Source organism: Solanum lycopersicum, chromosome 6 (genome assembly GCF_036512215.1).
Source record: "Solanum lycopersicum chromosome 6, SLM_r2.1".
NCBI lineage: Eukaryota > Viridiplantae > Streptophyta > Magnoliopsida > Solanales > Solanaceae > Solanum > Solanum lycopersicum.
Window position 1 is genome coordinate 34,348,544 of NC_090805.1, and position 72,089 is coordinate 34,420,632.

The 72,089-nt window shown below is 32.7% G+C and overlaps 4 protein-coding genes across 7 annotated transcripts; 3 read left to right on the top strand and 1 right to left on the bottom strand.

Annotated features, from left to right (window-relative positions):
• Positions 1 to 24,268: 24,268 nt before the first annotated feature.
• LOC101252783 (uncharacterized) lies at positions 24,269 to 46,469 on the top strand. Of its 2 annotated transcripts, none has more exons than XM_010323816.4 (21): positions 24,269 to 24,610; positions 28,565 to 28,663; positions 28,781 to 28,932; positions 31,006 to 31,090; positions 31,649 to 31,771; positions 32,101 to 32,209; positions 32,803 to 32,882; positions 32,982 to 33,063; positions 34,261 to 34,400; positions 34,487 to 34,597; positions 34,691 to 34,807; positions 34,964 to 35,053; positions 35,978 to 36,031; positions 36,124 to 36,198; positions 36,411 to 36,486; positions 36,661 to 36,760; positions 38,671 to 38,740; positions 44,415 to 44,485; positions 44,823 to 44,935; positions 45,086 to 45,343; positions 45,719 to 46,469. In XM_010323816.4, the coding sequence occupies exons 1-21, from the start codon at positions 24,485 to 24,487 to the stop codon at positions 46,060 to 46,062; spliced, it is 2,475 nt and encodes an 824-aa protein (XP_010322118.1). In that variant the 5' UTR covers positions 24,269 to 24,484; the 3' UTR covers positions 46,063 to 46,469. The 2 variants fall into 2 exon arrangements, with proteins under 2 accessions (XP_010322118.1, XP_010322119.1); XM_010323817.4 differs by having other exon boundaries at positions 31,018 to 31,090.
• A 4,680-nt stretch (positions 46,470 to 51,149) lies between these two features.
• On the bottom strand, positions 51,150 to 54,168 carry LOC101252089 (pentatricopeptide repeat-containing protein At2g40720). The gene has a single exon (XM_004241044.3). The coding sequence runs from the start codon at positions 53,963 to 53,965 to the stop codon at positions 51,413 to 51,415; it is 2,553 nt and encodes an 850-aa protein (XP_004241092.1). The 5' UTR covers positions 53,966 to 54,168; the 3' UTR covers positions 51,150 to 51,412.
• A 763-nt stretch (positions 54,169 to 54,931) lies between these two features.
• Positions 54,932 to 58,824, top strand: LOC104647941 (uncharacterized). 3 transcript variants are annotated; one of them, XM_069299167.1, is made up of 5 exons: positions 54,932 to 55,028; positions 55,554 to 56,934; positions 57,033 to 57,395; positions 57,524 to 58,078; positions 58,154 to 58,824. In XM_069299167.1, exons 3-5 carry the CDS (start codon positions 57,372 to 57,374, stop codon positions 58,163 to 58,165), a joined length of 591 nt encoding a protein of 196 aa, XP_069155268.1. In that variant the 5' UTR covers positions 54,932 to 55,028; positions 55,554 to 56,934; positions 57,033 to 57,371; the 3' UTR covers positions 58,166 to 58,824. The 3 variants fall into 3 exon arrangements, 2 of the variants coding, with proteins under 2 accessions (XP_069155268.1, XP_069155269.1); XR_011221728.1 differs by having other exon boundaries at positions 54,939 to 56,934; XM_069299168.1 differs by lacking the exons at positions 54,932 to 55,028; positions 55,554 to 56,934 and having other exon boundaries at positions 56,946 to 57,395.
• Positions 58,825 to 65,197: 6,373 nt separating this feature from the next.
• LOC101252402 (disease resistance protein At4g27190-like) lies at positions 65,198 to 70,780 on the top strand. The gene is made up of 4 exons (XM_019214277.3): positions 65,198 to 65,728; positions 65,961 to 66,056; positions 67,772 to 70,223; positions 70,466 to 70,780. The coding sequence occupies exons 1-3, from the start codon at positions 65,198 to 65,200 to the stop codon at positions 70,202 to 70,204; spliced, it is 3,060 nt and encodes a 1,019-aa protein (XP_019069822.1). The 3' UTR covers positions 70,205 to 70,223; positions 70,466 to 70,780.
• Positions 70,781 to 72,089: the final 1,309 nt, after the last annotated feature.

The following is a 72,089-nucleotide window of genomic DNA, read 5'->3' on the forward strand; positions in this document are numbered from 1 at the left end:
AGTGTGGAGGCGAGATCTTCTTTTCTTGACAAGATCAAGGGGAAACGGTTTGATGATGAGAAGCTAAGCCAAATTCGGGATAAAGTATTGAGAGGAGAGGCTAAGGAAGCACAAATCGATGAGAAAGGTGTTTTGAGAATCAAGGGAAGGGTATGTGTACCCCGCGTCGATGATTTGATCAACACTATTCTGACAGAGGCTCATAGTTCAAGGTATTCTATACATCCTGGTGCAACCAAGATGTATCGTGACCTAAAGCAACACTTTTGGTGGAGTAGGATGAAGCGTGATATTGTTAATTTTATTGCCAAATGCCCAAATTGCCAGCAAGTAAAGTATGAACACCAGAGGCCCGGAGGAACACTTCAGAGAATGCCCATTCATGAATGGAAGTGGGAAAGGATTGCAATGGATTTCGTGGTTGGTCTTCCAAAGACAATGGGTAAGTATGACTCTATTTGGGTGATTGTTGATAGGTTAACTAAGTCTGCTCATTTCATTCCGGTCAAGGTGACTTACAATGCAGAGAAGTTAGCCAAAATCTATATCTCAGAAATTGTTCGGTTGCATGGGGTTCCACTCTCTATCATATCAGATAGAGGTACGCAGTTTACTTTTAAGTTTTGGAAAACATTGCATGCGGAATTGGGTACTAGGTTGGACCTTAGTACTGCGTTCCATCCTCAGACCGATGGTCAGTCTGAGCGAACGATTCAAGTGTTGGAGGATATGTTTCGTGCATGTGTGATAGAATTTGGTGGTCATTGGGATAGCTTCTTACCCTTAGCAGAGTTCTCCTACAACAATAGCTATCACTCAAGCATTGATATGGCCCCATTTGAGGCACTATATGGGAGAAGATGTAAGTCTCCCATTGGGTGGTTTGATGCATTCGAGTTTAGACCTTGGGGTACTGACCTTCTGAGAGAATCGTTAGATAAAGTGAAATCTATTCAAGAAAAGATGTTAGCGGCGCAAAGTAGGCAAAAGGAATATGCTGATCGAAAGGTTAGAGACTTGGAGTTCATGGAGGGTGAACAAGTCTTACTGAAGGTTTCGCCCATGAAAGGGGTGATGCGTTTCGGTAAAAGGGGTAAATTAAGCCCAAGGTATATTGGTCCCTTTGAAGTACTTAAGTGAGTAGGGGAGGTGGCTTATGAGTTAGCCTTGCCTCCAGGGCTGTCCGGAGTACATCCGGTATTTCATGTGTCTATGTTGAAAAGATACCATGGGGATGGAAACTACATCATTCGTTGGGATTCAGTTTTGTTTGATGAGAATTTGACTTATGAGGAGGAGCCTGTTGCCATTCTAGATAGAGAAATTCGCAAGTTGAGATCAAGGGAGATTGCATCTATCAAAGTTCAATGGAAGAATCGACCCGTTGAAGAAGCCACTTGGGAGAAAGAGACTGATATGCGAGAAAGATACCCACACCTATTTACAGATTCAGGTACTCCTTCTCGCCCTTGTTTTCCTTCTTGTGATCGTTTGGGGACGAACGATGGGTAAATTGGTATCTATTGTAACGACCTGTTTAGTTGTTTTGAGCAGCAGATTTTATTTCTGGAAAAACAGGCTGAGTTGACGGAACCCATGACGGACCGTCATGGGCACGACGGACCGTCGAGGGGGCCTCGTTTCAAAACAGTTAGAAATTCTGAAAAATGGGTACTGAAATCGACTCTCTGAACTTCGTAACGGAATGGCAGGACGGACCGTCACAGGCGTGACGGACCGTCACAGACTCTTCAGAGAATTGAATCTCTGAACTCTGTGACGGAGCAGCAGGACAGACCGTCGCAGGCACGACGGCCCGTCACAGGCACGACGGCCCATCACAGGCTGCGTAATCCCAGGCGGAGTCAGATTTCTTTAATGTTTTAAGGGACATTTTTTACTATTCCGGCTTATAATTATAAAGTTAGTGGTTTAATATTAATAACTCAATTACTTGGGGGCTAAAAGAGGTAACCTTGAGTAAATTAGTGGGTTATTATTGCCATCTTTTATTCTTAATTATATGCTAATTAGGGTAAAAGAAAGAGGGTTTGAATAATAAAAAGAAAAGAACAGAAAGAGAGAGAGAGAGAGGATCGAACGAGAAAGAGGAGAAACGAGAAGAAGAACAAAGCTTTGGGAACTTGCTTGCTTGATTTCTAATCTTCGGTGGAGGTAGGTTATGATTTTATACTATTCGTAGTTAACTCTTAATAGCGAATGATATGTGTTGGGTTGTATTGTAAAGTCTTCTATATGCTTAATTGTATGCTTGCATGAATGTGATTATATAATTGTGATTAAATAAGCATGATGAAGCCATTGAATCCCAAATCTTGAAAACCCCTTGTTAATGATGATGCCTTGGTATAAAAGAAGGCTTGATGAACTAAAGTAATGAGATTGATGATGCCTTGGTATAAAAGAAGGCTTGATGAATTAATATAATGAGATTAGTGGATTGGGAGTCACGAACCGACACGTAGAATTAGGGGATCGGGTGTCACAAACCGACACGTAGAATTAGGGGATCGGGTGTCACGAACCGACACGTAGAATTAGGGGATCAGGTGTCACGAACCGACACGTAGAATTAGGGGATCGAGTGTCACGAACCGACACGTAGAATTAGGGGATCGAGTGTCACGAACCGACACGTAGAATTAAGGGATCGGGTGTCACGAACCCACACGTAGAATTAGGGGATCGGAGTGTCACGTTCCGACACATAGTAGTAGGGGAGCGGAGTGTCACGTACCGACACAAGAATAAAGGTGATGAATCTTGGAAGATGTTAATATACTCAATCTAATGAACCTAATTCCCAAATGAGTATGATATGGAGGCTTGAGTCCTCATGTGTGAACTTGACGGTAAGTGTTGATGATATAGTACTTGTTGTTGCTACATGTTGAGTATCATAGTTGATTTTATGATATTACTTGGTATATACTGTTTTCTATTTTGAGTTGGCCGATGATATCTACTTAGTAGCCTTGTTTTGTACTGACCCCTACTTTTATGTTTTCTTCTTGTTATTTGTGGAGTGCAGCAAACGTTCCGTCGTCTTCAACTCAACCGCAATTCTATCCAGTCTTCATTACACCGGATTTCAGGGTGAGCTAACGCTTCTAGCTTGGACTGGATCTTCTTCTTCATGTCTTGATGCCTTGAAGTTCCGGCATGGACTAGATTTTTATTTATTCTAGCTTTCTAGATATTCTTAGAATTAGTGATTTGAGGATAGATGTTCTTGTGATGATGACTTCCAGATTTTGGGGATAATAATAGTTATTGATTTTATTAATGAGTTTAAGTCTTCCGCATTACTTTCTGTTGATATTATATTGAAATGTTAAGGTTTAAATTGGTTGGTTCGCTCGCATAGGAGGGTAAAGTTACTTTTGGACATTTTTTAAAATATTATTTTATTAATATCACAACTAATTTTATTTATTCTTTAATTTCAATCTAATATGTATTATTAATTTATTACACTTAATTGTTTCTTTTTAAAGATATTAATTAGAGAAAAAATAAAATTAAATGTAATGAACTATATTTTTTAAATAATAAATTTTTATATTAAAGTTTGGCATTTGTATTAAGTATAATGAATAGAAAAAGTATCAATAACTAAATTAAAGTGATAGTAAAATAGAGTAATGAGTAAATATATCACAATAAGTCATAAAAAAAGGAAAGTAATAACAAAATGAGATAATGGTAATTATCCTAACTAAAAGTATTTTTAAAACCATTTAGTTTTCTTGTCATCATTCTTGATAGATTTTTGTTTGCGTGAAATTCTATTTTTACCTTTGATCATCATTTGCTTCATATATAGAAAAACGTTTCTAGAACTTTTCATTATTCTTGCTATTTTTCTTAATAGATTTTTGTTAGAATGAGATTATATTTTCATTCGTGGTCGTCTTAAATACAAATATATCATCCTATTCATTTTCTTTGTAAAATTATTTTTTAACATCTTTTTTATTTATTTCAATCTAATATATATTATTAATTTTATCACACTTATTTATTGTCAAGTATATAAATTAAAGTCAAAATAAAGGTGAAAATAATTACTTCATAATGTATTTTTATACTAAAGTAGGCATTTTCGATAAGTATAATGAATAGAAAAAAATATTAAGAGTTAGATTAAAGTAACAATAAAATAGAGTAATGAATAAATATTACAATGACTCACAAACAAAAGTGAAGTAATAACAAAATAAAATTGTAATAACAATATCTAAAGATGTTTCTAGAAATATTTAATTTTCTTATTATCATTCTTGGTAGATTTTTGTTAGCGTGAAATTACATTTTTACCCTTAATCATTATTCACTTCATATAAAGAAAGATGTTTCTAGAATAATTTACTATCTTTCTTAATACATTTTGTTAGATGAAATTACATTCTTACCCTTGATCGTCCTACCACTTCACTCTTCTATATGATAGGAATTAATTATATGATCTTTTGAGTTAAAAAGTAAAAAGATAATCTAATATTTTGTAAGTACACTACATTTATATTATAACTAGTAAACTTAGCCGCGCTATGCGCGGTATCTAAAAGTTTTCATTTTTGTTTAATTTTCAAATTCAAATAGATTAGTTAATAAATTTTATCATTTAGCTTTGTAATTTCAATTCAATTCATGAACTAATTTTATCAAAAAATAAATACTTGTACGGTCAAATACCTTCTTTTTTTTAGTTGAATAATACCTATTCTTTTATGTTAGTTATAATATATAATTTAGAATTTATGATTTCATTATCCATTTGAATGATTTCTCAAAATTAAATATGGTTAACTTTGATGTTTTGTTAAAAATTTAAAGTGAGATTTTTAGTCTTTTAAATTTTTAAAAAAATATCAAAAGAATTAAAATATCAATAAATTCAAAAACAGACTTAGAAATATAAAAAATTATTTGTAATAGATAATCTACTATAATTTGAAGACTTAAAAAAGTACTTCAATATTTATATTATTAAAATATAAAGTTCTCTATATATTGATTCTTTGGAGGAAATAGGTGATACATGATTTTAGTTTGGTAAAATAATTTTTAGTGATATAGAATTAACATAAAAATAATATATTATTGTTAAAATGCATAATAAATGAACAATTATAGATGAATGATAAACGGTTTTATGTTAAGATTAAAAAAAATTATATATCTACTAAAACCTTATAATTAGACTCTTGATTTTTTTCTAAATAAAGTAAACATAAAAAAATTGTTCACAAATAATATGATTATTTATAATTATTAATGATAAATAATATTTTCTTGTAATTAAAGTGTAGGAGAAAAAGTTAAGTAAATTTTTAGAATCATTATAATGGAGGATGAATGATTAAGTAATAAGTATATTTGAAATGATTATGTATTAATTTTTTCCTTGATAAATTTTCTTCTATAATTCTAAATTTTTTTTAAAAATTTATTTCAACGTTATTTTTTAGTCTTCTTTTTTTTAAAAAAAATTTTTTAGTCTTTGCTTATTTAATTCTATTAAGAAAACACAAACAGTTAGCATCGTAATTAAGAGAATGAAGTTTGCTCGTCTTTAGTATTTTTACTAATTTATATATTATATTTTTAAAACAGTATCAATTAACATGAAATCTTAACACAATCAAGTTAGCTTGTCTTAAGCTTTTTATTACTTTAAGCAAAATGTTTAAATGAATTCTCTTAATTAATTTTTATTACATTTGTCATGATTCAGATTTTATTTAAAATTTAAAAATAACTTCATAATAATTTTGATTATCTCCCCCCGCTAAGCGTATCTACAAATACATTTTAATGTTTTCAGGAATTGTTTTTGTTTTACTTTTAGTAATGATCTTGCTCTTATAATTTCATGCACAAAAACAAATCAATTATTCTCTTTTATATGTCTTATTTTGTATCATTCTTACTAGAAGTAAAAATAATTATACAAAGAAGTCTTTGTCGATAGATTTTGCATTACAAGATTAAAGTAAAGGACAATTAAGCTAAACATAAATATATTTGGTTAGAAATTTTTTTTTATGTACTTTTAAGATGTCACAAATTTAAACATTAAGCAATTTGGGGTTATGAACATTAAGTTATAGGTATTACTAATAAACATTAATAAGTATAGAGGTTATGGAAGATGAAGAGGTGTGAGTTTATGATAAAAATTAAATTAAAAATATATATAAAAATAAGAGGAAAAAGGTAAAAAAAAATGTGACATATTTTTTTAATAAACAAAAATATGTTTAAGTAAAATCCTCCATCATTTTATGATTTATTTTATCATATGACATATTTTTTTTTTACCTCATTTTAGAAATTTCAAATTATTAAAAGTCTCCAAATATGCTTCTAATAATAAACATTATTTTTAGTAATTATTATTATTTTGAACAATATATACTTTTTCTCTTATTTTATATTATAGGAGAGATATCTATTAAGAGAAAAATTAATTAAAAATAAATTGAAAAAGGGACATAGAATTAAAAGTTAATCAAAAGGAATAGAAAAAAATTTGAAAAAAAAAAGAAGTATCGTACAAATGTTCTAAAATAAAATTAAAAAATATATAATTTTTTGTTGATTAAATTCTTAAAATTGTGTAACATTTGGCCTATAAATAATTTCTATATATAAATTAATATAAAAAATAATGCAACGTTAAAATTATGTATTTTTACCATATCATTGTTATGTGATTGTGAGATACGAAATTATAAGAGGAATCGATTTATTTGATTCTTAGTTATATAATATTTTGTATTTAATATTTAGTATTTTATTTACTTTATATTGAGATGTGGTATATTACTATTTTAATTACTTATATTTATTATATATTTGTATAACATTTTTATAGCTAGTGAGGAGGAAGATATTGTTAGACAAAATTAGAAATAGGATATATACTAATTAATCTGATAAGCAAACAATCAACTCTTATTGCATCAGAGGTTTAACCGGAGAACTATAAACAATCCTTACAATAATACCAACAAACATACATAAAATTAATTAACTAATCAAGCAAAAATATTTAAAATTATTTAGTTATATATGATTTGAAGTGGAAAGAAGGATCACACTCTCAACATAACATAATTAAATCCTTACAATAATAATAACAAAAAGATATAAAATTATAGTTCACTAATCAAGCAAGAATATTTAAATTATTTAGTTACATATGATTTGAAGAGGAAAGAAGGATCATGTTCTCAACATAACATAATTCGATTCTTCAAATTTACAAAGTGAATAAAGACAATCAGTGTCGGTAGAAACTACAGGAATAAGAAAAAAAATCTCAAAAATCTACAAAGAGAAGCAAAAAAGAAAATGAACAAATTATTTTTTCTATAATAGAATCATAATTTGTATCATCAACAATCCAACCTAATAATATCAAATATATATGTAATTACAATAGAACAAAAGTGATAATGATAATTAGACATGTCAAATCATTTTACCTCACAAAATTAAAATATGTGAAAATATATAACATTTATCATCATACATCCCTCTCCAGTAAAAAAAAATCAAAGAAGACAAAAAAAAATTAATAAATCAAAGGAATAAAAAATGAAGAATAAGGAAAATAAAAATAAAATGACCATCATGCAATGTCTCAAAGTGAATTTCTATAGGTGTAATATTTAGGAGTTATAATTTTTATATTAAATATTTTGAAGGTTATGAATATGAAAGGTTAGGAGTTATATTATTAAATTAAAGGTTAGGTGTCACGACCCAAAAATGGACGTGATGGCACTTGTCTTATCCCACCAAGACAAGTCAGCCTAAAACTCAACTTATTACAATAAAATGCGGAAAATTTACTATCGACTTATATTATACCCCAAAACCTGGTTGTCACGTGTACAAGCCTCTAAAGTATTACAATTGATTCAAAAGAAAACTCAAGTCTCAAATGAACTTGTTTCTAGAATAGAACAAGAACATAATTAAGGAGAAGAAAGTCTGTTGCGATGGAAATAGCTACCTGACAAATCTCCAAGAAGCCTCGAAAAAGAAGAGAATGACAAGTACAACAAAAATTCAGGCTCATAACCTACAAAAAATTTATAGAAGCAAGGGGTGAGTACCAAACCACACGGTACTCAGCAAGTAAACGTCTAAACACAAGCTAAGGGGATGAAATACGAGTACTCCTACCACCCCCAACCGAACCTCCACAACTACAACCTGCATTAAAATCTACCCAACATAACAACTCAGAGTTTACATAGCACGTAGCTCAACAACAACACTTAGACAAATTACATATCCTCAACAACAACACTTTAACAAATTACATATCCTCAACCACGATACTTCAACAAATTATATATCCACAATAACAAGCTCAATATTGATCTATTACAAGTTCCACAGGAGGAAATCAGAAGATCAGCAAAACACGATATCAAGTTCACTAATAATAAGTATGTGCAATGCAATGGAATGCAATGTCAAGTATAATGATGCATGTCTGACCTAATGATACACACCCGCTGTCTCTCAGTCCGAGACCCATGGGGGACATATCTGTCCATGCATTTGTCACGGCGCACGGCATGACCCTCGATAATAGCAACCATCGCGGCGCGCGATACGTCCCTCGAAATATAGTATCCATCGCAGCGTGCGATACGTCCCTCGAAATGGTACATCCTCTTAAGTACCCATTCTTTCTCAATGCACATAACACTTGTCACAACCAATGCCTCAGAATAATGCAGATGACAAGTTCACACAAATAATGAGGAGATGACCATTTTCATAACATCGCATAGTTCACAACTACACAAACATGAAGTTACATCAACAATGATTCAACAAGACTTCAACCCTTTCTCAACACAACACACATAAACAATTAATCACATTGCCTTTTGTTATCCCCATTCTTTTCATCATTAGAATTAATCAATGTGGGCAGGTCAACCCATCACCAATCCCGTTACTTCCAAACATATACCACAAGGACATACACACATTTCATACACTTAACAAGAGTTTAGAAATCCACTTGCCTCAATCAATCATTCAATTACTCCAGAATTTGTCTTCCTCTTTCGGTTGACTCCCAAATCAATATAATCTAGTCAAAAAGATAATCACAATAAGATTTTTAACCTAGCAATACCCATATCACTACAAGTCTAGCCTAGACCTATAAAAACTCATCAAAACCTATAATCATGTTCTTAAATCCTTATGCAAATTATCATGTCAACTCTTATGTTTTCAAATTTCAAATCTAGGTTTATGTTCCAATTTCTCCAATATCATAAATCTAACAATATTCACATAATGTAATACACTCAATATTTAATTACGTATTTTAATATAGTAAAACTTTTTTTTATAATATGATAAATAAATTATATTTATTTCTAGAAAAAATATGCAGAAGACATCGACTTGTCTCCACCCAAAATCTCCCAGTAAGCCCTCTCTCTACATACCTACGACACTTTCATCATTTTATTTCTTCTTTCTCAAAATTCATCCAATCATATCTATCATTAGCCAATCATATCCTAACTCTTGTCTCCTCAAATTGTCAAAAGAATATATTATCAAATTCCAAATTTCAATTTCCAACTTTGCCAAATTTCCCTTCCTAATTCAATTAAATTATATTTAATAAGTTGCATTTAATATTCTAACAATATGATTACAATACATATATAGTTTAAGATTTTCTTACCTGCACGGTTCTCCGCCACCGACTCCATTCCTCAAGGTGAGTTTCTATTCTCCTCTTCTTTTCTTAATAATTAAGTATTAAAAACGAACAAGCCCTACTACTTATTTTAATGTAGAGATATATATAGGCATAAGTTATTAATTAATTAATGGACTTAGCTCATTCGCCACCAATTAAAAATAATTATTTAAAATTATCACTCAATTAAACATCGTAATTAAAATATAGCTAAAAAAAATTTCAAACCAACTTCACCGACTTATATGAATTGACATAGGACAACTATTGAGATGGAAAAAAATTGTACTTGTACAAAAATTCTCAAAAATGGTCTTACGGATCGTTACATTATCCACCACTAAAAATCATGTTCGTCCTCGAACATAAGGGATAAGAAGGAAGAATAACCAATGTTACCAAAAGTTTAAGTTATAACTTACTAGTTCGTGTTCATCTTTCTAGGTGAGCTTCTCCTTAAGGTCATTCCATCAAGATGAAATATTAAGAACATAACTTTCTAATCAGAGAAAACCTACAAATCTGAAGTTATTACCAACCCACAGACTAACACATGAATCCATTATAAATCGATCCCTCAAAACCATAACACAACCACCATGACAAAATATTTTTTTTTCACATAAGCAAGATAACCTTGTGAATCAATATCCATCACAATTATTATCAAGATTTCCTTGTCACAACACTATTTTTTTTTCACGAGTCTAAGTTATAAATATCTTATCTTTAGACATCGGATAGTTATAAAAGGAGGATCAAACTTATCTAACCCAAAGAAAGAACGGATTAAATAAACACCTAGCAAATGAAACATCCAAGTATACAAAACCTTTAACAACGATATTAGGAAGGATACTAGACAATTGTAACTCTTCATAAGCTTTTATATAAGTTTTCATAAGTAAGGTTATACGTGTAGAACGACTGATATACTTCAACTATTCAAAACAACACCACATCTATGTGTATTGAAATGATAAGTCTGTCCAAGAGTCATACCCTATCAAAAGGACATAAGAGGATCGGTACATCCGATCCACCACTAGGGATACACCCATAGAAGTGTCACTATTATTAAACTCTTCTTAACAAACATATAATTGCCTCCAAAATTTGCAAACTATGACTCCCTCTCCTTCCATTTAAGCAATTCATGAAAAATACAAGGCACACTTAAGACTGATAAGACTATTTCATATCTAAAAGTACTATACCATCGAGATACAACCATTGAATCACACTCAATGTCAATTCCACTAAATTTTTGGACATCAAATTTCCATTTATATTCAAAATCATCATATACCTCATATCAATACTTATGAAATTTGTGGTCACACCAATAATTCGAATACGTTAAGCTCATAACCTCTACTCACTATCAAATGCCTATGTAATGCATCATAACAATCTGTATCATCCAATCAACAAAGAAGTTTTGATCTTCTCAAATCCTCATTAGTTAATCACATCCTAACTCTTGTCTCCTCAAATTGTCAAAAGAATATATTATCAAATTCCAAATTTGCCAAATTTCCCTTCCTAATTCAATTAAATTATATTTAATAAGTTGCATTTAATATTCTAACAATATGATTACAATACACATAAAGTTTAAGATTTTCTTACCTGCACGGTTCTCCGCCACCGACTCCATGCCTCCGGGTGAGTTTCTATTCTCCTCTTCTTTTCTTAATAATTAAGTATTAAAAACGAACAAGCCTTACTACTTATTTTAATATAGAGATATATATAGACATAAGTTATTAATTAATTAATGGACTTAGCCCATTCGCCACCAATTAAAAATAATTATTTAAAATTATCACTCAACTAAACATCGTAATTAAAATATAGCTAAAAAAAATTTTCAAACCAACTTCACCGACTTATATGAATTGACATAGGACAACTATTGAGATGGAAAAAAATTGTACTTATACAAAAATTCTCAAAAATGATCTTACGGATCGTTACATTAGGTGTTATATATATTATTAAAAGGTTAGGAGGTGTAATGCTCATTAAGTAACTTATATATATATATATACACACACACACACACACACACAATATTATTGTGTAAAAAAATAATCTAAAGCCCCATTTTTTTTTAAAAAAATTATATATATTTTTCTCATCATTGAGGCATGCCACATAGGCGGATTGAAGATTCTCATTTATATATATATATTGATTTGACCTCTATTAAAAAGTAACGATTTGACCTAACTTAAAAAGTAATAATTTGACCTATGACATAACTTAAAGAAAAAGAAACATCATGCAAGTGTTGAAAATAAAGAGGAGGATCTTAATGCAGTAACATAAATTTCAAACTCTTTGTTCAAATTTACACAAAATAACATATTTCAACAAAAATAAAAATATGATTTATGCATAAAACTCTTCAGCATTTTGAATAAACATACACAAAAATTAGGCTTCTGAATACGAATCTTCTACGTCTTCATTTTTAAAATCTTTCTCATTTTGATAATGATTGTCTATTCCACATCCAGTTGATTTGTATAGCCTAGATGTTCTCTGAGATAAATTTTCTCTATCAAAAAATGAGTTTTATGATGCTTCAACATTAAATCTTGGGTCATCAGACACAGTTACTTATAATATAATTAAATAAATTTGCACATAAAAATTAAGAAAAAAATTATAAAATTTCTATGAAAATCATTATATTTACATTTGAAAAATTCAACCTCCCACCAAATGGAGAATTATGTATAGGAAATTCATGCATACCATATTGAGATTCGCTAAATTATGCAAAGTCAGATATCAAAACATGTGGAGTTACAAAATCAACGGTTTCCTGACTTGAAAAATTAACATTAGTATTAGAGGGCCCTGCATAAAAATCAAACGTGATACAATCAGGCTCATGAGTTGCCACCAAATTATCTCCATCAATCAAATGATGCTCCGCATGATTTCGACCATGACCTTCACTAGCGCTTCTTCTACCTCAACGTGCACCCTCTCTACGTGTTGTTTGTTACGATTAGTGAGATACTTATACTGGTGGTGGTTCATCGTATTGAGTGAGAGGATTGTAATCAGGATCAAAGCTCAATCGCGTTTCTTGAAAATCCGTATTCATTGACTCCATTGAAATACAAGCGACTTCCTCTGCATATTGTTTCATTTCATTAAATTCATTTTCACCATTTTCAATCATCTGAGTTCGATGATATTGCATTCATGACCCCTAGCCTATAATGAATTAAAAAAATATTAATACCAAAAAAATTATTAAAGATCAACATAATAATTTAAAATTAATATACATACTAATTCCTCATGTCTTCCTATCATACCCTTTTTGTACAACATAGTGAATTTCTAATGAACATGCGAGAATGCATCATATACCAATAAAAGTAATTTGCTTGATCACTTGAAAATGTATGTCAAAATATACAATTTTGATGTTGTTCCCATAAATATAGTGCGTGGTTAAATGCATCTGTATCCTCTTGTTTTATTTTGAATCGTTTATCACGCTTTAAATGATGTTTGAAAAATTAAGTACACGGTCTAGGAATGTCTGTGAATAAGATAACTCTCACAACACATCAATCATGTGTCACTCACGATAAATTCTATAATTAAATGGAACATGTGTCATCCAAACAAATTCTCCTGACCGACACTTCTCAAACAATCTAATAATAACATCTTCCGAATAAACTATAAAAAAAAGTAAGTAAGATAATCATTAAATTTTTTGACATAAAAACAAAAATAAATATGTACATGAAAATGAACAATCTTACGAAATAATTTTGTTACACTATTATGTCATATAATATCTTATTTTAAGGACCTACCAAAAATCTATGTATTTGTCATTCTATTCACATAATTTTCTTGGATAGTGAAATATATGTGTGAATAATTAAGAATTCAAATAAAAGGGGATACAAATATGAATAGTTAAAAATGGTAATAGTATTTAAATATCTGATCATTAGTTAAATTGTGTAGTACATCCCTAATCAGCCTGATTACAATTCGTGCCTCATTCTGGTGATTTCTACGTCGCGTTCATTTACGTGCAAGCGCAGTTGAAGCCTCAAGTTGATTGGTCCTTAGAGATTTTGGAAATGGTTGCAGGGGAATAATTCGTTCTCATGCCCAAATCTACAATAACTAGAATTCAACATTTCTTAAAATACAATTAAATTTAAAATTGCATATTACTAGTATATAAAAAATAATTAATTAAAAAATATGTATATCTGCATTAAAGAGATAAATCCACAAAATTTATTTGATGGGCCATCCGCAGCTGCTTAAAGTTGTCCGCATAATTCACTTAACCACCTCAAATAAGGCTAGTACCTATCGAACACTTTTATCTATTCATATTTGTTCCTATTAGACATTTTCTTTATAATAAGTAAAATAATAAAGTGTGTGTAATGCACTTGCCGTGATATGGCAAAATGACAAATTAAAATATAACATGTAGCATATGGTTCAACAATTATAGAAAAAAAATTATGTGTAAAAATTATTTAAAATAAATTTTCCATCTATTTTAAAAATAAAAATAAATAAATGAGAATTCAACCCTACTCAGCCCCTTTTCTTCTTCATCTTCTTTTTAACAAGATTTTCTTTCTCAAACGATAAAATTTAATATTTTTATTAGTTGCTTTTATAATTATTTTTTATTTCTAATACGTGAGTGAAAATATATTCAAAAAATGATACAACAGTGATAAAGAAAGAGAGTATTTCAATCGTCTTGAAATCCATAGCAAAGATTATTCGAGAGGACCTAAATTATTTTTATTGAACTAATCTGATATTATTTTTGATAATTTTAATGGGTTTACAGTTTAACTTGAATGGTAATTTGATCTGCTATTTTTTGTTAGTCTGATGTTCTCTTTTCTTTTCTTTTTCCTTCAAATTCACTAAGTCGATTCAATTTTTATTGTTTTTAATAAATACTAAAAAGAGATAGAATAAAATATAAGAAAAAACACATCGTGGAGGTCTTCTTCTCTTTGGTGAAGAAGAAGACTTGAAAGGGGTGGGTGGGGGAATTTTTTCAACAAATTGTATTACTTTTAAATTATTTAAAAAAAATTAAACTATTTAAATGCCAAATGGCAAAAAGTATTAAATATTTTTGTGAAAAAATGAAAATGAATATTTAAGATTTTTTCACACGCTTAGCTGAAATGAAAAATATTTTTTGTGCTACATCAACATTTTGTGTTTAATAGGTATACTTTTTGAACTATTTAAGTGTTCAATAGGTAATAGTCATAATTGAGGTGTCTATATGAAATATGCAGATAACTTTAAAGGGATGCAGAAGACTTTGACCTTATTTGATTGTTTCGTTGATGCACAACATAAATAATTATACAAATATGATAATGCGGCTGCTCCCCATACTTGTGTTGACATTACATTTAAATTTTTCATGTCAATCAAAAGGTCCAAATTAAGCTTATTATTAGATTTATCTAGAATGATCCACCATATAACCATAATAAATATAGGCATAATACATATATTGGATCCTAAGCTTGGCTTCAAATTTGAACTTTGACCTCCAACTTTCATAATGCACAAACATACACTTTAACTATCCAACTTTTAAATAAATAAATACATGAGTCCTACATAGCACAATACACGTAGGACACCACGTAGGACAAAAAATGACATGTAGGACATATGTGTCTATTTGTTCAACTTTATACAAGTTTAAGTGTCTATTAGTGCACATCCAAAGTTGAAGAGCACAAATGTGATTTGAAACCAAGTTAAAGGGCACATTTATGTATTATGTCATAAATATAATATAAACCTTTGTTGCACCTCATACTCAGTTAAGTGATCAGTAATATCATCTAAACCTTCAATATGCTCAATTAATTAATATATTAACAATCTATTAACACCAGAAAAATAATCATTTTCGGATAACCATCCAGTTAATTCAAACATTATTTCTTGTCTATCTAAGATTCCTAAAGTACCGGCGCCATTTAAAATTATATGATTACCATCTATTACCATTCTGAATAAAATTTTTACATCTTGTAAAGTTGTGGTAGCCTCGCTAGTTCGCATGTGAAAGGTATGTTTTCAGGACACCATCTTTCAATTAAAATAGAAATTAATCTGGAGTCATACGACACACATCCTACATCAATAATTTCTTTAAATCTACAATTTTTAAAATACTAACGAATGCGAGGATGTAATGGATGATATTTTATATGTTGCCAAAATTCAATATCACTGTGATGCGTATATAAGCAACAATTATATACTCTTAAGCTACTGTCCCAAATTTAGAACGATGATGAACTTGATTTTTTAATACATGATACTCTACTGGACCAAGATGTACGTACATATTTGACGGATGCATATTTATATACAAAAAATAAAAATAAATGTTAATGTTAATATAATTATTTTAAGATGAATATATTCACAATACCTTACAAAAGTTTAAAATTATTTTTAAAAAAAATCCAAACTCTTCTATAGAAAATGACTTTTGAAAAAAATTTGATAAAGTTTAAATTAAGTGTTGGAAAATTATACTTGATTTGAATGGAGACTTCAACCAATTTATAAGAAACTTTTAATGAAACATGTGAACTTTTTCTATTTTTTAGGCATGCATATCAATTGATTTTTTTTTAAAAAAAAAATTGAAATGCGAATATTTGAACAATTAAAAAAAGAAACTGGAAGAGAATTTCACTGCTTGTCAGTGAAATAAAAAAAAGTTCAGTACAATTTTAAAAAATATTTGGCTGCGATATTAATAAAACAAAATAAAATTTTAAAAAATTATATATTGACTAGTTTACTTTGGCAGAGTTGGCAACCAAAATAAGCTACAAAAATATAAAAGTAACTAAAATAAGCCACTATTTTAATAAGTAACTAAAATAAGCTTAGTGGAAGAAAAAGTTCCACTATATCCAATTTTCTAAACGTTTTCCGTTACTGCCATAACGTTTATTTTTAATATATAACGGAACTTTTTCTTCCACTTTATAAAGTGAAACTTTTTATTCCACTTCATAAAAAGTTATCTTTTCATCTTCACCTTCACCTTCTCTCCTTTTTCTTTTCATGGCTTCCCAAAAAAAATCATTTTGAAGATGGTTGCATAAAAAATTCATTTAAAAAAATAAGTGTTAGACATAGCGATAATCATCTGGGTCAAAAGTAGGCGAGACATGAAAATTTGAGGATATCCCAACATTTTCCGTCATTCAAAGTGTGAGGACTAACCAAAATAATTATTTAGTCCATAACTTGGAGCAATATCCCTATCTTGCTGAGGTAAACCGCTACAAAATATACAATAGTAAGAATAATAAATAATATAAATTAATAAATAATTGACAAAATCAACAAACAATAATTGAAATATAATAATTGAGCATTACCGATCACTATCATTGATAGTTTTGTTTAAATCAAAATCATATCGGTCGGTAAGAGTATTTTGTAATGAGTCATTTTAGGAAAATCAGTAGATTGAGTTATCGCAAATTCATCAATGATATTATGATTTTCTAATTAGGGATGAACATCGACTAATAAAGGAGAACGTTGTTGACTAATCTTAGGCTCTTTCCTAACATAGATTTCAAGTATTGTTGACTTGATTTGATCTATATAGTAATTTGGAACCCTTAAAAAGTCGGTCAACGATTCGTCATTATATATAATTCACTTTCCAAAATTTACTTGTCCATGTGATAAAATGAAGTAGGGTATTTCCCAGCTATAATCAAATTATAATCGTACTGTTTATACCCATTCATTTATAAATTGATGAAATAAATTTATGATATCGGACATTTATTGGATATTTAACATTGTGTTTGTGAAGATTTTTTTTTTAGATGGAATTGAACAAATATAGAAGACTTTATGTTGTAGGTGCTATCGACTATGTATAAATGTCCTTAAATAGATTTTTCAGAATAAAATAATAAAAATACATAATGAAATATTTTTTCCGTTTTAATGACATATCAAATCAATATAATTTATATAACAACACTGAAAAAGCTTATTCAAGACGTGAAAAATATGTTTCTTGTAAAGTGGAATAAAAAGTTTCACTTTATAAAGTTAAATAAAAAGTTTCACTTTATAATATGGAATAAAAAGTTCTACTTTATAAAGTGGAAGAAAAAACTCCACTTTATAAAGTGTAAGAAAAAGTTCCGTTATATATTAAAAATAAACGTTATGAAACTAACGGAAAACGTTTAAATTATTGGATATAGTGGAACTTTTTCTTCCACTAAGCTTATTTTAGTTACTTACTAAAATAATGGCTTATTTTGGTAACTTTTATATTTTTGTGGCTTATTTTGGTTTCCAGCTCACTTTGGCACATAATCTTGTTGTTGTTGAGGACGCAAAGTAGGATTACCAATAATCAGACGAGTAATGCGTCTAAACCAAATGAGAAAGGGGTCATAATATGAAAGTGGTTAACGATGATTGATTGGTCTATCACAAATATATTGAAGTCGTTGGTTTCAATAAGACAACCATTGTGCATTCTCTAACTCCCATTTGTATTCGGTCTTTCCCGACGATCATGGTAAAAATTAATGTGTCGAATCAAACGAAATTAGAGTTGGTATCATCAGTTTCAACCCAAATTGTCTCATAACTTGGTCAGGAAAGTGATCCTCGACGACATTCCAATAAAAATGGAGTTCTAACACGCGATATATCTCGTCCAATATGACAATAATCCGGAAGACTCCAAATTAACTCATCAAAATATGGTTTTCAAATAAATTAAAGAAAATGAGCTTAAACTACAATATACATGAAAATTAAAACAAAATCGATGTTATATTAGTAGAGTCGGTCCAACTAAAATGTGTGAACTATCTAGTAGCATGTGAACTCCTAGGTAAACCAGTTGAAAAATATTTCTAATGTCTCTTTGTGCTATTACCTGAGGTCTAAGGACGAGAACTCGCTCCCATGTCCAAATCTAAACATAATATGTATAATTTAGGTAATTAAAATTACAATAAATATTAATAAATAATTTATTTAGTTATTAAGTATACCTGAAGTGGTAGTAGAGATCCATCTATCTCGTTTTGATTACTTTGTGAGGACTTACAAAGAAAATGATACACACTTTATCTCAACTACGATCCAATTGAATTGACGTCTATGAGCATGTGAAGATACATAAACTTTAAAAAACTGTCAATTGTATCTACCATCATCATATATACTGCAATCATCCAAAACATTTAACATCTAGCCTTTTGATTAAATATATCTTGTGTTGTCATGTCCGACAACTATGATTGCCCTAGCATGTGCGCATTAAGTGCATAGACCTTAAGGCTGTTATTGTTGAAGTCTTGAGGACATGGAGTAAAACCAAATAATCTTTGACAATCGCCAATCTTCTATAATCCTAATCAACTCATTACCAAGTACAAGATGACCATTCACAAGTAAGCTATACAACACCTCTACATCTTGTAAGGTGATAGTGGTCTCCCCCATCCTAAAGTGAAATGTATGCGTCTAAGAATATCATCTCTCAACTACTGAAGTGATCAAACTACGATCAATCATAGGATGATGAGACCTATAAACACCATACAATTCAGATAATTGAATCACTTCTAAGACTTTAGGAGGAATTGGATATGTCTTTATGAGGTCTTAAAATTTACCATCACACGTCTTTTTATTTTAAATCATATTAACACTTTCATTCCATAAATCCAGTGATCTATGAGTAATTTGTTCCATTAATACAGATGATTCAGATCGATCTGGATTTAGTTAGTATGAAATATTATCAGTCATAAAACTATACATAAAATAAAAAACACGTAAGAAAATTAAAATTATTAAATAGGCAAAATTATATAACAACAACTAAATCTTTTAAACTAGTACTAGCTAGTCACACCAATTATTCATCGAACATATACATGTTATTTGCTGTCAAAATGAAGAAGAAAAAAGAGGCAAAAAGAAAATATGAAGAAAAAGGAGAGAGATGGCAAAAAAAGTGTTTTTCTGATATTGTACTTTCATCTCCTCTCCTCTAAAATATTCTTCAATCAAACCTTCGTCACCAATCTTTCTCTCCTCTTACATCAAACCAAACTATTTATAATACAAAAAAATTGTTTGATAACCTGATTTTCACTTTATTTAAACAAATAAAATAAACAAGAAACTATAAATTACTCGTTACTGGTGCAAGTGTTTTTCTGAAAAAGAAGTGTTTTTCAATGTTCACTTTACAACATATATGAATCTTCTAAACTAAAACACGACATATTAGAATCAGAGTTATTTGATTGATTTTATTCAGAAGTATTCTACACAATAAAAAGAGATAATGCACACTTATACATACTAAAATTCGAAATCTCAGAAACACACTTATACATACTAAAGTCCTATTACCTCTGAACTTATTTTATTAATAATTTTCTATCACTTTTTGACCTACGTGGCACTATCTTGTGGCCCAACGTTAGTTGACTTTTTGTTTCAAGCTAGTGCCACATAGGCTGAAAATGGATAGAAAATTACTAATAAAATAAGTTCAGAGAATAATAAGACCTTCGTATAATATAAGTGTCTCTGAAATTTCGGACATAGGTTGAATTGAAGGGGCACTTGTGCATTTTTTCCAACAAAAACTATATAAAACGACAAGATAGAAATTCTTAAATCCAAACATTCTTCTACTATTTTATGAGAAAAAACATACCTCAAAAAATGAAAAATTACTATGTTCTAAGCTTTTCGTGAGGTTTATCGCAGTAAATTGTTGCAAATCTTCCTTCTCTATAGTATCTAGACGGTTGGTTGGAGGACTGCAATTCGGGAAAAACATAAAATTTTATAGTTTAAGAGGTAGAAAAGAGAGCAGCAAAATCATCTTGTTGTAATGAAACTTCATACTTTGAAATCAAGTTGTTCGAGAGGAAATTCGAGCTTCATAACAAGCTTTCGACAACACTTCATACCGAGCTTTGGACATCATAAAAATTTGAACCATAATTTCTCAATTAATTTTGAGGCTTAAGACAATCTTGAATCACAAGTACTAAAGAGCCGAAGATTTCTTAAATAGCAGGTGCAGGGGCCGAAGAGTTCTTGAATAGCAGGAAAATTTCTCTAATCGAAGTTGCATAAGGGTTTTTGGTGAAAGAATTTGAATTTGAAACTCACAATAGATATACAAAGGGATAAAAACGACATTCAGTATTCAAGTGAGAAACAAATAACAGATGTGGGACTAGATTACATTTAAAGTCTAAAACATTACTCAAAGTAATGCATTAGTCTAAAAACATCACTATGAGTAACGTTTCTATACTTTAACACCATCTTTACAATATTCCACATAACTTACTCTAAAACGTTATTAAGAAATACGTCTCTACTAATTTTGTAAAAAATATATTATTTTGATGAACTGCTTTAAACAATGATTTAGTTTGATAAAAATTCATCATTTTTATTTGTCTTAAAATACATCTCAAGTATTTAGACCTATTTAACGACACTCTTTTGGTAAAACTTATTGAAGAGGTACAAAAATATATTATCACAACTAATTCAAAGCTCAAATACTCAATAAATAAAAATATCATCCTTCGATGAATTATCAAGTTTCTCACGAAAATAACTATATATACATATTATTTAGAAAAAATGCATAAGTACGCCCTTAACCTATGCCCCAATCCCAGAGACACACTTATACTATACTAAAGTCCTATTACCCCTGAACTTATTTTATAAATAATTTTCTACCCTTTTTCGGCCTACGCAACACTATCTTAAAAAAAAGTCAACACGCGTTGGACCCACAAGATAGTGCCACGTAGGCCTAAAAAAGGTAGAAAATTATTTGTAAAATAATTTCAGGAGGTAATAGGACCTTAGTATAGTATAAGTGTGTCTCTGAAATTTCGTGCATATATTGGGGCATACTTGTGCATTTTTCCTATTATTTAATCAATTTATTAAAGTACTTTAATAATATTTTCATAACATAATTTAACCTATTTATAACATTCATAAAAGTATTTTATAGATTTAGTTTGTTAATTTCAACCACGTAGAGTGCGTTTACATACACCTTATAGAGATAATAGTTTGTTCGAGTGATCAAGAATATCCTACTTTCAGTTGCCTACACTCATTATTATAGCCCGACTCAAGGCATCAATTACCATATTAGCTTTTCGGATGATCTATAATAGTAATGCATAATCTTTGAGCAACTTCAACCATCTTTGTCATCTCAAATTAAGATCTCTCTTGTTGAATACATATTAAAGGTTATTATGATTTGTAATATCTTCATAATGTACCCTATAGAAATAGTACTTTAAAATATTAAATTTAAATGCCGTTATTGCTAACTCCAAATCATGATCAAGATAGTTTCCCTTGTTCACCTTCAATTGTCTATATTTATTAAATTTCTAAAATTTGTTATAATATTGTGAGTTAAAAAGACATAATAAAAAACTCATAGTAATTATAATGATCTTAGATTTTTAGGAATATCTTCTACACTAATCTTTAAACTATTGACATTCAGTTCTCAAGTCATTGTTTAAATTACTAATATATCTTGAAGCTGGTCGAAATATATTATCAATGCGAAGTATATGATACTTTCTCTTGATTGCCACTTTATTCAACTCCGTAGTCATTATGCATCCTCATATAATCATTTTTTCTTTTCAAAACAAATATAGACACATAAAAATATTTAAACTCATAAGAGTAAGTAGATCCTAAATTAAATAATATTATAGCCTATGTATGCAAAAAAAAAAAATACCTATAATAACTGTATTGAAAGCTTGTCTCGCCTACTAGAAAAAGCATAACAAGCAGCACAACCAACCTAACTTGAGTATCTCTTTGACTACCACTTTCAACTAGATTGGATATCATCTGTATCATAATACTTAGGCCGCCACCACAAAGAGACTCTGTTAAATCAAAGGAATAAGTTTTTAAAATTTAAATTCAAAGATTTACTATATATGCTTTGTAAATTATTATTATGTCAGGTAACTATTTTGAAATATTACTAAAATGTATAAGTAGGCTGAGTTTGGTACGAAGGAAAACTTTTTTCGGAAAATGGGTTTACATTTTGTCATGTTTGATAGGGTTAAATTTTTTTTAATCAACTCATTTTTTCAAATTTCAGGAAAATGACTTTCATTCAAATCTTAAGGAAAAAAACATTTTTCAAAACTCTCTTCCAACTCTAAAATTCAATTTTATTTTTGAAAAAATAAATCTATTTCTCCCAACCATCTCCTCCCTCCCTCCCTCACCACCCCCCCCCCAAAAAAAAATAAAATAAAAATTAAAACATGTTTTTAACTTCAATCTTTTTACCCCACCCTCACCCCTTTCCCCAACCCCCTACCACCCCCTCACTCCTCCAACATAAAAATTAAAAGTTATTTTTAAAAAATATTTCTAATTTCAATTTATTTAATTTTACCCCCACCCCTCCCCTCCCCCCCCATCAGCCCCCTACCAGCCCCCTCCCCCCCACAAACACATCCCCTTTACAAACAAAATTTAAGTTTGTTTTTTAAAAAAATTTTCTACTGCAAATTTTTATTTTTTCACCCCTACCCTCGATCCCCCTTCGCCAGCCCACAGTCCCCCCAACCCCCCCCCCCCCAAAAAAAAAAAAAATTAAGTTTGTTTTTAAAAAATATTTTCAACTTCAAAATTTCATTTTTTCACCCCTACCCTCGATCCACCCACTCACCCCCGACCAACACCCCTCCCCTCCTCCAAATTATTTTTGTAAGTTTGTTTATAAAAATAATTTTGAATTTCAAAATTTCATTTTTCACCCCCTACCCTCGACCCCCCTCCCTACCAGCCCACCACCCCCCAAAAACTATTTAAGTTTGTTTTTATTAAAAAATTTCAACTTCAAAATATAATTTTTTTCACCCCTATGCTCACCCCATCCCCTAGCAGCCCCCTCCAAAAAATAAAAATAAAATTTAAGTTTGTTTTTAAAAATATTCTCAACTGCAAATTTGTTATTTTTTCACCCTTAGCCTCACCCCATCTAAAAAAAAAGTTTGTTTTAAAAGATATTTTTAATTTTTTAATAAAAAATTAAGTTTATATTTTTAAAAATTAAGTTTGTTTTTAAAATTATTTTCTACTGTAATAAAATAAAAGATATTTCTCATAAACATTTTTCATTTATAAATCAAACATTCAAAAAAATTTTCGAAAAATATTTTCTACTCATCAACTAAACATGAGAAAATAAGTCAAATTATTTTTCGCGAGAACATTTTCCTTTCGTACCAAACACACCCTTAGTTAGATTACATGTATTTAAGTTTTACCTATTTACAAATGAAGAGTAAAATTATCACATTTTATTTTAGACGGTTTAGAAACAATTTTGACTCATTTTCTGTTTAATTTCTTTTGTACTAGTCAAATCTTTTACAAGTATTTTTCTCTAAGCATACACATAATTAAGTACTCCCAGTAGTTTATCAAATTTCAGTTCCTAAACACTCCGATCAAATACTCGCTCCTAACCTTGATCGGAGATTGGTGCGTTTTACCGGAAGTTAGAGGATGTTCAAGTTCTTGAAAGGCGTCGTCGGCGGATCCGGGACGGGACTCAAGGATCTGCCTTACAACATCGGCGAACCTTATTCCATTGCTTGGGGATCGTGGGTTCACTACCGTGGCACTTCCAAGGTTAGTTGCCACGCTTTTTCTCTACTCAATTATGCGTTATTTACTCTTGGATGCTTTCCCTGGTGTAGTCTTATCTCCTTTCATTTCTCTCAGCTGAACATTCAGGTTTATGTTTCTACTATGGAATTTATCACATTTGCTTTTGTTGATGCTTAATAAAATTGATTCTCTTTTCTATGCTGGCTCGTGTAATGATGACTAGGTAGGTAATGTAATTTTGAATTATGTAATGTTGGTGATTTTTGGATGGAACTTTTTTTTTTCTTTCTAAAATGACTGTGGTGTCTAGCCCAGTGTGCTTGAACCTGGACTATTCCACCGGGTATCTGGAACTTGGGAGTTAGGAGTGTACTTCTTCTCTATTTTCTGTTAGTTCATTACTTCTTAGGTGTCAACAGATAAGCTGCTGGAGTGATTTATAGTAGCAACGCTCTATCCCACTATACTCGGAGCATAGCTGTTAGTTATTGTAGTTTCATCTGATTCGTGCAAAATTTATGTTCATGGTGTCACAACTAGTTTGGTAGATCTTATCTGATTTAACTTGTACAGAAAACCATTTTATACTTGTGGAACTGAGAGTACACATGATCAAATTGCAATGCACTTACTAGCATCTTCAAGCACCTTACGTGGTCTTTGAAAATGATCTTTTAGTTTTTAACTTATCAAAAGGAAAAAAACCCGCTGGTTACTTTGGATGCACCTTAATAACTCAAGAGGGGGAGGCCGAATTGAGTTGTACCAAATTGTCATTTTGTTTATGGCCTTCCATTTTTACAAAAAGAACTTAACCAAAATCCGTGGATGATATTATTTTGATTATTCTTATGAAATTCTCTGGAACAAACACATGACTCTCTTCGCCTGTTCCATTTAGAAGTAATGGTAAAAACAAGAGTAAACTGTAAAGAAGATCCAAGCAATATCAACTTAATAAGGGGTCTTTTGGTAGAGTGTATACAAATAATGCTCATTAGAGTGTATTAGTATTGCATGTATTAGTTAAACTTGCATTAGTTATGCATAGATTATATCTTATGCATTGTTTGTTTTGATTTATTAAAAATAGTATGCATTATATAAAAATATTTATTTACAAAAGTATCCTTCACAATTATGGTGGAAAAGATGTAAAAGTGTTTTTTAGAGGTAATTGGGTCTTTAACCATGCTAATGCATGTATTAAATCGATCCTTCCCTAAAGATTCATAACAATCTGGTATCAAAGCCTAACACAATGAGTGATGAGATCATTTCTCGATTTCAAGGAGGACATACCATTACGGAAACCCTAATGGACTCTAAAATTGCAGCAATGGAACAACGCCCCATTGAAAGAATTGTCCAAGTCATCCAAGAACAATTGTCTAGATTGGGAATTGACTCCACAAAACCAGCAACCCACAAACCTGAGTCAAATAGTGCCCAAACAACATATCAACAAATCCTGTTACAAAAGGCAATACACCACCTACTTATAACGGCATCAATAATCCTTTAATTCGGGCACATCACGTGAACATTTATTTTAAAAAATTCAACGTAAAACAAAAGCAAAAAAGATTGGTATGGCTGGATTTCACATGTTTAAACTAGCACCATTATGGTATTATCAACCTAAACTAGCAAAAGTCTTAATGAGTTGGGAAGAATATTAACGATTCGGACCTCATGAAAGTAGCAACATGATGGCAAATTAGTTGTGCTTCAGCAAATGGATAGAGTTGAAATTTATCAATGTCAACTTCAAGCTAGGGTTGGAATTCGATAAGTTGATACTGATCCAAATTTTCCGGATGATTGCCTCGAAACTTGAGCTTGAGGACAAGCTCTTTCAATGTGAGGGGAGTAATGTAGGGATGCATTGGAAGTCATTAATTTAAGTATTTAATTATATTTTTAGTTGCTTTATTTATTATTCTAGAATATGGTTTAGTTTCAAAGTTTCATAAGGATTAGGTGAAGTTATAGTTATTAGCTTGGAATATGATTTAGGTCTTCTACTTTCATAAGAGTTAGACTTACTATTAATGTAATAAGACTTCTCTTTCATTGAACTCTTCGGTTTCAGTCTCCCTTTCAAAAGCTGAAGAGATCGGGGTTCTCTCTTTTAATGAACTTTTAAGGTTTCAACCTTCCTTTTAACGAGTTGATTTATATATCGCTCTGGAAATCGATCCTTCCTTGAAGATTCATAACAGAATAACTACTGCAAGCATTAGTTATACATGGCATATAGAAGTGCACCAAACAAGGGACTACTAATAGTCTAATACACAAAGCTACTGCATGCATTATATTTGCTAATACACTTATTTTATTGCAACCCAAAGCTTGTTGCTACGTAACAACAACAACAACAGTAATCGTGCCTCAACATGTTTGGGATGGATATACGAATCCTCACCACCCATTCCGCTCTCATTTGTACCTGCTTCATACTAATATGATGTAGTTTAGGTTTCTCTATAAGTAGAGTTTCCCTTGGTTTTCTGCTAGCATATTTTCTCTAAACAGTCTAAAAATAATTTTTGCAAAAACTGGACTGAAAGGAAGTATCTTGACATGATTAAGCCTTAGTCTCAATTCATTGATATCACCTATATGGATCTTTTGCTTCTAATATGATTGTTTTCTAGAAGTTACTTCCTATGTGCTCTACTTTTATCTAGTATGCTAATCGATGCTTGTTGCTTAGCCATAAAAAGTTGCTCTAGCTTGATACACCAACATACCAGTCCTACAAAATGGGGGTCTAGAGAGGGTAAAGTCTACGTAGACCTTACTCCTACCTCAGAGGTGCAAAAGTTGTTTCCGATAGACCCCCTTAGCTCAAGGAAAAATAGTCTGAAGTACTCCCAAAAAGAACTATTTCAAAAAAAAGCCCCAAAAAGAAGTAATAGAAGTACAAGAAACAACAGATAATAACAAAAAAACAAATATTAATAGAACATAAACTATAAGAAAACAATATGATGATTGAGGTGCAAGAAACAACAAATAATAACATAAATTGAAGGATAAGAAATTACCAGAGCAATACTACGACTACTAATATGAACGAACAACAAGACATCACTCAACTACCTACTTGCCTTCTACCCTAATCTAAATCCTCCATAGCCTCCTATCTAAGGTCACGTCCTCGATAAGCTGGAGTTGCATGCTATCTCGTCTGATCATCTCTCCCGAATACTTCGTTGGTCTATCTCTACCTCTCCGGAAAGGCTGAAACCATCAATAGCTAACTTTTCTTTTGCTTGATGATGGGACGTATAGTAACAACAATTTAAAATTTAGTCTATATGTCCCCATTATCAAAACAAATTGAAATGTAACTGATATTATTAATAGCAAAAAGCGCAAAAAGGCTCTGAGGTCCGTAGAGGCTTTAAGCACAAATAAAGCATGAGCTTAAATGGAGAAAAACACAGAGAGAAAAAAATATAAATTTATTGATTTAGTTTGAGACTTATAATATTTAGCACACGAATGACAAAAATGAACAAAGAAACTAAATTTTCTTTACGATATAGTGAAATATCAATGGTTTAGTGTTGCTTCTTTAGAAAAGGCTCATTAGCAAGAAAAAATATTAATTAGAACCTGGTGACGATACTGAAACGCACATTAAGCGAGGTGAAGCGTTCAACATGTTTTGAGCCTCGCTTCAAGGCTTAAGCACTTTAAGCACGCCTTAGACAACACTGATCATAACAACAATTTCTTATTTGATGGAACTGTAACTCGTGAGATTCCCTAAGCTATAATACTTGAACGATCCAATAGCATATAGAGCACTTTTGAGCTTAGTGTACCCAGATACTTAGCAAAGCTGTTTACTATTTTCACATAATTTTCATCTTTTTTTTATCCCCTAAAAGGAAGAGAAGAGCAATGTCATCCCTTCCTGCATGCCAATAGAGAAGTTGATCTTCTCTCTTGTTACAGGATGATGGTGCTCCTGTCTCAATATTTGCGCTTACGGGGTGTAATGCAAATGATGGACATCTAGCTGCTGGTCGAAATGGAGTCAAGCGACTTCGCACTGTAAGCTAATTATTGGTTGTAAATTGGGAGTATAATGACACTTCTCATCGTCTTGTATTTGGAGTTACTCTTTTCTCCTCATCAGAGTTCCTCTAAATGTCAGTTTGTTGTTTTCAGGTTAGGCATCCAAATATTTTGTCATTTCTTTACAGCACTGAAGCAGAAACATTTGATGGTTCTACTACTAAGGTTACCATATATATTGTTACTGAACCTGTCATGCCACTCTCGGAGAAGCTCAAGGAATTAGGATTAAAAGGTAACCAGAGGTATGAATGTACTTTAGCTTCTTTTCCGCTCTACGATTCAGATGCTTGATTGCTTAACTCCGTGTTTCAATAATGGGGACATACAGTAACAGCAATTTATCAGTACCTATAATCTTTTATTGGCATCTAGCTAGATTCACGAGGAATGTAGACCAACGATCACATTTCTAGTGATAAGTTGTTGCTTCCAACGATCACATTTCTAGTGATATTTTTCTGAGAAGTTGTTGCTTCTCCTTTTTTACCAAGTTTACATTTTCAATACAAAAGAATGGTTAAGATGTTGACCTACAGGAAAAAAATATATTGAGATGTTAACCACTGATTGTTTGGTTATACAAAGAAAGTGCTAAAAGTGCCTTTTTTTGGGTGTTTAAAAATATTGTACTGGATTTTTATTCTATTTCTAAGGTCGCTAGGGAGTGGGAGATTTTTTTTAAATTTTTTTTGCAAGCAGCCCATATTGTTTTATATGTTTTTATCACTCTTCTTCTTATGGCTTCGAAATCAATATATCAAGAACAATTGGAGGAGTGGCTTCGGTGTTCCTCATTGAGTGTACGTAGGTTATACTTTTTGCCCAAGATTCATGCTATTTATTTGAAGTATTAATGTTGTGAACTGTATGGCATAGTGGGGAGATGATTTAACTTGGACATGCATAATAATTATTCCCAGAGATGCAAGACACAATGAATCACAAAAGAGATCTGTATTAACCATTACAATGTTATTTGTGAAAAAGATTTGGTTTAACATTTCAATAAATACTATCTGCTCTACATGTTCTTTAATCTTAAACTTGGGACTGATTATTGAGTCAATACCTTTTCTTTTAACTTGTAAGGTAGTATTTGTAATTAAAATCAGATATCTAGCACTATCATTATTGTGTCAATACTCTAATTGCATACTCTTAAATGTTAGATTGGGGAAGATTTGTCTCCACAAGTTTATTTCATTTGTGCGAAAGCTGAAAAGAAAGGGAAGAAGTAGTTTGTTATTTTTCTCTCAATATTAAAAGTAGGTTTATGTGAATTAGGTACTTTCAGACTAAGGTATCTCCCCCGAGGCTTTGGTCTAGAGGCAAGAGCACAATGTTTGATGCATTGCTTTGGCTCACCACACAGGTTGAACCCTGTTTTAGACAAAAAGCTTGATATTTAAGTGGAGAAGTGTAGAGGGGTAGACCCATTATTCACTGTGTTTCGGATCTTGCACCATTGGCTCTAGGAAATTTATCGGTTATAAAAAAAGTATCTTCAGACAAATTACTTTCTCTTTAATGTGAAAGTTCTTGAGATTTTGGTGGATTGAGATCAAATGATGTTAGAACAAATCAAATTTTGAAGCGTGCGTCTCAATGGATATTATTTGTTAAGCGTAACTAGAAAAAAACTTTCTTTCTCTTTATGGATAACCAATTCATTTCAAATATAGTTGGGAGAATTTACCAAGAAATGGGTAGAAAACACCATGATTTTGCTGTTCTTTATGTTGGAGTAGCTGTGAGAGATTTAAGTACTGATTGGTTGGATGTTCAGACAGTTCAGTTGTGTGCTTGTGTGTGATTTTGCTTTGACAATTTGATCTTGGAAATCCTTTGGCGTCTTAAGGGTGTGTTCAATATGGTGGAAAGAAGACAATGTTTTCCATTTTCCCATGTTTGGTTGGTCAAAATTTATGGAAAACAAGGTTTTCTAGGGAACTACTTAAAAATGGGGAAAATGACTTCCCTAAAGTAGGGAAAACAAGCTATACAAGTGGCACCACACATTGATTATGTCCTTCCACCGTCCAACATAACTCATTTTCACTTCCTTCCCCGTAGCTCCCGCCTCCATCACCCCACACCCCTACCCTCTACACGACCACACCCACCTCCCATACTACTTGTCTTAGAGAATAATATTTTTGCTTACCTACCGAACATAAGAAAATATGAAAGAAAACCCACCTTTTTTCCGGGAAAACATTTCCTTCACACTGAACACGCCCTAGGATATCACTGTGATTCTCATGTCTCTTCAACGTGTTGTTTACTTTTGACAATATCTTATTAATGCATCTCAGCATATGTGGCAGAGATGAGTATTACGCATGGGGACTGCATCGAATAGCGAAAGCTGTGAGCTTCTTGAATAATGACTGCAAACTTGTAAGTAAATACCAATTGATTTGCTTTCCATGTTGAAGATCACACTTAGCTATATTCTTGGGAAGCGATTCGGAAGTTTTGAATATTTGCAACATAGGTTTATAATTTATTTTTGGTAAACAATTTTTTTTTGAACTTGGTAACTTTTATTTTTGGTAAACAAAATTATTGATACCAATTGGAATAAATACAAAACCAGATAGGAGCAGACTTCCTATCTCTAAAAAAGAAACATAACAGTTCTAATACTACAGCTTACTGCAAACAGACTGCAGTAGCTTTGTACATAAGATGTTTAGATGCATTTGTTGTATACTCAATCTTCATAATTTAGTCCTTGGACATGGCAGAACCTGGATTTTGAAAGATGGGCCAACTTATACTGGAATTGGACCAAAAGACTCTAGGGTATCCATTTTTCAAGGGAAATTATAAAATTTGCGGACTTTTAGAGATATAAGTGAAAAAAAGTAAAAAGCTGGGGAACCATCATCTGCCTCAATCTCCACCATTGATTGGTTTGATGGATTTGTTTCAAACTGTGCTTTATTACTGCAGGTTCATGGCAACGTTTGCCTGGCTAGTGTTGTCGTTACTCAAACTCTAGACTGGAAGTTGCATGCCTTTGATGTTCTTTCGGAATTTGATGGGAATAATGAGTCTTCTATTGGGCCAATGCTGGTAACTTATTGGTCACCTCTGCTTCTGGGTTAGATTAGTGAACAGAAGTTCTTTTTAAGTTTTCGTATCATATTATCTCAATTTATGTTCTGACTTCTGAACGAAATAACAAGGGATTTTCCAGACGCAGCCACTTGTTAGCTACTTTCTTTCTTCTTCTGTTGTTTTGTTTTTGCTGGGTGGACTACATTACTATCTCATATATTGTCACAGCATCATCCATTCTGCAGTCTGATGAGTTAATGCTATTCCCTCTCCCGTTTGTCATGCCGCTTAGTGAATGATCTTTATAAATTTATATACTTTTTACCTTTTGTTTTTGTTTTCAGCAATATGATTGGCTTATAGGTGCACAGTACAAACCCATGGAGCTACTCAAGTCTGAGTGGGCGACAATAAGAAAATCTCCAGCTTGGGCTATAGATTCTTGGGGTTTGGGTTAGTTTCTGTATCTTTGGTTTTAGATTGGCACGTTGGACATCTTCTTTAGTTTGTTAATAATATCACTATAAGAATAAATGTTTTCTTGTCATTAGTTTATGTTTCTATAATTAGGTTTCACATTCCGGCATTTAGTTTATGTTTCTATAATTAATTTTTTCGGAAACAGCCTCTCTACCTCCACGAGGTAGTGGTAAGGTCTGCATACATTCTACCCTCCCAGATCTTATTTAGTGGGATTTCACTGGGTATGTTGTTGTTCTATAATTAGGTTTCACATTTGGGCATTTGAAAATTGTTTGTTTTGGTGGGACCCTGTCAATGTTTCTGGCCTTTTAATATCCTTTGTGTAGAAAAACTAGAAAAGATTCACACTATCAACCTTTTCTTAGCTAATGACTTGACCCCATACCCATTTTCAGATCATTGTTGCTTGGGTTTGTCTTTTTTTTTAATTACTGGGAAGGGGGTCGCAGTTTTTGGATGTAAATGGAGGTTAGAGCTTTTGGATAGTCTTTGGAATTCTGCTTTGGTTCTTAAATTTTCTTCTTCCACCATGAACTAATCTTTTGCTCTTGGGTTATTTTTAGGCTGTCTTATCTATGAACTCTTTTCTTGTACAAAGTTGAGCAAAACAGAGGAGCTGCGTAATACTGCTTCCATTCCAAAGGTATTGCTGCTATGTTTCTGGTTTTTATTTGCATTCTCTTCACTATTCTAGCTTTATTCTTGTATCCTGTTACAATTGGCTTATGTTTCTGTCTCACAGTCTCTACTTCCAGATTATCAACGTCTCTTAAGTTCTACTCCTGCTCGCAGATTGAATTCATCAAAACTTCTGGAGAATGGTGGTAATCATCCTTGTTTTCATTTGAGTTTGTTGTTTAAATTTCCTTCTCTAGCTTTCCGATTTGCAGATGGTATCACTATTAACTTTGACTTGCAAAGTTGTTAACTTATATTTCGGATAAATGTAATGGTTGCTTAATCTGCATCGATATATGTTACACATGATATAATTGTTGTGCTGGTCTGGATTGTCTTTCTAACTGTAGATATTTGCTCCAGCTAATGTTTGACACTATGTTTTATCTTGCTTCTGAGTCGATTCTTCCCATTCAGAAACTCACTGAGAAGTGGGTTTGTTTGTTTTAGAAATGGGCAAATGGCTAGCTATCACATATCTTTGATCAGTAAATCAATGTTTCCTGGAGGTGGAATATAGTATTTGTAGTCTGTTGTGATTCTTTCTTCCTTCCTACCTTCCACTACTTATGAAGAAAAGGTCAACGTATTTCCATAGCTCCCATGAAACCTCTGTTTTAGCTGTGTTGTTTTCATGGTTAAAAAGTGATTTTAGAGATTGATATACATGGCCGTCGTGGTATGGTCCTAACCTTTAATAGATATCTCTCATGAAAGTAAATTATTTCATTTCCTCGTCAATTTTGGTTTTTCCTTATTATCCTTCTCACAGAGGCATCTCGTAGTAAAACTTTATAGCCAGTGTTGACAGCTAAATGAAAGTGGAATTTGTTGCATACATATCTTCTCTCTCTCCTGGTCTGTGTATACATCTTACCTTCCAAGATTTCTCTATTCCTCCCTGGATTTTTATTTCTTCTCTGAACCTTATTATATTCTCTTTTAGACAAGTCCTGAACTCTAATGTATTTCTTCTGGACTTCAGTCTAGCTAAATCACATCAGTGTTATTTGACTTGTCTTGCTGATCAGCCTATGGTGCATATGCCTGTGTTATATACCTCTTAATCAGCTGGTGCTTCAGTTGTTCATTCATCATGTGAACAATATTTGCTAGGCCTATGTTATACCTCTTAATTTGCTGGTTCTTAAATTGTTCATTCAGCTTGTGAAGAACATTTGCTTTTGCTCATCTGGTATGCTTTTGTAGTTATTCCTCTGGGTTTATACCAAGTCTCATTTCTTTTTTTATTTGTGTCTTCCTTGAGGTGTTATCATTACTCTTCTCTTTCTAATGTATCATTTACACGCCGAACACTGAAGTTGCTAGTCATACATTGGCAGAATATTTCCAAAACAAGTTATTGGAGACCATACAGTTCATGGAGATTCTTAATCTCAAAGACAGTGTTGAAAAAGACACTTTCTTCCGTAAGCTTCCAAATCTTACAGAGCAACTTCCTCGTGAAATTGTGCTGAAGAAGGTATTCCTAATTATTTCTAGCACAATATATTTTGGTTCAATGTGGCTTGTATTTGAAATGAAAAAATTCAAAAATGTTTGTTGCAGTTGCTCCCTTTGCTCGCTTCAGCATTAGAATTTGGTTCTGCTGCTGCACCTGCTTTAACAGCGTTGTTAAAAATGGGTTCTTGGCTTTCCAGTGAGGAGTTTAGTGTCAAGGTAACACTTTCCATCTTTCCCATTCCTTTCTGATTCCAGCAAAGTGATCACATCTTCTCTCGGTTATTAATCAATCCTATAACTCTAATATAGGTGCTGCCAACAATTGTAAAACTCTTTGCCTCCAGTGATCGCGCTATCCGAGTCAGTCTACTGCAGCACATTGATCAGTATGGAGAGTCATTATCTTCACAAATTGTTGATGAGCAGGTATGGAACTAGTGAATACATCGTTGTCACTAAATTTTAAGCACACAACTACTTTTTTCAAAGCACACAATTATTCTTTTCAAAGCACACATGTCCAAGAACTGAAAAACCTCTGGCACTTGGATCATGGGAATGTTTAATAATACTTTTGATCAGGTGTATACACATGTGGCTACTGGGTTCTCTGACACATCTGCATTTCTTCGGGAGTTGACACTTAAATCTATGCTTGTATTAGCTCCTAAGGTATATGCATTCTCTATTATAGCTCCTGTACTTTCTATTATTTCAAATTGGTGGCAACTTTTCAACTTTTGGGATAAGTTCTATAGATGGTTCGTCATTAAATGTTTTTACATGCAAGTTACAACTGGCTACTTGAACTGAAGCATTATTTACTTTATAACTTGACCCTTTCCTCATGAAGTATGATCTGGGCAATCTGTAATTCTTGATTCTAAGCATCTGCATCCCACTCTTAAACATCTTTATTTATTAATTGGTCATCTAACAACTATACCTATGCCCAGGGCCTTGGCTTAGTGGTAAGAGTGCATCATGCGATGTGTGGTTTAGGCGCGTGTCATTGGTTTGAACCTCGTCATAGACAAGCCTGATATTGTAGTCATGTAATGGATAAGGTTAAAGGGGCAGGTCCATTATCCACCGAATTTCAAACCATCTGCCACTAGCCCATGGGGATTTCTCGGTTATAAAGAAGAAAAAAAAGAATCACTACCTATCTGAACTGCCACAAATATAGTAAGATGATGTCTTGAGAATGGTTAGTGGACTGTGTACTACAATGAGTTCTGGATTAAAGAAAATGTGAGTTCTGATAATAGAAGATGTTCTCATCCTTTTATTTTACTTCTTTCTTCTCTAAATTTGTTCCATACTTTAGAAAACTAAAATTATCATATAGTATGTCATCAATGCATTGAAGAAAAAGTCATTTTCAAAGATATGCTATTGATAGTTTGAACATAAACAAATCAGAAGTCGGTCAATATGTTTATGGCACATGACCAGCCCCTGATCTGTTTTATGGTATCTGACAAGGATATATTGGTGTTTTAGAAATCTTCATGCTTTACCAGTTAAGAAGTTGCATATTATGTTTGTTACTAGGATCTTGCAAACTGATGTCCCTTCCTATTCTCATTGTAGCTGTCACATCACACTATATCCGGATCTTTGTTGAAATATCTCTCCAAGCTACAGGTATGCATCTTCAAGTGCAAAATTACTAATTTTGCTTGTGTGTCTAATTTCTTTGCTTCAGTCTTTTGCTCTTCTATTTGTTGCTTATTTAGGTTGATGAAGAACCTGCAATTAGAACGAACACAACCATATTGCTTGGAAACATTGCCAGTTACCTCAACGAGGGGGTACGAAGTTGATTGTTTCATGCTCATACAAGTGCAGAATTCATAAAAGTGAAATGCTTCTTCAAATGTCTAAAGCACTTTCTTTATATTGGTTACACTTCTCATGTGTAAAGAAAAAAATTAATGCACAGATGTTATTACACTTTCTTTTTGATGCTTTTGCAAGGCCTCTTTCTGTAGAGATGGAAATTGATGGAGCTTTTTGTTTGTAGACAAGGAAAAGAGTTCTAATTAATGCGTTCACTGTTCGTGCCTTGCGTGATACATTTTCACCTGCCAGAGGAGCAGGTAGGAACATATATTTTCTGCATTTTATTTACTTCATATTGATTAGCTGAATAAATCTTCTTGAGTTGATATTTTCTGCTTAGAATCTTTTGACTTTGTGATGATCGTGATTGCCATTTCTATTCCTCCTTTTCCTCTCTTCATATTAATGGATGTGAATACTCTTTGTGGCAGGTGTCATGGCATTGAGTGCTACCAGTTCTTATTATGACATAGTAGAGATTGCAACAAAAATTTTACCTAATATTGTCGTACTTACCATTGATCCAGACTGGTATGTTTCTGATTTCAAGTTACATTTACTGTTCTCTGAATCCTTGCCTCTCAGTATTTTCATCTAGAATCTATCACACCTAGAATAATCTGGTACTTCTCCATCTTCAACCGGAAGTTCGATTAATCTCGTCAGAGACTCGCACCAGATCAGAAGTATAAAAGATATATATGCCTTCGTTTTCAATCTCCAGTGTATGGAGAGTATTCTCCAATGGACTCTTTACTCTGATTCAAGTACATCTCAGATGGTTCTTGAGTCCCATCTCTTCCTTGCCTCCAGCCAACCATGAGATTTCTCACCTATCTCTCTTTCATGATTCTCTGGTTCCATAAAAAAGTGGTAGCCCCAAAACTCTGATCCAAACCCAATCACAGATTTAACAGTTGGAATGCATCCAGACGGCAGACGCTGGTTTCCACCAATTTAATTCCAAGGTGCTTCGCGGCCATCTCCATTCACCAACCAAAATATCTTCCTCCATCTTCCTTGTCAGAAACTTGAATCAAAATTGGAAAACATTCATGTCTTACACCTGAACACCATAAGCATCCTTCCCTGTGTTGTAAATCCATCTACACACTGCATTGTGAGTTGGATTTTCATATTTGCCGATGAATCTTCCAACCATACATCTTCTCAGGAGATCTAATTTCAAAGGATAGATATCTCCTTCAACTCTGATGGGTTTCCTAGTTGACTGCATGACCTGCATATTATCATTGATCTGCCATTTGCCTCTGGCCAACGCCTCAATATAAGTTCCTTCAGCTTTTTGCATTTTGCTTTCTATCTGTAGTAGTTGTTCTCTCACATGTAATTAATGTTGCGTTGACTAGCATATCCTAAGGAATATCTTCCTGATAATTTCCATCCTTCACATCTGCTACATCAGACCATATATCTGAATCAGTACTACACACAGTTAGATCATAACCCTTCCCCACCCCGAAATGAAATACATTCTGTTCTCCATACTAAATACCTCCAACCAGAGTATTATGGCAGTCACTAGTAAAATGATTGGCAAAAACACAGCTCCAACATGAGATCTTCGTTAGAGTTGACTGGATGTGCTCAGAAACTGAACCAAAAATTTACCTTGAAACTAGTAACTTGGAGCATTTTCTCTCCCAGAATATGTAAAGCTAATTGGAGTGCTGTTATTGCTTGTTTCATTTGTGGATGCTTAATGTTAGGCTGATTGAGTTAGCTCTCCAATCTGAATTAGTGTCACAATTATTTGTTCTTTGGCTGTCTAGATGCTTATAGACATTGCTGTAATGGGTGAACTTTAAGAAAGTAACACATATTTGCAGTAGAGGACCAGGCATATTATCCACCAAGTTCTGAAGCTGGAGGCCTGGAACAATGGTTTTGTTGGTTATCAAAAGGAAGGTTTTGATTTGTTTACTTTGCGAACCTCTAGCTTGTGCTAGTGCCAAGCAAAACTGAACTACAGAAACTTCTAATATGGTACTTCAAAACAGTTTCCAACTTTCTGGCTTTTTTACTATCTCTGTTCCACTAGTTTGGCTTTTGTCTTATATTAGTTGCAGCTTAAGGATATGAGGTTAATGATTCGAAAGTTAATTTGATAAAAATAACATTTCGTATAAAGAAAATTAGTTCAAGAGTAAGATTAAGTTGAACTCTTAAAAGAAAATAATTAATGCGATGCTGTCAAAACATCTTTGGAATGTCTCAAAGTAGGAAGAGTGAATTTGGTGGAGGGAGTATTTGTGTGGAATATTTGTTTTCCTTTGCTCAGATGACGGTGAAGATTATTTGATGTTTATCTGCTTGATATTACTTTGCAAACCTTCATTGTGCTTGAGCGAATCAATCATTCTGATCATTTGGACAACCATTTCTGTGTCTGCACTTTCTGCCCTCTTTTGGTGAAACAGCGATGTTCGTAAAAAAGCATTTCAAGCGGTTGACCAATTTTTGCAAATAGTCAAGCAGCACCATGACAAGGTATGTATTCTTCTTGATTTTTATTTCATGCACATATGTTTTCCACATAATAGTCTTGAGTTTTAAAGCTCTTCCTGTGAAGCTCTGATGAGAGATCAATAGATGGTATTACCTTGTGGGGTTAACTTTGTTATAGCCAAAAGAAAAAGGTCTTTTACCCCTTTGAAGTCATGAACTGCTCAGCAGACATAGACTGCCTTGTTCTTATCTGGCAGAGCAACAGTTTCTACTTGTTAATCCATGCGATAATTAACTGCTCGGTGGGGCAGTATTGTTCTTCCATTTGTGGGGGCTTTTCCCTGTTTACTTGGATAAACTTTGACACTAGACTGCTTCAGCTTTGTTAGAGTGGGTTTAAGTACCACATTGGTTGGAGAACTGACTGGTGGTTTGCTTCTATGGACTTGGACAGTCCTCCCTCATGAGCTAGATTTCAAGGTTGAGTTAGGCCCCAAGTGTCATATGTTTACATGGTACTGGTGTCAGGTCTATTCCCTTTTGGGCTCCCGGTCCACGCTTTCTTTGGGCCTGCGTGTGAAGGGGAGTATTAGAGTAGGTTAAAACTGGTGGTCTGCTTATATGTACTCGAGCAATCCTTCCCTCATGAGCTAGCTTTTAGAGTGTGAGAAGGGATGTCAAATGGGTGGGTAATGGGCTCCCGGTCCACGTTAAGTCTGGCGGCGGTACCGGAACCGGGTGAATCAGACAGGTAAGTTTCGGAACCGGTACTGTGCGAACTGGTACCGTTCCAAAATCGGGATCGGACCAGACCGGTAAACCGGTAAATTTTGTCATATTCCGTCCCGGTTCGGAAGGGAAGCGGTAGTATGCCGGTCCGGACCAGTATTAAATAAAAAAATAAAATTTAAATTATTTAAAACTTAAAGATTTAATTTTTTAATTGAATATAATTTTTATTATAATAATTAAAAAATTAAAAATTTAAATTTAAAACTTTAAAAGTTAAAAAAATTTTAATTTTCAAACTTTAAAGTTAAAAAATTTTAATTTCAAACTCTTAAAGTTTGAAATTTTTAAATTCAAACTTTAAAGTTTAAATTTAAATTTTCAAACTTTTAAAGTTCGAAATTTAAATTTTATAAACTTTAATATTTGGAAATTTTAAATCAAACTTTAAAGTTATAAAATTTAAATTTCAAACGTTTAAAGTTTGAAATTTTTAAATTCAAACTTCTAAAGTTTGGAAATTTTAAGGTTATAAAATTTAAATTTCAAACTCTTAAAGTTTGAAATTTTTGAATTCAATCTTTAAAGTTATAAAATTAAAAATTGACAATATTAAAAATTAAATTTAATACAACAATATTAAAAAACAAATTAAGGCGAATAACCTATATTTTTATTAATATTTAGTTGATATTACAATTACAGTTACAAAAATATTAGTAGAGTATTAAAAAATTTAATTTACACAGCTACCTTCTAGGAGGGTTCTGTTTGAATTAAATTTCGAATTATCATATTCTTACAAATAGTTGGTACCACCATATAAATCCCTTCGTAAATCATTCAACATTTCTTTAGTAACATGTTTGGGAATTGGTTGAATAGAAAGATCTTCCATTGCTTTAATCCCGTCGTCACTATAATCATGCATTACTTCATCAACGTCATCTTGAAATTTGGGTCAGTCTTGAAATTTGGTCGGTAGTAGTTCGCGACCCAAATTTCTTCTCTCGGCATTAATCAAATCTCGAAATAATAGCGATATCTCCAAGTTGTCGGCTGCTAGTGAATGCCTATGTTCTCCAAGTTGAAACCTTGCTGCACTAAAGACGCCTTCCGAAGCTACTGACGACGCTTGCATAGCTAATATATCTCGAGCCATCGGTTGTAGTTTTGGAAATCCTTTGCCGCGATTTCTCCACCATGCTAGAATATCTTCAGTAGGTTCTACATTTTGATTAACATAGGCATCAAAATCATTTCTATTATCGTGAGAAAGTTCAAGATAATCATATAAATAAGCATCAATATTATCTTCATCAAATCTACTCCTAGAGCTTTGAGGTTCATTTTCAATTGATAAATTTATATTAGCATTATATAAATCATACAATTTTCTAGTTTCAATTTTTATGTTATCTTTAACTTGTTGACAACTAGGAATTTCTTCTAATACATCATTAATATCTAAGTTAAAATACATTTTTTCAACCATTTATCTTTATACTGAGGGTTTAACAAACACGCGGTTAAATAAATTTGAGGCATATGAATATAATATTTTTTAAATTTTAGAATCATTTTTTCAATGGTTTGTTGAAATCTTGGTTTATTTTTAAATTGATATAATTTAGAAGAGATCCTACAGATATCATGCAAAATAGTACAAATTGATGGACTATAAAGTACAGATTTTCTTTTTGTAGCTAAGTAAAAAACTTTTAGAAAATCTATAAGTTCATTTATTTCACGTCAATCACTATCATCTAGTCTATATGTCCTATCAGAATTATGAGCATTCCAAACCATTTGTAAGGGTATTCTATACTCATAAGCGACTACAAACATTTCATATAAGGTATTCCATCTAGTAGCCACTATTTTTAGAATTTTCTAGGTGGAAGATTATTTTCAAAACAACAATTTTGAAAATCTTTACACCTAGACTTAACTTGACATTTAAATATAAAATGACATGCATTTTCAACTTTTGTACATCCGTTATCTTACATCTGTACATCATCTCTAACCATCAAATTATATATATGTGCAGTATACCTAATATGATAATTATCACCATAGAAAGGACAAAGATAGGTTTTAAATATTCAACAACAACATTATTACTTGAAGCATTATCTAAGGTTATACTACTTATTTCATCACATATTCCATATCTTTGTAAAATATCTAAATAGTTTGAGCAATATAACTACCGGTTTTTTGCAATTGACAACATTTATAACATAAAATTCTTTTTTGCATATACCAATTTTCATTAATCCAATGTGCAGTAACAGTCAAATAATCGTTACCGTTTACACTACGACCCATATCAGAAGTAATAATTATTTTACAAGTATTATATTAAAATAAACAACGAAGATATTGAAAATGATGTGCATGATAATCAAATACAACCTTTTTTGTTGTATTTTTAGCAAATCCTTTAAAATTTGGATTATATACAATTTGAATATAATGTATAAAACCGGGATTTTCAGCAAAACTAAGTGGTAAACCCATAGCACATATCATTTTAGCTAGTTCTTCAAGATCTTTTTCTCTACTATATGAAAGTGGTAAACTAGAGCCAGAAACATTAGACGAATTTAATTGTGTTTGTACCATGTTAGAGCCGCCTACTCCTACATTTTCAGGAAAGGTTGTACCGTTTTTTTAGCTTCCGCTACCGCTTTAGCATGCCAAAATTCATTTTTACAACAAGATATTAAATGACTACTCAAATGTCCCGTCCCACCAGATTTACCAACAGTTTTATAATTTAATCTATGTTTACATTTATTTCAAATAACTTGTGTTTTATTTTCGTTTTGTGTCATAAATTGCCAAACAACCGATCTTTTAGCACGTTCTACCTTAGGCCTAGGATGTACGGGGGGAAAAGGGGCAGGACAACGAAAAGGAGCGGGACTGGGAGTATTAGTAGCTGTAGGTGGCTCAGTTTCATCATCAACATCATCGAAAGTAGGTGTATCAGTATAATTATCAATATCATTATCATTATCATTATCACTAGGCAAATCCTCATCAAAATTACGAAAGCGACGTTGTAAATGTTAATGATAAGGATCTAATCTTGAATTACTATCAATATTAAAAACTGTATCATCAACATTTGAATAATCATCCGTATTTTATTCTTAATATAGTAGATTTTTAGTTTTTGATTTAGAATACCGATTTTTGCATTATCGGAGGATGTAAAGTTACACAATTTTTTTACACGCTCAAATGCACTTTTTTTACCCAATCCTTTTTGAACAATATTTTTATCGGAATCCATATTAAAATATTAAACGTGAGATTATATAAAATACGAAAAATATAATGCAAATAATAAATCACAAAATAAATAAATAATTATTTAAATATAAATGAAATGTAAAATAAAAGTTGGAACAAATGTACCGAACGTCTACTTAAAAAAGTAGACGTTTATGACCGCCAAAAGCCAAACGTGGAAAGTTGAAAGTTGAATTTTGAAGCTCCAAATCCAATTTCCAAAGCCCGAATAAGGCAACACCGGAATTTAAGATATAATATATTAGAGAATTAGAGAGTAGAGAGTAGAGAGTTGAGAGAATAGAAGATGAATAGATGATTTTGTGATTTAAAAGAATGAAATTTAGGGGTATTTATAAGTAAAAAAATGGGTTAAAGTGTAATTTTTAAAACTTTAGGGTATTAAAAAAGTTATTTTTTTTGGTGGGGGAGGGTAGGGTAGGAGTGTAAGTGGCTGGAATTTGGGTCAAATAGCAATTTGGGGGGCCCACTAGCCGTTACACAACATCTATAAACGGATAGAGTTAAAAAAAAAAAAAATTGACCGGACCGGATCGGTAACGGACCGATAATTAAACGGAACCAGGAGGGACTGGTAAATCCCGGTTTCCGTCCCGTTACCGGTCCCGGATCCGGACCGAACCGGTCTATATCGGGACTAACCGGGACCGGACAGCGGTCCAAAGGGACTTACCGGTTCCGCTGCAGTCTTAGTCCACGCTCTTGTTGGGCCTGCGCGTGAAGAGGAGTATTAGAGTAGGTTAAAATTGGTGGTCTGCTTATATGTGCTTATATGTTTTTTTTGAGAAGGTAACGATTATATGTACTTGAGCAATCCTTCCCTCATGAGCTAGCTTTTGGGGGTGTGAGTATGGATGTCAAATGGGTGGGTTGGGTTTGGTTAAGATTGGAGATACTAATGGATTGAAATAGAAATCCGGTTGGTCATGACTCATCAAATTTGATCTGCTTAAAATCAATTATTTTAACATATTGTTATTTACTTTTTACAACCACAATTTGAATTTCAACTCAAGAAAATAAAAATAATAATTTACAAATGGATAAATAAATCTTAGAAGATATGAAATAGATTATTCATACCTTTCAATATGGAAACATACACTATACCTTTGCAAATAGAGTCTTAAAATGGGCTGGAGATTGAATTGGGCGCAATTAAAGACTCATTTTAAATGGTTACGGCTTGGATGAGTTGAGATTGACCAAATTCAAATTATCTTGAGCCCAATTCGTAATTTTGTAGGTGGATTACCTATATTTGGGCTCATTTTGACACCCCTAGGTGTGAGTTGGGCTCAAGACCTAATTTAACAAGCTTTTTGAACATTTCTGCATTTATTCAGAATATGTTTTCTTGTGTTCAACTTAGGTGTTCTTGTTGGCTTGTTTTCTTTAAATCTAACCTTTTACCACATTAGTGGGCATTTTGGGTATGATCAACATATATTACTCTTGTTAAGATAAGTATTCGTTGTTTACTTGCTTGCTTGCTTGCATGAGTTTTCTACATGTTTGAATTTGTCCTTTTCGTGGTAGTCATCCTTGTCTCCCATCAGTGCCCCATTTCTGATCTTTGTCGCATTTTCACTGTATGTGAATCTCTTTTTCTTCCCCCCTCCCCCTGAGCTTATAATAAGTCTTTTTTGGGCTTATACAGACGAGCACCGGAGATACCAGCACTACAAGCATAGGAACTTCATCGATTCCGGGAAATGCGGGTTTGCTTGGGTATACTTCTGTTCTATGTTTGCCTACTTCAACATTTGACCGCCACAACACTGATTTGGCAAGAAGCTGAAAAGAAAATCAAAATTTAAAGCTTATTTTCCTGAATTTGGCCATAATAATGGCTGAAACATTCTGTTGACTTGTATTTCCTGTGATTATGGCAATTTGAAGGGCGTTGAGTATGTATTAGAGTATTTTATTGAGGAATTATTACTAGGAATGGCAAATGTAATTGAAGTTCATGCACTGTGATGGAAGCTGTGATTTTCCTTTCCTTTATTCAGTTTGCATTTTTCTTTCTTGTTCACTTCAATATGCCTTCATTGCTTTGATGCAGCTGGGCTATGAGCTCACTGACGCTTAAAGGATGCAAAACCTCTGAACAGAATCTCAATGCTCCAGCCATTTCTAGTGTGACTCTTGCGTCTGCAGTCTCCGATGCTAGCTCAAGTATGATTCTTACCAACTTGTTTCCTTTGCATTATGCTACTTCGGTTAGTGGATAGCTGAGATGATTGTCACATTGATTTTCAAAATCAGTTTAATGCTTATGAAGATGCCTTTTGTCTCCGGATTTGTTACTGATATTGGTTTCGTCAGATCACATAGTTGCAGATAGTGCGAGTATAAAACCAGTCCATATAAGTTCTGGAGCAGATGTTGCAGATCATCCTATTCCTGTATCACCAGCATCATCTGATGGATGGGGAGAACTTGAAAGAGGAATTCATGAGGGTCATGATAGTGACAAAGATGGTTGGGATGATATCAATCCACAAGAAGAACCAAAACCATCTCCTTCTCTTGCAAATATTCAAGCTGCTCAAAGGCGTCCTGTCTCTCAACCAAAACCACAAGGTAGAATGCGTGGTAAATTTGAGTGTAAATAAATGCTTCCATCTACTATATGTCTCTAGGAAGGTTGCAATTCATTGGTTTGTGTGTAACAAAAGGCAAGGTCCAAAATCAATGGGGGTTTGGCTGGGTAACAAATTGTGTATGACCTGGGGGATCAACTGCTGCAATTCATAATTATAGGTTGTGTCTGATTGCTTATACGAAACTTGAGTTTTAAACTGATTCTGGCAATGCTCTCCCTTTCCCCTACCCTCTTTCCACACAACCCACCCTAGAGAGCCATAATGAAGGAATTAAAGACTAGAAATAGGAAGCAGATAATATCATTTGATTGTCAAGTCAAATCTAATTTCTTTTCTTTAATGTTTGTGGTAGGAACTGGTTTGCGGGGTAAAACCACTCTTAAGATGAGTAAAGATGACGATGAAGATTTGTGGGGTTCTTTAGCTGTTCCTGCTCCAAGAGCAACTTCTCAGCCAGCAAACAAAAAGGTTGACGATGACGATCCTTGGGCTGCTATAGCAGCCCCAGCTCCTTCGTCTAAGCCTTTGAACGTGAAAAGAAGTGGAGCACTTGATGACAATGACCCCTGGGCTGCTATTGCAGCTCCTGTGCCAACTTCCTCAGCAAGACCTTCAATTGGGCGAAGCCGAGGAACCAAACCCGCAGCTCCTAAATTGGGTGGGCAAAGAGTAAACCGAACATCATCTGGAATGTAAATTACAAAAGCAAACTAAGGCTCCGCAGCAGATTTGAGTTGATCCTGTAAATTTTTTCCCCGAGGCGGATAAAGTTCCAACTGAAATATGTAAATGGAAGTTCTATAGATGTGTTGTGTTACTAGATTTCTCAATATATAATTGTCAAAACACTTAAAATCTTTGTTCTCGTCCTGTAAGAAAAGTAATCAATTCATTGTAAATGTTAGATGCCATTACTTTTCGGCTAATGTAGAGAGAGAGCTTTGTGAAAAAAGCCCTGCAGTATAGTATGTTTTTTTGTATTGTTTTCCCTGTACGTAAAGCTTTTATTTTTCATTTTCAGCAGTCGCTCCAAAACGACTCAATGCCAGAATGTTAATTGTTTCAAGTTGATGCAGAATGTAAAAGATTAGTTTTGCTTTTAACTTATCAATATCATATCATATATTATTATAAGTGGGAAGCTCTATAGTGAAAAGTTAAATTACTATTTTGCCCTTTTACTAAATTAAAATTTAATTTATTATTTAATTAAATATAAATATTTTAATTTCACAATGATATGTATGTATCATATCCTTCTATTTAATTTTCTTAAGTATTTAAAGTTAGGGAGAAAGTTTTAATTTATCCAATCAATGACACTTTCAATTAGTAAAACAAAGGATGAGATTTTCTTAAGTCTTTCTATTACTCTTATTTATTCATGCATCACTTAATTACTGAAGTTGAAAGGTTTTTTAAGCTTTAAATTTTGAAGGCACTACTTAACTTACATTAATTACAATGAATATGGTAAATGAAAAGATACTCTTTTGAACTTTCATATGTTACTTTAGCCTTTCTAATTAACTTGAAGTATTTTCATCTTCCACATATTATTAAAATGTATAGATATTTAAGGCATGGAGAAAGAAAATAACAACACAAATCAAGAACATTCAAAAGTACAAGAATTCATGTTCCAACCCTTTTTTTGAAAATTTTCTTGGTCTTCTCTATTGCATGAAACTATATGATGGCACAATATGGTTCTAATACATTTGGAAGTGCTATTTTGACATTTAGATGAACGTATTATTGAAAGAGTAAGTTACAATTTAGCTTAAAAAGAATTCATTGTTGCTTTCCGTTTTAGTTTTGTTAATTGTATCATTCTTTCTTCTATATTAAATGATTTTTTGTTATATTTAAATAATATGTCGGTATATTAATAGAAAAAAAAAGTAAGGTGGACTACAATTTTGATATATGTTGTTCATAATATTTTTTATATTTCTTTGATTTTCTGTCACAGTATAAAATTAATTTCATTGTGTATGTTCTTTTTGGCTACATATGATACAATCCTAATGCATAAATGTTCTTTCTTATATGGTGTCTTCTCTTCAATCTTTTGATGATATATTACACCGTGTGATAAGTTCTCATTGTATTTGTCCATTTTTTTTCCTATGGAGCTTGTTTTTGGTTGAAGGGTAAAAAAAGAGTTAAACAAAAGAGTATAAAATTGAATTATCATTCTATCTTGTGTTAAATCAAAATATTATAAAATATTTATTTAATAGTAATCATTCTATATGTCATACTAAATATTAAAAAAATGGTTAAAGTCAAAAAGTTGAAAGACAATATTCATAAATAAATATTAGGCATTTCTACCCTTTTAACGACTAAAATAGTTTCAATTTTTTGAATATTTTTCTTTATACTAAAACATAAATTATTTTATTATGAGACCATTGAGTTAAATCAATATATAATTACCCTATTTTTATTCCATAAATTTATGATTCTTTTAATTGTATTTTTATTTAGGCTAAAGTTAATTTTTTGTGACTATATATAATGCAAATTGGCTAATTACTATCTAAAGTTCTAAATTTACAGTTCGTTGATAAATTTATACATTAAAATAAGATTTCTCATTTGATTTTTTGTCACAATTTTATAATTTTATTTGTAATTGTCGCATTTTGTTATTCGTTACATGCATGTATATGTAGAATTCTAATTGTTATAATGAATATAAAAAAAATAACATGGGATACACGTGCAACGGACGTGTCCTGAAACTAGTATTATTATAAGCATGAAGCTCAAATCTTAAAAGTTGAATTACTATTTTGCCCCTCTAATAAATTAAAACTTTTATAATTTTCATATATATAATCTTCTTCTCATTCCATAATCTTTGACCTTTCAAATTTCTAACACAAATATAAATAAAATAAAAATGAGTAATTATTCCTTATAGACAAGAAATTAAAGTAGATTCATGTATCTTTAAAATTAAATTTCATCTCTATGTTTTTATATTTATTTTAACTAAGTAGATTCATGTATCTTTAAAATTAAATTTCATCTCTATCTTTTTTATATTTATTTTAACAATAATTCATGTGACTTTTCATGTTTCCAAAATTTTGTTCTATAAATTTAACTTTTTCAAGAAAAACTTTTATTTACCACTCCTACAATTCTTGTGTGTAGGAACACTAAACATGTGAAATAATGTCACAATTTGAGGTGAAAGTTGTGAAATTCTCTTCTGCAGTCACGAGAATTGACAAGAATTCAATTACTGAAGCATCGGAGCTTGATGTGTTAGTTCTATGCTTATTTGTAGTAAGAATTATAATAAGACTTTTTTGTCTCTCTTCATATAGTTGAATTCTTTTTTTATTAGCAAGTTGCTCTAAATTCATATTTGTATTTTGTATGCTCAAATGTTCAGTTTCACTATGGAGACAAAAATAAAATGAAATGCCTAATTATCTTGCTCATCTAAATCTTTTTTTTTTTTGCTTCATACTTATAATTTTACATATACATTGATTTTCATCTTTAAGAATGAATGTGATAAAATAGGATGTTTACTCTTTTCTTTTCTTTTTATGGAAAAAAAATGTGAAACATATAATATTAGATTAATGGTGGATAAGTTATGTATGAAGAGAAGATTAAATTTTATATAAAAATAGTAGTTATTCATAAATATTCTGATTTTCAAAATATAAATAATAAGACTTTTTACATCATAGTTTTAAATATTTATAGTTAACTAATTAGTTTGAAGTGTTTGCGGATAAAAATTTAATACAATATTTTAAACACATTCATTATAATTATCAGGAGATTCAAAAGGCAAAATAAAAAAGTTGAAAGGTTTTGTTTTCCTTTCACTCAAAGTTAATCTTACACTATTTCTTCTAACATTATTCTACCAATAAAACGGAACTATCGAGAAATTTAATTTAGATAGTTGTTATTTTTCCTTTTTGCTTTGTAAACTTATTTTTGAATTATAAACGAAGTTTATTTTATTAATTTTTCATATTATTATTTCGATGCATTCACTAGGAGGTCAGAAAATTGGAGTGTCACAATTAATAGTTAAACAAAGTAAGAAATCTCAATTAGACATATTTTATTATTTAGTAATATTATCTTTTTAAAAAATAATATACTCATAGGTTACAATCGCAAAGCGCGTGCTCGGAAACTAGTATATTATTATAAGTGGGAAGCTCCTAACTTAAAAGTTGAATTATCATTTTGTCCATATTTTATTCCTAAATTAAATTAAATATTAATATATAATTAATTAATATTAAATAAACATATTTAAATACATGCATCTAGACACAATGGTTTAAATTCTAATTATTTACATACTAAGTAATAATTATATTATATTATACTAAAAATAAGAAAGTAAAGTCAAACTTTGAAAGACAAAAATATATTATAGAAAATTGTTAGAAATTATTTCATAGGAAATTGTGAGGAATTACTTTTTTTTAAAAATAAAAATTATTTCTTTCTCTATAATTAATGTGATTAAATGATTAAATTTGTTATCCTCTCTCTTTAGTTAGTATAAATAAATGTATTGAATTATTAGTAAAAACAATTACCTTTCCCTCTACCCCATGTCTAAGATCACTTAACCTCTGAAAATTAACTTAAACAACTCTTCACCTTTTCATCTTATCCAATGAATCTTTAGCTAAAAATATGTATCATGAAAAAATAATTTTTCTTTACCACTTGCCTCGTGTGATGTGAATCATCAGACAATTTTCAGGTACTTTTTTTTTGTTTTGAAATATTAATATTTGTTCATCATCATTAGAATGATATTTTGTATCATAAATTTTATCTTTACCATTTTAGACTTTTTCTTTGTTACGGGAGAAAAAAAACTCCACTCCTTGTGTATTTCTTTTTACTATATATATTGTTATAATAAAAGTCTTAAGAAGGATATGAATGTTGTATTTATTCTTATCTGTTTAATTTTTTTGTATTCTTTACCGATTATACTTTTTTAATATAATCTTCTATGAAATTATGAATGTTATAAGTCTATTTTTATTAGTGCTGAAATTACTAATTTAAGACATTTAGATTCGTTTTTAAATGTACTTTTATAATATTTATTTACTTTTAACTTTCCTTACTAATATAGTTTCTTTAAGTAGCTATATATTTATGTACTTACTAATATGGAGCGTAATGAGAGATTATTAAGGATAAGTCATATAGATATATACATATTATTAGATGCTATAGTAATATAATTATTTTTCCATATTTCTTGCTTGATGCTCAATGTACTATTCCATTATTATGAATTTTATTTAATTAATGAAATATAAATTAGTAAAACTAATATTTCTAATTTCAAAATTATATAATGATTCAACTTTATAATAATTATATAGGACAAACGTGTAACGCACGTTTCCGAAACTAGTATAAATAATACAAGTCATGAATTTATTTCTCAAATTGAAGTAAGCCAATTTAATAACAGCAATTTTTAAAATTTTTACCTGCTAAAGTTGCTAAATCTTACCGACAGTAATAGCAGTGTGTCGCATTTAAGTAATTTTACTCTACTCTTTAAAACAGTATAATCACTAGATTTTTCTTTAACGATGAAATCTACTAATCAACGGTTTTGCGATTACAATGAGTTGAGTTTTGTGACTTTACCCGCTATTTCCCACCGCCAACGTTATGGTAAGAATATGTTTTTGTATATTTTCTTTTTTTTTACTGCTTCGAGAAAGAAACATAAGGTTATAGCACCCTCATAACAACAAAAACAGTATTTTATTAAGTATGGTGAAATGTAAGATTGATGAGAAGTCTTAAATATTCAACATGGCAAGTCAAAGATGGCATTTTGAAAATGCAAGCTCCCGACTTCACCTTCGATGTCGCACCCGTATTAGTTCTCTAAAAATACACTACTTTGGAGAATATAACACGCACCCGTTGGCATTTTTAAGAGTCCGAGCAACATAGCCTTAAGCCCGTGTTCGTAAAGGAAGAGATGCAAATTCCTATTCTCATCTCATATTGCCTGAGTCTCATAATCTCCTTTCTTTTTCATAATACTTCTGAGACCTTGGAGTGTCTCATAGATCTCAATTGTCTTGGTAGAGGATGAATCACTTGAGTAGAAAACCTCAAGTTCATTTTTCACCTCAATCCAGCTACATCCAGGGTTCTTCTTCAACCCTTTCTGCCTCATCAGAGCCCTCAAACTTGCTGCTTCTTCCCTCATACCACCTTCCACATAGAGATTTAAAAGTTGAACGTAATTGCTTCCTCTGTTTGGTTCCATCTTCAGAAGGTTATTGGCTGCTATTTCTCCAAGCTTCACGTTCTGATGGACCCGACAGGCTGACAGAAGACATAGCCACACCCCTCTCTCAGGTTCCACGTCCAAATTTTGTATGAAGTTGTAAGCATCATCCAAGCGTCCAGCACGGCCTAGAAGGTCCACCACGTTTATGTAGTGGTCCATTTGTGGTTTAATTCCATACTCTAATTTCATTAAGTGAAATAGTTTAAGGCCTTCATCAATGAAACCAGCATGGTTACAAGAGGAAATTAAGGATAGGAAAGTTACAGCATCAGGCGTCACTCCGGATTTCCTCATTTCATTAAAAAAGTTGATAGCTTTCATACACTCACTGTGAGATCCATACCCTGCAACCATTGTATTCCAAGTTACTAAGTTCCTTTTAGACATGTGCTGGAATATACGCTCTGCATACTTTAGGCATCCACTTTTTATGTACATATCAATAAGAGCATTTTCCACTTGGTTGTCTTCAAGAATTTGATGCCTTATTTGGTAACAATGAATTGCCTTTCCTTTAATCAGTATTGCTAAGGATGAAACAGCAGCAAGGGCACTAGTAAGTGTAACAGCGTCTGGATACAATCCATGTTGGACAAGTTGAGGAAGAAGATTTAAAGAGAGCTCTGGTGAGTCATTTTTTGAATAACAAGAGATCAGGGAATTCCAAGCCACTAAATTCTTATGGGGGACACCCGAAAAAATCTTTTCAGCCATTTCTGGCTTGCCACAATTAGAATACATATCTACAAGAGAACAGCTCACTGAACTATCTACTTCCTCCCCGCTCTTAACAGTGATTGCATGGATACTGCAACCCAATTCTAAGCTTTCTAGTCCTGCGCTAGCATTTATCAACATTGCCATTATATTAGCGTCTGGATTGACCTTATGCGTCTCCATCTCCTTGTATATTTCCAGTGCCAAATTGAAGTTCTTATTTTGGCAGAGACCTGAGATCATTGAACCCCATGCGACCACATCCTTCTCCTCCATTCTATTGAAAACGTCAAGAGCATCCTTTAGCATTCCACATTTTGAGTACATAGTCACTAGTGCACTTTGCAACGCAACGTTATTCTGTATTGGTTTCTTTATCACTTCACCATGAATTGCAATACCTAAATCATAAGATTCGGTCATACTACATGATATAAGAATATTTGACAAGGTGAAAGAATCAGAAAGGATGCCTCTTGATCGCATCACATTATACACACAGAAGGCATCATCCCCTCTGCCCTTGCCAACATAAGCTGAGATCATAGAATTCCACACCTCAACTTCTTTATCTAATGCAGAACTAAAAGCCCTGTCTGCTTCTTCCAACAGTCCAACCCTTGCGTACATGGACAACACTGAAGTACAGACATATGGATCATTCTCAAAATCCATCTTGACAACATCCGAATGAACTTGACTGCCGAAATCTATATCTTCACCCTCAGCACAAGCCTTTAAAGTGCAAGAAAAAGTCGTCGACATAAGTTTGCAGCCCCTATCCTTAGCTAAAGAATAGAGTCTCATGCTGTTTCTCCATAATCCATTCTCCGATAAGCCCCTAATCAATGCATTCCACATGACAATATTATCCTTGTCTTGTACACTCCCAAAAACGCACCAAGCATCTTTTGGCCTACCACAATTTGAGTAGATATCAATCAACGCAGTAACCACAAAAGGATCATGCCCAAATGAGTTTCTAATAACATAACCATGAACTTCTTTTGCTTTCGATAACCCCATTCGACCATTGAACAACCCCAGAAGAATACTAAGAGAGTATTCATCAGACTTGACACCAATCTCTTGCATTCTTCTAAACAAACCCATACACTCCTCAGTAAGTCCATTTCTAATATACCCATCTAGCATAGCATTCCATATAGTTACATCTCCATCGAAATCTTCACATTGAGAAATAAAATCAAACACTTGGACTGCATTACAAAGTGAGCCACATTTTACATACATGTTAATGAGTGAAGTGATAATGAAAGGATCATAGTGAAGACCCATATGAATGATTGTGCCATGAATTATTTTCCCAGTTTGAAGATTTGGAAGAAAGGCGCAAGCTTTGAGGAGAGGAGGAAAAGTGAATTTTGAAGTGTGGAGAGGAAAAAGAGGTTCTTTAGAGTAAGCTAACAGAGCTTGAAGATGGTTTCCTTGTTCGATGAAGGCTTTGATTCTGGAATTAACTATCACGACAGCATTAATAGTGGAAAATTGACGGGATTTGAAGCAAAGGAAACGCATAGCATCTCAGAGAAGAAGCTAAACTTGCTTCCTTCCCCTGCACTTCAATGTAATATGGCCATCTCATCAAAAGTTTAGGACTTTACAAACAAATTATTTGATTATATTCTCCAAGGCCGGAGCTAGTAGCAACATGCGTATTTGGATGAACTCATTAGACTTTGTTCAAATAGAATAATTTGTGTAAATAAATCCATTAAATATGTTCAAATATTAACTTTAGAACTTGGTTATTTATCATTATAAAATTAGAACCCATAAAAGTAAAAATGACCTTTAACTTGACTTTACCAAACAACTATATAAGACACTTAAATTTGTATAAAATTGAATAAGTAGACATATGTGTCTTACATTGTCATAATACATATATGACACAAAATTGTCATGTAGGGTGCTACGTAGGTTGAATGTATCTAATTCGTTTAATTTTATACAAATTTAACTGTCTAATTGTGCACACTCAAAGTTAAAGATTATAATTGTCAGTTGACGTCAAGTTATAAGTCGTGTTTATGTATTAAGCCAAGTTAAAATCCTAGCATTGACTTTAAGTGTTGGGTATTATTTGCCCTAAATTTTTTAGCATAAATAGATTTTCCTTCCAAGAAAAGATTTAGGCGGGACTAGTCCATTACTTGTAGAAGTTTAGGACTCTATATTTATTCTACGGAAAAGGGCCTAAAATACCCTCAAAGTATTGAAAATGGTACACAATTACCCCCATCCACCTATTAGCCCCCAAATACCCTTCACATCCACCTTTGGGTTCAAATTTACCTCTTCATTAACGGACCAAAATTAAAAAAATTAAATTATAATTTTTAATTACATGGCACTCAACCATTGGTTGTAATTTAATTATTTAAAATAATTTAAAACCCACCCATTACCCACCCAAACCCGCCCCACTTACCCAATTTAAAAAACCCCATCTAACTAAAAAACCCTAAAACTTTATTCCTCCAATTTTCACAAACCCACGCTCGTCTTCATTGTCTTCTTCTTCTTCTTCATCTTGCAACTTGAAGAAAATTCGTTCACAACCTCGACTTGAACTCAAGTAAGAACTTTTGTGCACTTCGAAATTTCAGTTAGGATTTAGGTTTTAATCGATGTTACTTGTTTTGAGAATCGATTTCTATTTATGTTAATTTTTCGTGTATTCTGTGCTTTTTTGACAATTACTTATGGTGATACTACAATTTTGTTTAGTGTTGTCTATTTATGTTAGTGTTGTGTGTTATTATGTTGATTTTGAGTACGATTTTTTTATTGTTGTCTCAAGTTTGTTCTAGTCTGCCTTTACTCGTCGTTTCTCCCTTTATTTCATAATACTTTTCAATTTGTGTTAGTCAGATATGCCTTTACTATTGTTAGGTATGAAATATTTTATTATTAAGTGGTCCATTTTTTTAGATTTTAGGTATTATATTATATATTTTTGCGTATGCGAAGTTTTACTTTGAAGCATGTGGTCCCTATTCTTTTACTCTTGGTAGATTCCTCTGTTTTTTTAAATATTTGTTGTTGTCTAATATGGCCCTTTTCTCTTCTTTTTTTTGTCTATAATGTCCTTTTCTTGAAGAATGGTTGACAAGGTGGACCTATTATTCTATTATGGGGGCAAGTGGGTACTGACACCTAATGTTATTTACATTAAAAAATTCACTCGTGTTTGGAAGGAGTATGATCCAGATTTATTGTCATATATAGACATATGTGAAGAGTTCCATGAAAAGTTAGGTTTTAGTAAGGTCCAACAACTTCTACTCAAAGGACCTTCTGGGAGGTATTATTTGATTGAGGGGGATTCTGGCATAAGAACAATACAGACAGCACTGTCTATTAAGTCTGGTGTACTTGAATTATTTGCTGTAGATGAGGGGGATGATGTTGTTCCAGCTATTGACATCAGCCACAATGATGAACCATACCTAGTCAAAGAAGATGATGAAAATGAACCTAATCTAGTCACGGTGAATGAACCTAATCTAGTCACAGTGAATGCTGGAATAGATGTTGCAACTGAAGGTGAATCAAGTGAGGAAGAAAATGATGAAAATGAGCCTTATCCAAGTGACTACAATAGTGAAGAATTGGAATCCTTTAGGTTGGAAAAGAAAAGAGAAATTAATGATCAACTTGACAACTTTAAAGAGTTGGAAAAATGTATGAGTTTTAAGAACCTTGATGAAGCTAAAAGGGTTGTAAGTTACTACTCAATTGCTAGGAAGGTTGCCCTTAGAGTTGACAAGAGTGACTATGTTAGAGTTAGATATAAATGTATTGTTGGTTGTCCTTTTGTGTGTCTTATTTATGAAGTTAAGAAAGGGCAAAGATTTGAAATTAAGACTTTGCAAACAAAACATACATGTCCAGAAGCATTCAAGAATAGAAGAGCTACTCAACAAGCTCTAGCACACTACTTTAAGAATAGGGTCCAAAATGATCTTAACTGCAAAGTGACTGAAATGAGAAAGATTGTAGATGATAACTTTAACCTTAATATTAGTTATTCAAAAATGAAGAGGGTTAAATGACTTGTATTGGAAAAACTAGATGGTAGCTATGTTGATGATTTCAATAAATTGGAGTGTTATGCTCAAGAGTTAAGGGACAGTAATCCTGGTACTGATGTAATTATAAACATATCCAAAGAGGCTTTGTTGGAACATGGACAAAGAAAATTTTTGAGAATGTATATTTGTATTCAGGCTTTGAAAAGTGGTTGGAGAGCTGGTTTGAGACCATTTATAGGGTTAGATGGCACCTTTTTAAGAGGCAAGTTCAAGGGAATTTTATTGGTCGCACTTGGTCAAGATTCAATGAAGCATTTCTATCCACTTGCTTGGGCAGTAGTGGATAGAGAAACTATTAGAACATGGAAATGGTTCATTGAGTTGCTGAGGAACTCATTGGGGGTGGCAGATGGTGAAGGATTGACACTAATGTCTGATATGCAACAGGTAATTTTGCAAGTGGTTGACAGTTTTTTATTTATAGTTATTGTATACACTTGAATTTTTTTAAGCTATTCTATTCTTTTTTTTTCTTATTGTTACAGGGCTTGATTAGTGTTGTTAGTGCTTTGCTTCCAAAAGCACAACATAGATGGTGTGCAAAACACATAGAAACCAATTGGTCTAAGTCTTGGAGTGGTGTATAGATGAAAAAGATGTTTTAGTGGTCTGCTTGGAGTACATATGGAGAGGAATTTGAAGACCAATTAAAGTCCATGGGTTCTGTGTCGAAAAAAGCAGTCGAAAGTCTTTTATATTATCCACCACAACATTGGTGCAGGGCCTTTTTTAACACTGTCTGCAAAAACTACTCCTGTGAAAATAATTTTACTAAGTCTTTCAACAAATGAATTTTGGAAGCAAGGGCAAAACCAATAATCAAGATGCTGGAAGACATTAGAATTAAGGTATTGCCGCTATTTTATATAACTATATGATAACATCTATTAATGTTTAATATGATAGTAATATGTAGGTGTACATGTATAAATTATATATGTCATGTACATGTTATATATTTCATTGTTATCTATAGGTTATGAAAAGGTTGAAAAAACTTGAAGAAGAGGGTAAGAAGTGGACGGAAGAGTATAGTCCATATTCTGTGGATCTGTATCATGATTTCAGAATGATTGCTCAAGGTTGTCAAGTTGTTGCTAATGGAGACTTAGGATATGAGGTGGTTGAGGGTGTAGATACACATGTTGTGAATCTTGCTAGAAAGAAGTGTACTTGTAGGACATGCGATTTGACAGGAATACCATGTCCTCATGCTATTAAAGCATTAGAACATGATAAAATAGAGCCACTGAATGAGATGCATTGGTGGTATACTAAAGAAGCTTACTTGCTTGTATACCAGCCTAAAATTCAACCTGTTAGAGGTGAGAAATTCTGGAAAATTGATCTTTCTCAAGCTATGCAACCACCACAAATTCATAAATTGGTTGGTAGACCAAAATTAAAGAGAGTAGGGAAAAAAGATGAGGCAAGAAAAAGGGAAGGATTATGGTCGAAAAGTAGAAAAGGATTGCAAATGAGATGTGAGAATTGCAGTGTTGTAGGTCATAGTCGCAGAAGATGTCCCCTAGTAAGTCATGTTTTATCAATTTTTAATTACTTCCAATGTATAATTATATATCTTACACTTTGACAAATTTTACAGCTTCCCAGATGAACCAATCTTGATGCCAACTCTTGAATTTGTTGCATCTTCTAGTCGACAAACTAGCCATCAATCAAGTGAAGAATTCAATGAAGTTGTTGGTCCTTCAAAATCAAAGAGAAAAATGTTTCAAAGGACAAAGTTGATGCACTACCAAAGAGGTCTAAAAACGATGGAAAAGAAAAAGTTATTGCACCTTTGATTGCAATTGTTGATCAGGATGAAGTTGAAGACGGTATTGAATCTGAGGATGAGGATACGGTCCTTGCACCTAGAGTGATATCTAAAGAAAAAACTAGACTTCAAATGAAGAAGATTCTACAACAACCAATTGGTTCAAGAATGATTAGTTTTAAGGGTGATGAAAATGGTGTTGTTGTCCCTACTAATTTACCATACTCACCAAAAAAGCTAACTTGGAAAGGCAAAGCATGTGTGACCTCAAGTCAGTTGAAAAAAAGACAAGGAAAAAAAGATTGGCAAGCTTAAGGCAAAGAGGGGCAAACATTAGAAAGTAGTTGCTAAGTATTGATTTAAAGTTTTTGTTTAGTATGTAATGGCACAATGGAACTTCTTAAACTGCTATTTTTGGAGGGTCAAGCATTACAAATTTGATTGATAATGTTTTGTGGGCTGCAAATATTTTGTGACTTGAAAATTTTATGAATGCATTCTATTATTTGGTGGTTTTGTGGAACTGTTGAAACTTTGTGGTTGTGGAACTGTTGCAGTTTCGTGGTCTATGGAACTGATGAGCAGACCATAGTATTTTTTTAGAGATGCTTCACTCGATTGTTTTATTTTCAGGTCCAACATTTGAGCTGGAAAATGTATTGAAATAATGAGTTAGTTGTATGATTAAATGGCAGAGTTGTTTAGTGTACATTAAAATATTATTAAATGCAAAGGACAGTGGCTGGAAAGGAAGCACCATTACTCTTTTTTGGCTTCTTCAATACTTGAGTTGTTAGTGTTCCTAACATCCATAGCTATGCGTTCAGTCAGTAGGTGGCATCGTAGTGCAGCTGCTGAAGATGGAAAATTTTGGTGTGGGGTTACGGAGTGCATGACGGACCGTCGTATCCATGATGGTCCGTCCTGCTGGTTCGTCATGAAGATCAGAGAAGTAGTCCAAGTACCCAAATTCCAAGAGTTTAAGTGTTTTGGAACGGAGACCCTCGACGGACCGTTGTGCCTGTGACGATCCGTCTTACCTGCCGTCGAGGATAATGAAGAGAGCAGCAGGAGAAATTTTCCGTGTGTGACGGACCTTCGTATCCGTGACGGTCCGTCCTGCTGGTTCATCATAAAGATCAGAGAAGTAGTCCCAGTACTCGAATTCCAAGAGTTCAAGTATTTTGGAACAGAGACCCTCGACGGACCGTTGTGCCTGTGACGATCCGTCATACCTACCGTCGAGGGTAATAAGGAGAGCAGCAGAAGAAATTTCACAAGTATGGGTCGACGGAATCGATGACGGTCCGTCGTGACCACGACGATCCGTCGCGTGGTCCGTCGACCCAGCCGCGTTTTGACAGATTTCCAACAGATAGAGTCCTTATTTAATTAGGTATCATTAAGCTGTGGCATTAACCCTGAAATAGATGGTAGTGATAGTCAACAAATGTTTTATGTCGCTATGTTTGAGCTGTTGATTGCTCCATTACTCTTGGTGTTGATTATGTGTTTCTACCATCATAAAAAGAGTGTAAACCAATCTGTGATTTCTCACAATTTTCATGTGGGGGTTGAAAGCAAAAAATTAGAGCAAGGCAAAACAATTTAGCCTCTGATTACCACAACCCTAAGTCACAAGTTTATGTGAAATTCATATCTTTCACCTTTGAACAGAGGAAGCAACAATCACTGAATTACTGCCAAATTGATGAGAAATTAACAATGAAGTAGTAGACATAACAATCAAAACAAATGTAGCTTTGCCAGAAAATGCACACACCAATGTATCATTAGTAATAACAATATTGCATAATTCTTCATTAGTAGACACAACAACAACCAACATCATCTTCACAAATAATCAAAATAAAATGCAGCTCACTAACTTAACACAAACAATTGCACTACACTAAATCATCTTGGCAGCTGCAAAACCAAGAATAATAGCCCAAGAAACTGCAAGCAAACTTATCAATTTATGAACTTTCAACTCTAACTTTGAAACTTTTTCATCCAAGCTAGATACTTTCTTCATCTTTGAACTCTCAACTTTATCCATCAACTCCAAATTTGATATTTTTCCCTTCAAGGCAGAAACTTTCGTCAAATCAGAAATTTCATTTTCATTCATATCATTCAAATCAGACATTTCATCGGCAGTCATATCCTTCAAATAAGAATCTACAATGCCACCCATATCCTCCACAATCTTCTTCAAATGATTTTTTTTCTTTCCGAATTAAATTCAATTCAACTTTTTTATTATGAATCATGGTTGACACATGACTTGGAAGTTTGTCATCAATCCAATTCCAATAACCACAAGAATTCGACCCAACACGACCACATCTGTAGAATCGACGCCCACCATTTTCAAGAGTTGTAGCAGTATAATATCTTGCCAAAAATTCACACTTACATGTACGAGATTGAAGTTCTTCAGAGGAAGAAATCGAAGAAGAAGCTGACATTTTCTTCATGATGAAGAAGAAGAAGAAGACAATGAACGAGCGTGGGTTTGTGAAAATTGGAGGAATGAACGAGTGTGGGTTTGTGAAAATTGGAGGAATAAAGTTTTAGGTTTTTTAGTTACATGGGTTTTTTTAAATAGGGTAAGTGGGGCGGGTTTGAGTGGGTAATGGGTGGGTTTTAAATTATTTTAAATAATTAAATTACAACCAATGGTTGAGTGCCACGTAATTAAAAATTACAATTTAATTTTTTTTAATTTTGGTCCGTTAATGAAGGGGTAAATTTGGACCCAAAGGTGGATGTGAAGGGTATTTGGGGGCTAATAGGTGGATGGGGGTAATTGTGTACCATTTTCAATACTTCGAGGGTATTTTAGGCCATTTTCCGTTTATTCTAAGCATTCATAATGTAGTCTTAGAGATTTTTACAGTTTTGGTTATGTGAGAATTTTGAACCTCTTTGTATTTCTAGTGAATTGGTTGAAATTATTTCTCTCTATATTTTGTATTCTCATATTTATAATACATTGCTTATTTTCTTTGTGGATGTAGGTCGATTGATGGAACCACATTAAATATTTGTGTCTTTTGATATAATTCTGATTTGTTTCTTATTCGTGGTCTTCCAAAATTCGCTCTACTAGTTTCCGACACCTAATTATTGCAGTCCTAACATTAAGTTGTTATATACAAAATCCCTGATTTGTTGGTTTTTAATAAAGAAATTAAGAAAATAACAAAGAAAGATTTTGAGAGAAAAAATATTGCAGTATTATCAAAGAGAATTACTTTATCGGAGAAGGGTCTAAAATATCCTTATAGTATTAGAATTGGTACAAAAATACCCCTCGTTTATCTTTTGGCCTTAAAATACCCTTGGGGTTAACCTTTAGGGACCTATTTTGCCCTTTTGGCTAACAGACTACTAAGTCAATATATTTAATTATTTCATTTATTACGTGGCATGTTGTAATTGGTTAAAAATTTAATTAATTAAAATCTAATTAGTTTGACCCAAACCACCCTATCCACCCGGATCGACCCGACCCATCTTTCAAAATACCCAACACATCCAAATAAAATATCCATTACCCATTTCTTTTTTTAAAAAACCCTAAACATTTCCCCCAACATCAGTCCCCCAATATCCAAAAGTTTGTGCAGTTCCAGCTGACAGTCTATGTTCCGTCGCATTTTTGGAAGCTGGATATTCGTAGGTGTCATAACTTCCACTGTCGTTTTCCAAGTTATCATCGTTGAGTTCTTAGGCACGTTGGCAAGCACTACACCGCTCAGCTGGAAACTATGGCTACTTAGTGTTTTAATTGGTGCTGCAAGCTTGATAGTTGCAGTAATGTTGAAGTTGATACATGTTGGGGGGAATGTTTAGGGTTTTTTTAAAAAGAAATGGGTAATGGATATTTTATTTGGATGGGTTGGGTATTTTGAAAGATGAGTCGGGTCGATCCGGGTGGATAGGGTGGTTTGAGTCAAACTAATTAGATTTTAATTAATTAAATTTTTAACCAATTACAACATGCCACGTAATAAATTAAATAATTAAATATATTAACTTAGTAGTCTGTTAGCCAAAAGGGCAAAATAGGTCGCTAAAGGTTATCCCCAATGGTATTTTAAGGCCAAAAGATAAACGAGGGTATTTTTGTACCAATTCTAATACTATAAGGGTATTTTAGACTCTTCTTTGTTATTTTATTAATCATTCAAAGACATACATTTATAGATATAATTCTTAACTAAAAATAGAAAAATATGCTAATAACTTATCACTAAAATTTAAATAACAAATAAAAAAATCCTAAATTCAAATTACGTAGGACTCTAATAAAATAATTTTAAATCCTAAAAGTAGCTAACCGATTTATTTCTGTAGTATCTTGAGACATATTCTCAACATTCCTTCTTGGATCAAGAATTATAGATTGTAGTCTTATCTGAATTTGACCTTGTGAACAAATCTGTTAATTCACCCTTTGTTTTGCAAGGCTTGTGTGCATCTTCTTTTGAAATAAATGAGAAGTTTTGACCTCTCATTTCAACTTGTAAAATTTCGATAATATTTGTTTTCAAATAATGATTTAAATACTTTTTCTATTAACTGACCAACACTAAACAAACTTTTATTAATATCACAAACATAAAGAACATCTAAAATTATTTTTGTACCTGAATTTGTTTTAATTGGCACAGACCATTTTTCTTTTGCAGGAATACAATCATTATTTTTGATTTTGACTTTCTTATTTTCCGTAGGAATGAACTTTTTAAAAAGATCTCTTTCATATGTCATATGATTTGTACAATCACTATCATCCAAAAATCAGAAATTTTGGTTGGAAAAGCAAGTTGTCACAAATAATTGGTCTTCTTCTTCTTCTTCTTCTTCTTCTTCTTAATCTTCTTCAGTAGTGACTTGGTCAACTGTTTCATCATTTTAAAATTTGCTTTTGCAAATCACAACTTCATGACCAAGTTATTTGCAGTTCTTGCATTGTGCATCTGGTCTTTTTCAACATGTCCATTTTTGCCACAATGCTGATAAAATGGGTAATTCTTCAAGAATTTGCCCTTGCTTTGAATTTTGTGGCTGACTATTAATGCTCATTCAACCATGTCATCTTGTCTCGTAAGTCTCCTTTGTTCATGTGCCTGCAAAGAATTTAACAATTTTGCCAAGGTAATTTAGGATAAATCTTGTGTGTTCTAAAGATTGTAATACACATTTCATATCTTTCAGGCACTGTAACAAGAATTTTTTCAATAAAACTTGTATCTTTAAATTCAGTGCCTAGTCATCTTACCTAGTAGAGTATTCTTGAGTGTTTCTGACTTTGATTCTTTGCAATTTGAATTCCATCATTAAATTTAATAACTTCATTCCTCATATTCTTTCATCTCCACAATATTCTTTCTTCAGATAATTTCAAATATCTTTTGGTGATTTGAGAGTCATGATTTTCGTGAAAACAGTTGTCGAAACAACAAAAACAAAACGCTGATTTTGCCTTTGACTTAGGTTTTTTTTTCTTGTGTTTTTTTTCTTGTGACTCTTGATTTGGGCCACAGTGAGATTATTGACAGCGGATTAATTTCATAGTCCTCTTCCACGGCTTCCCAAAAATCAAGAGTCTTCAAGTAAAATTCATTCTCACAGTACATAGTTGATAATTTCATCATAAAAAAGTAAGAATCATTCATGAAACACTATATTTGGAATCCATTTTTCTAGGAAAAAGAGTTTGAAAAATACTTTAACTTTAGCCGAAATTGTTGTTACGATACCAAACTTTATATAGGGCCTTTTACCCTCCTGCACTATTTAATAGTGTATTTTAAAGTTATATATGTGGCCACATGGACACATCACCATTTATAATTATGCAATATTTTTTTATTAAAATGCCTTTAAAATGCACTATTAAATAGTGCGGGGATAAAGATCATTTTTAAAGTTTGGTATCGTTACAATAATTTCGGTCAAAGTTCGAATATATTTCAGACATTTTTCCCTATTTTTCTACTCACAACTCCCCTAAGAAAAAGACTCTAGATACCAATTGTTGGGTTTTTAATAAAGAAATTAAGAAAATAACAGAGATAGATTGAGATAAAAAAAACATTGCAGTATTATCAAAGGAAATTGTTTTATTAATCATCCAGATGCATACATTTATATATGTAATTCCTAACTAAAAATAGAAAAAAAAATGTTACTAAGTTATCAGTAAACACTACAAGAAAACTGTGAATTACATGGAAATTTTTGATTTTCTACGAATTTTTATACTAATCCCCAGGAAAATGCCTGTGTAATTTACAGTGACAATTTAAACAACAAATTAAAGAATAACTCCTAAATTCAAGTATCTCTGATAAAATAATTTAGAAATTCTAAAAATAGTTAACTGATAATATCCTAACACATATTCTCAACATAGTTAGTTCTAACTCCATTGTTGGGAAGGCAGGAGTTTTCGCCCTTTGAACTGATACAAGACTAGAGTGATAAGTCATTTAGCATAAAATAAATATCATTTCTATAAGTCGTTATATATCAGGGATCAACAATACTATTTTGATCATTTTTCTCATAAAAGCTCTATTATGAGATATCAAAAGACAGTTTAGTTGTGAATATTGAATCAGTCCAAAGAGTTGACGGTTTACCTAAAGTAGTGCAGAGGATGTACTTGATTATTTTTATTCTGTTGCCTACTTTAGTTATTATGTTAAGTCCTTGACTTTTAACAACAATTGTCCTGCCTTCTTATTAGTTTTCTACTTATAACAAACAAACAGGAAACAAATCAGTTTATTGGCTTCATTTCATAATCTTTGAGAGCTTCTCTATTAGCATTCTGATCAAAATTGTTCAATGGAAATAATTTTTAATGCTGTAGGTGGTTTTTTTGTTGAGGTGGGAAAGAATGTGTGTAAATGCATCTGTCCTGATGTTGAACATACCGCCAGTTTCTCATCAAAGCTTGAAAATCTAAGGAAGGAAATGGAGAAGCTATCAAAGTTTAGAGATGATATCAAAAAGAGTGTGGAAGGATATGAGAAAAATGGCTATAAATCAAAACTAGACGTTATCCAGTGGATCGAAGATGTACACAAGCTGGAGAGTGAATGGGAAACTATGCAAGAAAGCATGGCAGCGGCGAACAAGTGTACATACAAGTGTTGTCCAAAGTGCATTATTGGCTCGGAAGTCTCCACTCAAGCACGGATTGTCCAAGATCAACTTTTCAGACTTATAGAGGTCAGAAAAAACTTTGGATCCAACTTGGTGGTAGAAAATTACCAGATGAAAGAAGTTAAGTTCATGCAGAGACCATTGATAGAAGGCCAGTCAGCAGCAACAAAAAATCTCCACAAAATCCTACAACTATTAGAAGATAATAAGGTACTGTTGGAATTAAATCAAGATTAATAAGCCTACATTGTGTAGAATTTGGAAGTTGTTACGTTAATTGATTCCTGTTTAATTAGATTTTATAGTCAAAATGTTTTCTAGACAAAAGTTGATTTTTTTTTTCTATTATAAATATGAGTGCTACTGACTCTTTTCTTAAGGTAGTTAGGTGGAGATAGGGGTATGTTTGGTATGAAGTTTTCCAATTTATCATGTTTGGCAGGCTCAAATATTTTGGGAAGTGTTTGGATCTCGAATGAGGTCCCGAGTCAGGTGTCAGGGTGGAGTGGGTGTTAGAGTCGAGTTTCGGGGTCGACAGGTGAGATGTTAGATTTGAGTCCCCAATCGATCATCTAGGTCGAAAGGTCAGGTGTCGGGATGGAGGTTGGGTATCGGTATTAGATCCCGGTTCAAAAGTTGGGGTCAGAAGTCAGAGTTGGGTTCCACATTAAGTGTCAGTATAGGGTCCTGAGTCGAGAGTCGGGGTTGGATCCTAGGTTAGGTATTGGCATTGAATCTTGAGTCAGGTGTTAGGGTGTGGTCCCAATTCGAAATTATGTCCCACATCAAGTGTTAGGGTTGGTCCTTATTAAGAAGTCAAGTCTTAGGTCAAGAGTTAAGGTCCAGTCCCAATACAGATGTCATGTTCGATCTTAAATCGATCTCAGGGTCGAGGGTCGGGTGTCAGGGTTGGATCCTCATTTGAAAGTTAGGTCTCGGATCAGGAGTTGGGCCGAATGTTGGTTAAGAAGTCAAGTCCCAAGTCGAGAGTCAAGGTTGGGAGTCGGGTGGAATATCGATTCAAAAATTGGGTCCCACATCGGGTATGGTGATCGAGTCCATAGTCGGGTGCAGGGTTGGGTCTCGATTTGAAAGTTGGATCTCTGTGTGGAAGTCAGGTCTCGGTTAGTAAGTTGGGTCCTAAGTTAGGTCCCAGTTCAATAGTCAATATTCGAGTTGGATATCGGGGTCGGGTGTTAATTCAGCAATTAGGTATCAATTTGAGTGTCGAGTCTCATTTGGGGTGTAGGGTCCCGAGTTTAGGTCAAGTTTTAAGTCGTGTGTCAGGATCAAGTCCTGAATTAGTCATTAGTGTCAGGTGTCGGGGTTAGGGTTCAGTCCAATTCGAATGTCAAATTTTGGGTCGGGAGAGGGGTTAGGTCCCAAGTCGGTTGAATCCTACATCAGCTATCGGGGTCGTGTCAGATTTGGATTTTGAGGTCATGTTGGGTCCCTTTTCAAATGTCGAGAGTCAAGGTCAAGTCTTGGATCGGGTCCAGGGGTTGGATCCTGGATCGATTGTTGAGGTCATGTCCTAGTTCAGGTGTTGGGGTTGTGTCCTAAATTAGTTATTAGAGTTGATTTCGACGTCAAAAATTTCCTAAAAAGCATTTCTACTCTCTAGCCAAAATAAAAGATACTTTTCGAAAAATATTTTTTCATTCATCAACCAAAAACTAGAAAAAAATTCCACTCATCAACCATACATGAAAAAATAATTTAGAAACAACTTATTTTTCAAGAAAATATTTTTCATGGAAAGCATCTTCTTCATACCTAACACATATTAGGGTGTGTTAAGTGGAGGAAAACATTTTCTTATTGTTCTTGAACAAAATTTTAAGAAACCATTTTCTCTAGAAAAACAAGTTCTCAAAAAGTGAGGAAAATAACTTTGTTAATGTAAGTACAGAAAGCAAGTTCTATAATTGACATTGTATGTTTATTGTATCCTCCCGCCCCTTCCAACTCCTATAGTGTTTTATTAGACTACTTATAAATGTTATTGAGTTCAATTTTTTGTTTACTTACCGAACACAGAAAATAAATAAGAAATTGACTTATTTGACATGAAATATACCAAACACACTCTTAACTTAACTAATTTGAGGTCAAGAGATTATGACTGAATGATCAAAGTCTCCTATGTCCTTTTTTCTTTAATTTTCTAAATTTCTTCTATATGAGTTATGAGCATTGTTGCATCTTTGACAAGCGGATAAATTATTTTTTGTGGTATTTGAATCCTTTCAGGTATGCATCATTGGTGTGTGGGGTGCAGGAGGAGTTGGGAAAACATCATTGGTGAATAATCTGAACAATGAGCTCTTAAAGAATGAGGTATCAAGTTTTAAACTGTCTTTTGGTGTTGTGTTATGGGTTACAGTGCCCAAACCGCCAATAGACATAAGAACGATTCAAACAGAAATAGCTAGCAGATTAAACCTAAAGATAGATAGCGAGGGAAATGTTAAAAGTATTGCCAGCAAAATCTATCGAAGACTCGAACAAGAAAAGAGTTTCCTTCTCATACTAGATGATGTTTGGGAACCTATAGATTTGGATGATGTAGGTGTGCCTCAACTGGACGATCCCTCAAGAAGCAAGGTCATTATAACTTCTCGTTCTTTGGATGTTTGTAAGCAAATGAAAATAGACGCCGAAATGAAGGTGTACACATTGGATGAGGATGAATCTTGGAAACTGTTTATCAAAAATGCAGGAGATCATGCCAATCTAGAGCATATTCAACCATTGGCGAAGGAAATTGCAAGAGAGTGTGATGGTTTACCTTTAGCAGTCACTGTTATTGGAACATCTATGAGAGGGAAAACAAGGGTCGAGCTTTGGGAGGATGCTTTGGAATCACTTAGGATGTGTGAACCTCATAATGAAGATGTAAAAGATAAGGTTTACAAGGTCATCGAGTGGAGTTTTGATTCCTTAAAATCTCAGGATATTGAATTATCCTCGAAGCAAAGAAGCAAACACGTGAAGAAAAAGAGAGGTGACATTCAAAATTGTTTCTTGTATTGCTCCTTATATCCCGCGTTCATTCCAACTGATGAACTCATAAACTGCTGGTGGGCAGAGGATTGCCTTGGTGAACATGACACATACGAAGAAGTCTACAACACCGGAATCACAATGATTGAGACTCTAAAGGATGCCTGCTTGCTAGAAATTCATAATTTGGACTCTGTGAAGATGCATGATGTGGTTCGTGATGTTTCTATATGGATAGCTAAGTCCTTTGGGGTTGAACACAATTCTGTTTTTCAAGATGGAATTGGGGTATCATATTCTGTCAAGAGAATATCTTTCGTAGGCAACAAAGTTCAACGTCTACCTGATAACATCATGGAACGCCCAGAGACAACAACTTTACTATTACAAGATAACAATCGCCTATTGGAAATTCCACATGAATTCTTTTTGGCATTTCCAGCCTTAAGAGTTCTGAATCTGAGTGAAACTGGCATCACATCACTGCCTTCTTCCATCAATAGTTTATATCAACTACATGCTCTAATACTAAAAAATTGCCACTGGTTGACAGAGTTACCACCTATTAATAATCTTCGCAATTTGCTATTGCTCGATTGTGAAAATACAAGGTTACATCATCTGCCGCAAGGAATGGACAAGTTGACAAATCTACGGCTATTAAATCTTCCTGCAACTGATTTGGAGGGCATCGGACGAGAATTTTTCCTCAACTTGTCTAGCATTGAAATGTTAAATATGATGGAGAGTAAAATGGTGCACCCTTCCACCAAATTTGGAGCGACTTCTTTTGATGAGATATCATCTTTACACAATCTGACTTCTCTTTTTATTCGATTGGATAGCTCGTCGATTTTCAATAGAGAGCACACCTGGATGAGTAGATTGAAAAGATTCCGCATTGAAGTTGGGGAAATTCCATTTCATGTACCATTCAACATGTCAACAAGGACGATATGCATCTCGGGGAGTGATATTTTTCGTTACGGAAAGCTCTCAGGCATGTTGCAGTTTGCTTCACATTTGTACTTGCAAAGTTGCTTGGGTCTCAAGAAGTTGTTTGTGTACAACAATTTTGATGGATTAAAATCTCTCTACATTAGGAGTTGTTCTTGTTCTTTCAATCCAGCAGAAGAAGGAAGTGGAACATTTGACCCTTTGCCGAATCTGGAATATCTCAACCTCGAATATGTTTATCGTTTGAAGAGTGTTTCCGATTTCAGTCAACTTCTCGGTCTAAGATTTTCTAAATTACGCCAACTAGATATGTCTAATTGTTCAAGTTTAACATGTCTTTTTAGCGTTGGTAACACTTTTTCTATACCCAAGCACTTGGAAGAAATTACAATTACCTCTTGTAAACAGCTGGTAGAGTTGTTCGTGGAACGCAGCTCTAGTCAGGCAACACTTGTCAAGTCAGACGTTCCAAAAGTTCGAAAGTTAGTGTTGAAGAACTTAACAAAATTAGGAAACTTGGGGGAGCAACAGAGTATGTGGGAACACCTGGAAGTACTTACCTTGATGAGGTGCAATGAAATAAGGAAGTTGCCTCTGTCTATTCAAACCTCCAAGAACATCAAACTAATAAGAGGAGCATCAGAATGGTGGAGCCAATTAGTGTGGGATAACGATAAGTTCAAGTCGAACTTAGAGCATTGCTTCCGACCACTTGCCATATGACAGATTGATCGAAGTTGAGGTTACTTCTACTACACTTCAAGTAACTGTAATCATTTCTTTTTGATAAGTGTACAAAATGAAAATTTTCTTATAAAGACTGAACAATTCTATAAGCTTATTGATCCACTCTTAGAAAACTTGTGCTTTACAAAAAAGAGATTCAGAATATGCCTCTAGAATCAAATTAAATACGGTTTATAAAGGGTTATCATTGAAATTTTAACAAGTCTATTGAGCATCATTGTTTGTTGTTTCATTCAGGAAACTAGAGAAGTAGAGGAAGGAAATTCACGTACAAGAGAGACACAGAGTTTCGAGCTAACGTTAAATGGTCGGGTTTGCCATGATGTATTTCCTGTCAGATGTCTTAAGTTTTTTCTGCCAACACCTCTTCTGTGTTTCCTGTTTTTGCTTTCAGGTTCCGATATTTTGATTGCTTGATTGTACACCGAGTAATTTCTTGTTTCGGTTTGTTTGTGTTGTCTGGTCATCTTGTTTATTTGTAATAAACTACTATTGCTTCTGTGTTTAAACATTTTAGAGCATTCTTAAATTGTACATGCTCATGATTTTCTATGTTTCTGTTCTCATGATAGCACAGACAAACTAGCTATCAAGAATTCTGTGAGACCTTATTACACATTGATGACAGAGCTTTATTGTCCTGTAGCATAGTAAAAAAACTAAGAACTTAGTCCCCTCCGGCATACAACAACTCAACAATGTCGTACAACTCCAAATTAGTTGAAGCGTTCAAAGCTCCACAAAAAGAACACTTTCCTTCAACATATAATTATTCTCTTTTGTGTAATGAATTAGTCCAAGACCTAGAATATTGTTTTTTTGTCTCAACTCTCTTTCAGTACACTAATCTCAATATAAACACAACATAGTACTTCTCATCTTTTCTACCTTCTTTCTCTTGTTCATTTCTCGTTCTACTAGGTTAAGATCAACACTATTTATAGGTGAAGAATTCTTATTTGCGGTGAATATGAAGATCCTGTGGTAGAATATTGGGTTAATAAATGAATTTAAGGTTACATAAGTTATATGGAATAATGAATGCAAAAATGTGTTAAAGTAATAGGAGTTGCAGGGAAAATTATGGCCATATTCTACCATTAACTCATATGAGTAATAATAAAGCATAAGATGCCACTCAATAATAGGAGTAATACAATCTAGAAATTCACATGAGTTATTCATTTCATGTTAAAATGCTGAAGCACTTTGCTTCAACAAGTTCTATTATCATCCTGATTAACCTCTTATTTAATCAACCTCTTATTTGTTTGCATTTAATGGAGGTTTAAATTTTAATCATTCAGATTCAACCTATTAAGTTTGTTTTGTTTTTAGGCCTGAATCTGAATTATTCAGATTCAGCCCATTAAGTTAATTTGTTTTATTTTTTAAAAAAATCTCTTAATGGATCTGAAGAGGTCTGAATGAATCAAATTTGTAGGAGACTCTTAATAATATTCAGACTCATTTAATAAGTTATCGAATAATAACATTGCTTCTCTGCTTTAAGCTTATTTTTTTATCTCATAACAAAAATCTTTCTTTCTCTCTTTTCTCAATCAAACACCATCTTTTCCTCTTGAATTGGTAAGTTTTTATAAATCCTTTCAAGTTTTTTTATACTAGTTTCAGAAACGTGCATTGCACGTTTGTCCCATATAATTATTATAAAGTTGAATTATTATATAATGTTGAAATTAGAAATATTAGTTTTACTAATTTATATTTCATTAATTAAATAAAATTCATAATAATCGAATAGTACATTGAGTATCAAGCAAGAAATATGGAAAAATAATTATATTACTATAGCATCTAATAATATGTATATATCTATATGACTTATCCTTAATAATCT

Excerpts from the sequence above, each read along its gene's own strand:
- LOC101252089 (XM_004241044.3), bottom strand. The coding sequence starts at position 53,965 with ATGCGTTTCCTTTGCTTCAAATCCCGTCAATTTTCCACTATTAATGCT.
- LOC104647941 (XM_069299167.1), top strand. The coding sequence starts at position 57,372 with ATGCTGGAAGACATTAGAATTAAG. Across the intron at positions 57,396-57,523 it reads TGGAAGACATTAGAATTAAG|GTTATGAAAAGGTTGAAAAA; the intron begins GTATTGCCGCTA and ends TGTTATCTATAG.
- LOC101252402 (XM_019214277.3), top strand. The coding sequence starts at position 65,198 with ATGGAAATAATTTTTAATGCTGTAGGTGGTTTTTTTGTTGAGGTGGGA. Across the intron at positions 65,729-65,960 it reads AACTATTAGAAGATAATAAG|GCTCAAATATTTTGGGAAGT; the intron begins GTACTGTTGGAA and ends CATGTTTGGCAG. Across the intron at positions 66,057-67,771 it reads TCGAGTTTCGGGGTCGACAG|GTATGCATCATTGGTGTGTG; the intron begins GTGAGATGTTAG and ends GAATCCTTTCAG.
- LOC101252783 (XM_010323816.4), top strand. The coding sequence starts at position 24,485 with ATGTTCAAGTTCTTGAAAGGCGTCGTCGGCGGATCCGGGACGGGACTC. Across the intron at positions 32,210-32,802 it reads TATAGATTCTTGGGGTTTGG|GCTGTCTTATCTATGAACTC; the intron begins GTTAGTTTCTGT and ends GGTTATTTTTAG. Across the intron at positions 36,199-36,410 it reads CCAGTTACCTCAACGAGGGG|ACAAGGAAAAGAGTTCTAAT; the intron begins GTACGAAGTTGA and ends TTTTGTTTGTAG.